Here is a 72,089-nt window from a genome sequence, read left to right on the forward strand (position 1 = left end):
TGTGCGAAACATGCAGTGGAAGTGTGCAACAAAACAAGTATATACCTGAAAAAGTACTATTCATGCATATTGTACAACATGTATCTAGATATTGTGATGGTTGTCAACATCGTTCGTGGGTGCATACCTGTATTGATAAACAGTTTATTTGTGATCAAATGAACATTGAGTTTCCACCAATTGATATCGCAATAGACCTTAAAAAACTTCAATTGGAATTAAAATTATACGCTAAAGACAAACTAGTGCAAGAAGTTCAAAATACATTGTATCGACAATATCCAGAACCACTATCTGGTATGGATGTATGTGGAGTGTAATAAAATGATCCATTTCAATGAATTGTGTTTTTTTTTCATTTCAAGTACAACCCCATGTTCTAACGTGTACTATTGCACCACAATGTTGCCAGAGGTTTTAGTTCTAAACAGTTCCGGTTCTTTACTAATGAGTGCACAAACTTTAAAAAATGTCAAACCAAACTTTGAAACAAAAAATTTCAAACAAAAATCTTTGAAACAAAATTTTGAAACGAAAAACATTCAAACAAAAAAATTTCAAACGAAAGAAATTCAAACAAAATTTTGAAACAAAAAAAAATTTCAAACAAAATTTTGAAACAAAAAATTTCAAACAAAATTTGGAAACGAAAAATTTCAAACAAAAATTTTAAACAAAAATTTGAAACGAAAAAAATTTCAAATAAAAAATTTACAAAAAAATTTTCAAACAAAATTCTGAAACGAAAAATTTCAAAACAAAAATTTCGAACAAAAAATTTTAAACAAAAAAATTTCAAACAAAATTTTGCAACAAAAAATTTCAAACAAAAAAATTTTCAAACAAAAAATTTTGAAACAAATTCCAAACAAAATTCTGAAACAAAAAAATTAAAACAAAAAATTTCAAACTAAAAAAATTTTACGTTTCACGGTTAACCGTCAAACTTTATCCGGTTTTTAACTATTCGATTAACAAATAAACGGTTTTGATCATATTTATCAGTGAGTCCAAAATGTTGAACGAAACCAAGATTTTTAAATGTTAAACAAAACTTAAAAACTGAATGCAGCAAAGATTTGAAAATCAGCAACCAATCAGATTGCACGAAAGATAGTGATCAGCCAATCAGATTGCACGAAAGATAGTGATCAACCAATCAAATTGCATCAACAATAACTTTGCCAGTGTTGTAGCATGTATTCCCTTAAGACTATGAGTCATAAGATTCAATAAGGTTAGCTATGTATCCCTGTACACTACCTCATCAAGGTCAATCACGTGGTACATCGTATTGCTTACGTTTATATTTGGCTGTAATAATCAATACCAATGACGCATTCTCAAATTATCCTACAAAGTTTCAATGTACCAATGTCCTGGACTCCTAATCCCATCATAGGTCAATAACTGATCACGTGATCATAATGATTTACCCAAAGAACAATTACCAATTATTGATATGACAATAAGAAATGTACCCCTCCCAAAATTAAAGATTGGTACACAAATACACCTGTGTCTTATGAAAAAGTAATAAATCCTGTACTTATTCAATAATAAAGCCGGTCAATAACATTTAAATTTTGAATATTTGGCCATAAGAGGAACACCAATGGGTCCTAGAAAACGTTTACCGAATTTTGTTATTTGATAATTCCCAAATTTAAAAGGGAACATAAACATATAAAGGTAATAAACCATATAACGTGCTAAATAGGTGTCAATAACCTCCGAAATTCGATTTTTGGTAGTTCTTTACCCATGAAAGGGAACGATGTGGACCATCCAAATTTATAGTGGTACATATTGAAGTCCTGTACTATGATACCAAATGCTTATATTAAAACAATTTCTAAAACCGAGTGGATGAGCCAAGATACCCCTCCCAAATTTTTCAAAGGGTGCGTCAATGTACCCATGTCTTATGATAGGAAATGAACCCATATACATGACCATATAACCATATAAGGTAATAGAACCCCATCAAAGGGAAGAAATTGGGCCAAAAACCAAACGCATGGTACAACATATTGCTTATGTTTATATTTTAGTAATTTTTACCCATGAAAGGGAACAAGATGGACCACCCAAATTTATCATGATACATGTTGAGGTCATGTACTATGATACCGAATGCTTAAATTGGAAAATTTCCAAAATTTAAGGGGATATGGAATGGACCCCTATACATGATCATATAACCATATAAGGTAATAGGACCTCATCCAAGGGGATAAATTGAGCCAAAACCAAACACGTGGTTGTACTAAAATTTGGCAATTTCGTACCCATCAAAGGAAACGTGGTGAACCACCCAAATTTATAGTAATATATATTAGGGTTCTATACTATAATACCAAACATGTAAAAAGGGGCAATTTCCAAAATTAAAGGGGTGGGCCAAAGTACCCCTCCCGGGTGCACAAATGTACCTATGTCTTATGATAGGGAATAGACCCCTATACATAACCATATAACCATATAAGGTAATAGAACCTCATCCAAGGGGATAACTTAGGTAAAACCAAACACGTGGTACAACGTATTGCTTACGTTTATATTTTGGCAATTTGTACCCCTAAAAGGGAACGAGGTGGACCACCCAAATTTATCATAATACATGTTAGGGTCCAGTACTATAATACCAAATATATAAAATGAGCAATTTCTAAAATTTAAGGGGTGGGCCAAAGTACCCCTCCCGGGGTGCACAAATGTACCTATGTCTTATGATAGGGAATAGACCCCTATACATAACCATATAACCATATAAGGTAATAGAACCTCATCCAAGAGGATAAATTGGGCCAAAAGACCAAACACGTGGTACAACGTATTGCTTACGTTTATATTTTGACAATTTTGTACCCCTAGAAGGAAACGAGGTGGACCATCCAAATTTATCATAATACATGTTAGGATCCGGTACTATAATACCAAATGTTTAAATTGGGCAATTTCCAAAATTTAAGGGGTGGGCCAAAGTACCCCTCCCAAATTTTTAAAGGAGTGCACGAATATACCCATATCTTATGAAAGGTAATAGACCCCTATACATGACCATATAACTATATAGGATAATAACACCTCATCAAAGGGGATAAAATCGACCAAAAACCAAACACGTGGTATAACGTATTGCTTACGTTTATATTTTGGCAATTTTGTACCCCTAGAAGGGAATGAGGTGGACCGCCCAAATTTATCAAGATACATATTAGGGTCCTGTGCTATAATACCCAATGTTTAAATTGGTCAATTTCCAAAATTTAAGGGGTGGGCCAAAGTACCCCTCCCAAATTTTTAAAGGAGTGCACAAATATACCCATATCTTATGAAAGGTAATGGACCCCTATACATGACCATATAACTATATAGGATAATAACACCTCATCAAAGGGGATAAAATCGACCAAAAACCAAACACGTGGTATAACGTATTGCTTACGTTTATATTTTGGCAATTTTGTACCCTAGAAGGGAATGAGGTGGACCGCCCAAATTTATCACGATACATATTAGGGTCCTGTGCTATAATACCCAATGTTTAAATTGGTCAATTTCCAAAATTTAAGGGGTGGGCCAAGGTACCCCTCCCAAATTTTTAAAGGAGTGCACAAATATACCCATATCTTATGAAAGGTAATGGACCCCTGTATACGCCCATATAACTATATAAGGTAATAACACCTCATCCAAGGGGATAAATTAGGTCAAAAAACCCCGAAATTTGAATTTTTGGCAATTTTTTACCCATGAAAGGGAACGACATAGACACCCAATACTGATAGAGGTACGTACTAAGGTCCTAGGCTACCATACCAAATTTTTAGATTTGGCAATTTCCAAAATTTAAGGGGGATGGGGAGGGGGTGGTCCTATGTACCCCTGCCAAAATTTTCAAGGGGTGCATTAATGTACCTATGTCTTATGAAAGGAATGGACCCCTATACATGACCATATAATCATATAAGGTAATAGGACCTCATCCAAGGAGATAAATTAGGTCGAAAACCAAACACGTGGTACAACGTATTGCTTACGTTTATATTTTGGCAATTTTGTACCCCTAAAAGGGAACGAGGTGGACCACCCAAATTTATAGTGATCCATATTAGCGTCCTATACTATAATACCCAATGTTTAAATTGGGCAATTTCCAAAATTGAAGGGGTGGGCCAAGGTACCCCTCCCAAATTTTTCAAGGAGTGCATTAATATACCCATGTCTTATGAAAGGTAATGGACCCCTGTATACGCCCATATAACTATATAGGGTAATAATACCTCATCAAAGGGGATAAATTAGGTCAAAAAACCCCCGAAATTTGAATTTTTGGCAATTTTTTACCCATGAAAGGGAACGACATAGACACCCAATACTGATAGAGGTACATACTATGGTCCTAGGCTACCATACCCAATTTTTAAATTTGGCAATTTCCAAAATTTAAGGGGGGTGGTCCTATGTACCCCTGCCAAAATTTAGGGGGTGGGCCAAGGTACCCCTGCCAAAATTTAGAGGGGGTGGTCCTAGGTACCCCTAGGTCATTGACCCCGGGCCAAGGTCATTGACCTTTGACCTATGACGTCACAAAAATTTTTGCTGACTCGACTAGATATAACGGGACCACTACTACTACTGGTGGGTGCTTCAAACATTAGTGAATGTAAATTAGAGGAATGTAGACTATTTCTACACAGATTTTTCAGTGATGTTACTGCATACAAGAGTTATAGTCGTTTATCCTGCCAATGAGTATTGTGCAATGAAAGTGACAAAATGAAAAAATAATAATAATAATAAATAAGTAAATAAAATCGAAATAGTTACTTAAGATCCAAAGAGGAAATCATACAAGATTTTGCACTAAAATCGATTAGAAAAGTTTAATAGTTCAAGTTTCAAGTGCAAAAATTAATAAATTATTAATATGTATCTAAATGATATGTTGTGAAATCAATAAAAATATAAATTTACATTTCCATCATTATTTACAACTACAAGACTGGATTCTAACTTAACTTGATAATTCGTTTAGTACTCATGCAGCAGAGATTTCGTGATCCTTCTATATATGAACTATAGCTCCATTTATTGTTATACAAATCTCCACACTTATAAAGACGCTTTGATGCTATTAAAAATTCTTTTGATACTTATGATGTAGAATCGTCCCATTGTTTTCGTTTTACCCTTGCTTGCTACTGTTCCCTCTACTTTAGATTATCCATTGTCATGAGCTTTCATATGCTTCTGTAAATACTTCTCTTCAATATAACTCTTACCACATATGTTACATACATAACAACGTCTTTCTGGATGACCATGTGCATGTTGCCGTAATTCAATTTTATTTTTGAATTTCTCTCCGCAATATTTACATGACACAAGGATAGAATTTGTGTCATTTTTTTGATGTGAACTCTTCATATGTCTTAATAAGCCACTTTTAAACGCATACCAGCCTCCACAGAGGCAGCAAAAATGAGAGCCTTCTTTGTGAGACATTACATGTTTCCGTAATTCAGTTTTATTTCCGAATTTCTTTCCGCAATATTTACATGACACAAGAATATGAACCTCTTTCCTATGTCTTAATAAGCCAGTCTCAAACGCAAAGGAACGTCCACACTGAAAACAAAGATAACGACCATTGTGAAAACTTACATCTTCTACTTTAGATGATCCAGTGTCATGAGCCTTCATGTGTTTCTGTAAAGATTTGTTTCCAATATAACACTTACCGCATATATGACATACGTAAGTACGTCTTTCTCCATGAGTATGAAAATGTTGCCGTAATTCAGTTTTATCTTGGAATTTCTCTCCGCAATATTTACATGAAACAAGAACAGAATTAGCATCCTTGTTTGTGTTATGCGACTTCCTTATATGGCTATTTAGGCTAGACTTAAGGAGGTACGAACGTCCACACAGAGAACACACATAGGATTTCCCTCTTATATGAGAAGCAACATGTTCTTGGAAGCATTCCGAATCTGTGAAACTTCTTCCACAGTGTTCACAAATTTCTGCCTCAATTTTTGGTAACGCCTCGCCGGGATGTTTTAGTTTCCAATGGTTCTTTAAACTTTTTTTTTGCATAAATGTTTTCGAGCAAGGCTTACATGTAAATCGTCTCCTCGAGTGTCTGCACACATGTTCCCCATATGCATCACTATCGGTGAAAGTCATGCCACAATAATCACAAACAAACCACGGACTACTCATATGAGTCCCTAAATGTTTATTATATATAATTTCATCCTCGATTTCCTGACCACACTGCTCACATAAATATTTCTTGTGATATTTTTGCATATGTTTATTCAGAGTGTTCGGATCTGAATACATTTTCTCGCAAAAATTGCATCTGAATGGTGTATCGCCAAGATGTCGTTTAATATGATATTGTAGACATGTTTTATCAGCATAATATTTTCCACAATAATCGCATAAAAATCTTCGTTTTGATTCACCTGTCTCTAAAGCCAAATGCCTGACCAATTCATATCTGTTGACAAATGATTTACCGCAATGCGGACACTTGTGTCTTTTAACTCCAAAAACACGTTTTAAGTGAGCCCTAAGATGTGAATACTCGTAATACGTCTTATCGCAATGTGAACATTTTATTTTCTCACCAGTGTGCCTCCGGATGTGAGCCTCTAATACATTTTTAAAGTAGAATTCTTTGTAACAATAATCACACTTAAATATTTGTTCTCTTCTATGAAAAATACTTTCATGCTGTTTTAAAATGTTAGCAGTCTTGAAAACTTTCTTACAAAGATTACACAAAAACTCTGTTTTAGTTTCATTTAGTGATCTAGAAACTATTTCGTTATTCATTTCGCTATTGGAGTACATTTTGCGTCGATTATCACACTTCTGCTCTTCCATACTTCTCATATTCCTTTTAAAACTAAATTCTGTGGTTAGTTTCATCTGATTTAGAAGAGACGAAGACCTGAAAGAAGAGAAAACGTATGTTTTAGAAGCAAGCTTTCTAGGTTTTTTTTTTTTTTTAATTTTTTTTTTATATACATAAATTCTAAAATTTGACATTTTAAGTTGTATTTACAGTCTGTAAATAAAGTTTCACACTGTTGAATTACGTGTTTGATGCAGTATACAAAAAGTAGTATACAAAAAGAATTAAGCAAATAAGCAGTGAGGTAGCTTTTGTTAGAATTTTAAGACTTATTTTCATAAATATATTAATGTTCATACTTTTCGCTTAGGCATAGAGTAATAACAGAGCCTTTGGGGCTCTCTGCCGAATCAAAGCAAATCCTTGTATTTTATTTTTGCCAAGTGTCACTGTGATAATACTATTGTACACGACTGGACCATTTAAAAAGATTGAGTAAGAAAACAGTAGTGATACCTCCCGATCTGTGAAATATTAAATCCAGTAACATCCCTAGACTCCTCTGCAATGGGAATAGCGTGCAATGCATTTTTCTCATCTAAACTAGAATAAAATCTTCCTCCAATAGTACACAAAATATAGTAAATGGAAGGCAAAGATACTCTGTGAAACACCACATGCTTATTTAAAAATATTGAGTCAAAATAAATACGTACACTCATGTCCAAAATTATCGTCTATGTTGTTCTAGGAATATAATTTGATAAAGAATTCGCCCGGTATTTCTTATAATGTTAGTATGTGTACAACAGAGCAGTAAATAAGAACAATAAAACTTTCTTCTCCATTTAGCAACATTTTGTTTTACTCATTCTAATTTTTGTATTTATAATTCTTTTCCGATGAAATTTACCACAAATATGCATTTCCCGATTATACACATAGTATTACTATTAAAAGTACCCTGCAAAATCATTATCAAATTATATTCTTACAAGAAGACAGTTATAGATAAGCGACAATCATTTTGAACATGAGTGTATATCACCGTTCTCTTTCTTAACAAATAACACTGAAGAATTATGAGACTCTCTGCAGGTTCAATCACATCTTGATACAACAGGACATTAATTTGTTCCCTCATTTTTTGTCGTAGAGCCGCTGAAATTGGATACTGGGCTTTATTAAATGGCGTATGCAATTTAGATCTACATGATGTCCATACTTTCCCCAAAGAATTCTCCCGGCGAAGCGAAGACATCTGCGTAACGGAAAGTCAAATCTAAAGATTTTTATTTAATTTCTGCTGTTGCAGTTTTCCTGTATCAATTTTTGATTTGTCAAACAATTTTTGTCCTTTCTGTAAAATTTCCGGACCCAACATTCTCTGATGTAGAATGGTCACCACTCAGCTCCTTTTTAGATATGGCTTTTTCTGCAAAACTTACAACTTCATTTTTGTGTAGTGTGATGTCACACAAACCAGTTAATAACAGAAACGGAAAATTGTTTTTTCGATAAAATTGCTCTTTCCTTAATAGGTTCTAATAAATATTCTTTTCCAGCCTTGAAATTTATTTACTTTGACTTCTACCGAAGACTCTGTTTTAGTGGGAATGGAAACACTTTGTGTTAACATAAATGTGGGACCTAAACATTGCTGTAATAATTTGCGTTTCTAACGAGACTTCGTGATATGTGTTTTCTTTCCTTGTCGGGTTACTAATCTTATGTGGTCTACGAAATCTACGCAAAGTTCAAGTGTAGTATATAAAGAGGTTGTTCAGCCTACGTTTGGCCGATTTCGTTCCTTCCCCCTCCCGGGCAGAATGGACTCACCCGACCTGGCTCGTGGCGTCCTGCAGTGTTGTGCAGTGGCTTCCTGGGAACGTAGTTGTTTTTCCGCGCGGACGAAAGAAATGCACAAAACAGGACCATTGTTGTGAGTGTTGTTAAATTTGTTTTCAAGTGGGTGGGTTTCCGCTCTGTGACCAAAATGCCGCCCAAACTAAGCCGGTTTTGGGAAGGCTATGTTGTAGCTCTTTATAACGCCCACTTGAGTGTTTCTGTCATTAGAAAACAGTGTAAGAAGAATGGTTGCAACATCAGTTCAAGTGGAATAAAAAATGTTATTAAAAAGTACAAGGGCAACGAAGCTCCACCATTTGGATCACCAACGAAGTTGCCTAGGAAGCGGTGCACCAAGGCCACCGCCACCATGCAGAGGAAACTTCACAAAATGGCAATGCAAGAAAATCCGCCAACACAAAGGTGTATGGCTAATCGTCTTGACGTGTCTTTAGGGACTGTGAGCCGGACGTTACACCACCAACTCAAGTTGCAAAATTCATGAAAGCTCGCGGCCATCTTCTCACGGATACCCACCAAAAGGAACGAAAGTATAACGCCCGGAAGCTGTACGAACTGCATCTGGCAAAACAAAGGTGGATGTACGTCGTAACGCTGGATGAAGCATGGATTTACCTTTCCGACTGCGGCAAACCGAGACCCATCATGTACCGAGAGAAAGGCGCCAAGAACTTCAGAAGATGGGTCCGTGTCTGTAAAGAATCCTTCCCAAAAGGGTTCATGGTCGTTACTGGCTACTGTTACCAAGGTAAACTGAAGATTCGTAGGGTGGCGAAGAACTGCAAAATAAATTCGCAGTATTTTTAGGAGCAGATCATGTGGCCGATCTACGAATATAAGATTCCAACAATGTACGGAAATGACGCCAATCTGTGCGCAATCACATGAACAAGGCCTCATTACATACCTCACGATGGTCCCTCGCATTCTACAGGGAAATGGAGGAGGCATGTGGTATACAGGTGATACCTTTCAATGAGGTACGTGTTAAATCTCCAGATGGACAATTGTGGCTTGGATTACTGAAGCGGGCTTTGGGAAAACGGCGTGTGACAACTGTGGAAGGACTTTGGAATGCTGTGCAAAGGAAAGGGAACAAGATTCCCCTCCCAGTTCTTCAGAGAAGCCTATTACAGTGGATATTACGCTGTCGGGCTATTGGTAGGAACCAAGGGAAACACATCGAACACTTACGGACCTGGCGCCATGGATTCTTCAAAATAACCTCTGTAAATATATATATATATATAGTATGGCGCTAAATTTGCTGTACAAAAGCAGATGGTGATTCCTGAGAGTAAACAAACAGGAAAGTTCTAATAAACATAGGGCGAAAACTGCGTCGTTTACGTGTTATAAGCTGCCGAAAGCGTGGGAAAACAAATTTTAGACTTAAATATTTCACTAACTATTGAGCGTAGACGTGATGCGGCATGATATCGTCAAAGGATCCTAACCTGCTCTATCCAAATTTGCTGTTTTCGGATTTGTGCAGTGGCGGCGCAAGGGATTCTCCAAAGGACGTTAGAGATTCCCGGACATTTTATGACGTAAATTGAGTGGACAAGAGCCTGTAAAAGACGTCTCATTGCCTAGAAATAATATTACGTGGCAGATCAGTATACATACACGCAGATTAAAAGATGGCGGATGAGGTAATAATCACTGTGCGTGGTTGCATACCTCCTCAAAAAGTACTAGTGAAAACGTTGTACAAGAATTCACTGGAAACGTCACCTGGCTACAATGTGAAAAATACGTAGCCCCACCTTCAAATTCGGAGCACCACCATTCAGCTTCGGAGCCCAACCATTCAGATATGGAGACATGTAGAGTTATAATTCTTGTTGTGGTAGTACATAGGTATATAAATAAACTATATTTTATTATAGTTTGGTTTGCGAATGCGTATCTTTTTGTAGATAAATTAACAAATAAACGTCAGTTTATCTGAAAAGTCGAAGTTTGCGAATTTTTTTCGAGCACTTCCGGTTCGAATTTTAAAATTCTGTTTTCACAGTTGGTAAGACCTAGTTACCCGCTTTCCGAAAAAAAAAAAAAAAAATGTTTCTCTTCTGAATCTGTCGCAAAAAATTCGATAAATTGTAAAATATTCAAAAAATCGCCAATTTTGGGTACCATTTTCTCGAAAACACTATCTTTTAAAATTCTGAAATTTTGTCAGATGGTTCAGTTTTACATGAATAATAAACACACCAAATACCATTCTCGACCAATGCTTCATGAATTAACTGCAGCCTTTTGAAGTTGGCGAAGTTTCGTTAACTTTGATGTCACAGTTAGCAACACTGGAAACAATAAAAGTGCAATAATTTGATTATGTGTGTAGTTCACATTCATTAAATGAAGAATAAAAGGTTTTCTTGACTGTTTATTTATTATTTTGATCTGCTCTCTGAAATAGTAAAATGAGCCTCTCCCCTCCTCCGTTTTTTTTTTTTTTTTTTTTTTTTTTTTTTTTTTTTTTTTTTAACGGAGGAATCTGAGATGGAAATTACGATTACAAAAAACACAAATTTCAAGTTCACTTACTTAAAATGCTCTTCGGAAACAAAATTTCACTGATTTTTTTTCACGTGGACCAATTATTTGCTTGCTTGGTGTCTTTTTTGCTAATAGCATGTAACCGTGGAGATGCTCCAATAGATGTTGGTGCACTCACGACTCGTCCAGGGGCGGATCTAGGGGGACGATCGCCCCCTTAGAAGAAGAAACTTATTTTATATATAAATAAAACCCATCCCAGAGTTTGGAGCTCTTAAAAGTAACAGTAGCAGTATTACAAGCCCCCCCCCCCCTCCAGGAAGTCAATCCTGGATCCGCCCCCTGCGTAGCACATTGTCGATAGTCACAAAACACTTATTTTCACTTCTCTTATGCTCTTCTGGAAATCTGTACCCCGCTGAAGGTCCATGTGGAAGCATAAATAGCACTGCAAACTTCACTTAATTCATGATTTATTTATAGTATTTCTGCTACGCACCACTGATTATCATACGTATATGTATCTTAAAAAAAAAAAAAAATCCTTTTTGCAGACTTCTTAAATCTACACTTTGAATTGTACAAGCTCGATTTTGGAGGAAGCATGAAGTTAGTTCATGGTGACCCGTTACTGCCATAAAAACTTCGCCATTTTCCGAAAGCCAAAGGTGACTTCGTTGAATACCAGTTACCGGTCGCATACTTTCCAATTGTTGCTTTTTTTTTTTTTCGAAAGTTGTCGAATTCAGTTCCAGGCAACAAAACGAGAGTACTACCCGGAGTTTGTACTTGCACTATACTCACGAATTCTTATGCGGTTTTAATACTATGTATCTCTTTTCGCCTAAGGTTATGGCACATTGCCACATTCTTTACATCCCCCCCTTCCGCAATACCGTCGCAGAGACCCTTGCATGGCCGGTTTCACTGCAAAACCACTGCTTTATCGGACCTATCCGCATCTCGAACATCTGAAAGCGATTTTTAAAGTGGGATGCAGCACCATCAGAAATCACTGACACGGTTTGGGAAATTGTAGACACTTATTTTCACGTATTCGAACCTTTTTCTGTAAAATATATTTTTGCTTTTCTTCGAGTATTTTTAGAATCTTGTCTATGGCTATGAGTACATGAGCCGAAACGTGCGTTTTGTCGTCGCTTATTACAACAAACCTGTCAGTTGTTTCATATTCCGGTGATAACTCTGAATTTCACTTTGCAGAATAATAGTCCAGTTTTCAACGAAGTCCACATGAAGTAAAATAGAATTTGTATCTTGAAATTTTATATGATGCTTTTCGGTAGCAATTAATTCTCTTTGGATTTTCTTGATGTAGTCATGAATTACAATTCTTACAGTTAAACCGGCAATGTACGATACGAAAACAGAAAGTGACACAGTTTTTTTTTTTTTTTTTTTTTAAACGAGATCAGTGTTTTCCCATATGGCATACGTAACACTTTCATTTTCATCAGGATCAGTAATTAAAGACTTCACACTTATTCCTTCCACTCCAGGACATTCACCACATTCTTGAAGAAGACAGCTGTCATTTTCTACGGATCATACTACTAAAGGAAATAGATCACTCATGACAGCTTCAATACAGGCTGCACCTTTGATTTGTTGCAACGCAGTAGCAGCTACCTTAAATTTTTCCACAATATACACACACACACTTCCCTCGCAGACTGCCGACTGACCAACTTTAGTCGAATACTATAAAATTCGGAGTGATCCATTCTTATGCTGGGATTGTTCTGTTTAAAAAGTCAGTGAATTTACTTGGAACGCGTAAGAAACGTTTCAACTTTTTAAACTTTTTTCGATCACTGTGACATCGCACTTAATTGAAACTTTGTTTGGAGCATTACAAATCATCACTGAGGTAATAGTTCAGGGTTTTTATAGATCATCAGAATTTATTGGATGGCCATTTTAAGTAAACTTAAAATTTGTGTGTTTCGTAATCGTAATTTCCACCTCAGATTACTTCGATTTAACAAAACGGAGGAGTAGGGGGAAGGCTCATTTTACTATTTCACAGAGCCTTTTTTATCCAAATAATAAAAAAAACAGTCAAGAAAACCTTATATTCTTCATTTAATGAATGTGAACTACACACATAATCAAATTATTGCACTTTTATTGTTTCCAGTGTTGTAACTGTGACATCAAAGTTAACGAAACTTCGCCAACTTCAAAAGGCTGCAGTTAATTCATGAAGCATTGGTCGAGAATGGTATTTGGTGTGTTTATTATTCATGTAAAACTGAACCATCTGACAAAATTTCAGAATTTTAAAAGATAGTGTTTTCGAGAAAATGGTACCCAAAATTGGCGATTTTTTGAATATTTTACAATTTATCGAATTTTTTGCGACAAAACGGTTGCACTCAGAAGAGAAACATTTTTTTTTTTTTCGGAAAGCGGGTAACTAGGTCTTACCAACTGTGAAAACAGAATTTTAAAATTCGAATCGGAAGTGCTCGAAAAAAATTCGCAAACTTCGACTTTTCAGATAAACTGACGTTCATTTGGTAATTTATACACAAAAAGATACGCATGCGCAAACCAAACTATAATAAAATATATTATAATTACATTGGCGCATGGGGGGGGGGGGGATATTCAAAATTAACAAAAAATTGGCTACTTACCAATCAATCCTCCCTTGAAAAATTTAAAGATTTTGACGTTTCGAAACTCTCAGCTGGTTCCTTCCTCAGTGGCAAGGTAAAAAGGATTAAAACGGAAAGGAGAAAAAAAGGAGTAAAACCAGGAATACATACCACTATATAAAATTAACGTACGAACAAGATCTTAAGATGAACAGAGCAGAGTGAAAAAAGAATGAACTGAATAAAAAAGAACGTGGTGTCTATGTTAGGCCACTATTGCCAGATCCAAAGTATGTATCAAAAATAGGTACCCAAGTTCGATCAATGTTGCCAGTATCAAGGTTGAATGCAGGTTTGTATATATGAATAAAGAACGATTCTTTAATTTCCCGTTGTTTTTTTGATTTTGCTGAACCTATTACCTTAACCTGTTTTATATTATGTGAGTGTTGTTGTAGATGAAGCGCCAAACCCGACATGCCTTTTTCCTGTGACTTTTTTGATTGTCTAACACGTTCCTTCACACGCGTGTTAATATTACGTTTAGTTTGGCCAATGTATGAGGAATCACATTCGCAATGGACGCGGTAAATACCTGCCTTATTTAATGGATCGGCAAAATAGCTTTTAAATCCAGTGAGATGTTTTTGTAAACTTTTGGGGGGAATACTTGAAGCAGATATGTTATGCTTTGCAAGAATTCGTTGAATTTTTGTTGAAAGTTGTGGAAAATAAGGAATTCCAATCCAAGTTTTTGCTTCTTTGGAAGTTACCATTTTGAGGACTTGCAGCGATCTACGTGTTTGATTAAACCATTTTTGTAAAATACACCGTTTATAACCGTTTTCTTGTCCTATTTTATATAAAAACTGTATTCCTTCATTGAGATCTTTTTGACGGCCAGAAATTAATAATGCTCTACGAAAGAAGTTCTTCCAAATATTGGCCTTGTACATTGGCGGATGAGCTGACTATTGATGTATGTAAGTAGTGCCTGCGATGCATACTTTGGATCTGGCAATAGTGGCCTAACATAGACACCACGTTCTTTTTTATTCAGTTCATTCTTTTTTCACTCTGCTCTGTTCATCTTAAGATCTTTTTTGTACGTTACTTTTATATAGTGGTATGTATTCCTGGTTTTACTTCTTATTTATTCTTTCCGTTTTAATCCTTTTTACCTTGCCACTGAGGAAGGAACCAGCTGAGAGTTCCGAAACGTCAAAAATCTTTAAATTTTTCAAGGGAGGATTCATTGGTAAGTAGCCAATTTTTTGTTAATTATAATAAAATATAGTTTATTTATATCCATATGTACGTACTACAACAAGAATTTTAACTCTACCTGTCTCCATAGCCGAATGGTGGGGCTCCGAAGTTGACCATTTTCCATGTCTTCTACAATTCACAAATTGTACTTTCCGTCTTTGATGGCCCATTACTTGGCGGGAAAATATTTTTTCGACAAAACAAAAAAATATGGGTCTCTTAAAAATATGTCTAGTTGCTATAAAAAAAAAAAAAAAAGTTTCTAACAATATCTGAGATGGTGATGGTACATGTTCTGTCTGAATTGAAAAGGAAGGCACCTTAACAGGGTTGGCAAAAACGATAGTTCTAATTTTTAAAAAAAATAATTTTTTTTTTGGTTTAAACCATTTTTTTTGTTTGTTTGTTTGTTTAAATAATTTGCTGTATGTATTTATATCACACATGGACAGAAATAAGTCTGTTTCGCCGTGGTGTTATTATATTGTTATCATAACAATAGTAACAAACTATAAAAAAATCATAAAAGAAACATAAAATCATAGAAGAAACTATGGAAAAAACAAAAGTTACTCTTGTAGTATAAGCTCTTTGAGTAATGAATGGGGAATTTAGGTCTGAATATAATACAAATAATATACGGGAGTGAAATGTGATAACCCACAAATGTGTGTTCATCAAGATTTCACGAACAATTTTCGTTTTTTGGTTTAAACCAGCGAACCCTGCTGTTTAATATATAAATCTTTCTCAGCTCACGCGACAAATAAGATACAGAAGAGTTGACTCTTCACTCTGGAATATGGGGTTGGACTCTCGCTATCTTCAACTTATTTTCCCGATTATATCATCTACAGTTCGAGAAAATCGCATAAAATACACACAGTAATTGAAAGCACTCCTCTCACTGGCAGATAGCACAAATATAGATTTTCTGAAACTTGTGAATGTCTTCAACTGCAAAATATCTCAAACTATACAAATTGCTGCTTTCGGGAAAATGTTTATATAGCTGCACACCATCAATGATGAGAGGGAAAAAAGGCTGTGAGCTTAGCAATCTATCTGCATTTCATCGTTGCGTGTAACCTTGCAGGAGGGAAAGAATCAAAGAAACTTGCCTGTCTAGCTCCAAGACGAACCCTTTAGTTTTGTAAAATACAGGCCAGGATTTCAACAGCTTTTAAAAAGAAGAAAGTTAGTTCTGAGAAAGCGCTTTCTAACATTACTCTAGCAAGATAAAAATGAACATTAACTATTAATAATAACAAGCATACGAACTTCGAATTAAATAAATAAATAGACACAGACAGACAGACAGGATTCTAAGTGTTTGACACAGCCTTAACTCGTAAAGATTACAATGCCCGTGATTAGTCTTACTCTCATAGAGAAGACGCAAGTTTTGAAAACTATAAGGATACGTAAAAGCATCATAAATAAAGCTGAAATCGGTATGCGAGAAAAGAAATATATTGCTGTCTATTTCGTGATTTCTGGAAACATGTTCTGATCGATTTTAAAAAGTGAAGATAAAATTAGGAAAGCAATAGATTCCACGCAAGATGACGTGAATGGCGAAATACTACAACCAGGAAACGGATGCCAGACTTAGTTCTAGATTTTATGCTGTGATATATTGCGGTCCTATAATCAATCCGAACATCTTGGAAACCATTTTGGAAAAGTATCAAGACAAGAAGCAACAAAAAATGAAAGATTTTTTCGAAGATTGTAAATTGTTAGTACCAGGAAGGATTGATTTAAATCACTTGATCTTTTAATAAAAATCGTTGATTTAAATCGAATTCCGAAATAAGTTAATTTAAAGTGAACATAAGTAAAATCCCGTTTCTGTTGTTATTTCGATTATGGAAGTGAATAATCATAATACAATGAGACTCAAATGTACAGTATAGTATGAAAACAAGTGTCATGCAGAGGATGATTAGGGAAAATCCCGTTTTGAACAGGTAACGGAGCAATCCTGCTTTCTTCTTTTCGTATCATTGGGTTTGGGTTTTAAAATCATTAACTATTCCAACGGGGAAATCACCATCGACATTTAAGACGAAAATTCTTTTTTGTGCGTGTCTGTTTGTTTGTTCCTAGATAATAGAGGGTATTTAGAGGGATCCTATCCCCTCTCACTTTTTTTTTTTAATCTTATAACTTTAGGCGTAATTTATGTATTTCATGCCGCAAGCTAGTTCTGAGTTTTTAAAAATAGGTCCCTGCCAAATATCAGTAACTTTTGTGAAAAAAGTGTCATTTTGATAAACGTTGCTGTACTTTTTCCTTAATGCTTAACCTTTCAAATTATATCACCTATTTTTAGGTGATAGGGTAGAATCTTCATTATTCGATTTAAAAAGTACCAATAAGGCTTTATACTTCGTTTTCTTCAAGACTGGAGGCATTTTAGAACACGTTACATATGCTTTCACGCCTTTCTGCGTTGAGGCATAGTCTATGATGACGTCATAAATTTAAAAAGGTATTTTTTTGTTATGCGTATTATTATTATTTTTTGGTGGGTTTCATTTTGCATTCAGAAGACTGAAATTCTGCACACTCGTTCAGTGCCTCTTAATAATTTTCAGATGTTTTTAGATCTCTGCGTGGAAACAGCGGGGTCCAGAAGGGCAAAAATGTTTGAAAAAGAAAAAGACATTTTAAACAAAAAAGTAGCTTTTTTCATGATTTTCCCACCTCAGATGGATACATATGAATTGCACCGTGTGAAAGGGTGTTCTATTCTGAAGAAAATGATGTACGTACTATGCTCCTAGGATAAATAGGGATGTCTCAGGAAACTGTTACCTGAAACCCTGTTTTATACGGGAATCTGGGGTATTTGAGGAATATTATTTTTCGCGGGCTTACCTTTGCACCTGCAAGATTGAAATTTTGCACATTTACTCAGTGCACCCCTCAGTATTTTTCCGATCTCTGCCTTAAAACAAGGGGAGGGGTCCAGAGAGGTAAAAGATTATATATATATATATATAAAAAAAAAAAGATATTTTTAATTCCTTTTTTCGTGATTTACCGCCCCAGATACATGATGGAGACATTTGAAGGGTAACGTTTAAAAATCTGTTTTATTCTGAAGAGAATAATGTACAAATCATGATCCTAGGATAAATAGGGATGTCTGAGGAAATTTTTATATTACATCCGGGTCATCTGGGGCATTGTGGGAATGATCTTAGCTCATTGTTAAATAGTTTCCTCACCCTTACTACTCAAGATAGAAGCTTGAAATTTTGTACACACATTTTAGTAAACCCCTTACTATTTTCCAGTTGATTTTGAGATCTGTGCGTTAACACAGGGGAACCCAGAGGGATCAAAATATTAAAAAAGCCGATTACTCTCAAAATGTCCCGCTTCAGGGACATGATAAGGAAATGTGAATGTTACCGTTTCAAAAGCTGTTATATTCTAAAGAGAGTGATGTATGTACCATGATCCTAGGATTAATAGGGATGATGCTGTAGCTGCTTGACTGAAAGTCTATAATTTACCTTTAAAACGAGCCTAATTTAAAAGGGTTAAGAAACATTGTTTGGGATTGATATAGGTTAACGATTGAGGATAATTCAAAATTTAACCCCAATACTTTCAGTTAAATGACATAATTAGCATTTAATACTAATTCCTAACGCTTTTTCTTCAGTTCGCGACTTGTATTATACGAGGAGAAAGGTTTGATTTAAATCAAAGAAATCAACAAAAATGATTTTTAAAAAAAGTCATGTTTTTTTTCCACCGTAGTTAGTACCAACACACTATTACTTTTCTTTATTGTAAGCTCCAACACAATATTACTTTGCTTTATTAGTTAATAAATTCATGGAAAATTATTTGTGATTATTTTGACATAAGTTTTATAAATTAGGAATTAGTGATTACTCTTTCAAAAGAATAAAGATACAGAAATCAAACAGTATTTCCGTGAATATTAATAGGCAGCAGCGGTGCTATTATATCTCAAGCTGTAATGGTTTTAGTAGTAATACCTATAACTTCATAAAAATTACTTTGTTTATGACTGTCTAATTCGTTCTAATAATAGAATTTGATTAAGATTTTTATTTCCCAGATCTTGTATTTCTTATCATTTTGAATTTCCGAAAGCACTTCGAGTATCTAAATTTGACTTATAACTATCGAATTACATGGTTAAAAATGTTCATAACATTTGCAAATTTGAAAACTAAGTTTGAAGAATGTATTGATTTGGAAACTAACCTTTCTGACTCAACGACTTCATTTGGCGTTTGCTTATGATCTTGTGCGCTGTCTGACTCCTCATTCTCTTCATGTCCTGGTGACACACACACCAAATCACTGTCTGGTTTTATGTCTACATGTTCAATCTCGTTTAACGTTGGCATATGTTCTTGTATGCTATCTATCTCCTCATTCCCGTCACGTCCTAATGACACACATACCAAATCATTCTCTGTTTTTACGTCTACATATTCAACCAGCTCATTTGCTGTTTGCATATGATCTTGTGCGCTGTATGTCTGCTCATTCTCTTCATATCCTAATGATACACGTAACAGATCATTGCTTACTTTCAAGCCTTCAGATTCAGTCACTTCAACCGCATAACATTTTCCAACTTCACCAAATATGCCACCGCTTGAGAGTACTACTTTGTCGTCTGGATATCTACTATTACTCACTTCAAGAGACTTATTAATACAGGGGTCAGATATTTCATTCTTAATGGAAACAACTGCAACATCTTCCACTAAAAATGAAGTTGATATGTAATCAGATGTTGAAGAATCACAATCATCATCATCATCATCAGCATCAGTAAACTTCGTGTCAGTAGATGAATATGTGAGAGTAATAACCTCCAACTCAGAGATACTATCATCAACTTTATCAGAGTTTTCCATTTTCATTTCGGCTTAATTAAGTCATTATACATCCTAAAAATATAAACAAAAAGAACAATTAGAAAACATACAGTAAAAAATCAACACTATATCCGTAAAACTATATACATTACGAAACAATAATTTTGACGGAAATGGAATGAAAAGAAATATATTAGTTTTACGTCCAACGATTATGTCGTCTAGGCTAAAGGAGACGGTGATGATGTGAAATCGTGGAATGAAGAAAGTAAAAGGAAACGGAAAATCCCCAAGGAAACCCATGTACACGGTGTCCGTCCACCACAAAACCCACCTGGATAGAACCAGTCTCCACGCACCAGAGGTGAACGCTCTACCACTGAGCCACCGCGGCCCCCAATAATTTTAACAGATTAAAATTAAAAATTTCATCTATAAAAATATAATTAACTAAATTAATGTCAGCAAAACTAACAGTTAACATTAAAATTAACTTCAAAATTAGTTGTTTAAAATTAAAAATGACAGTATTCACTACTATGCAATGAGAATTCTGTTGAGTTGGTGATAGTGAGTTAAAAATTAATAGACAAAGTTAAGGATATGGAAAGTTACTTCACTATTATGGAAAGTACAAACTGAAATAAAACTGATAGTTCTTGGGTAATTGTGCAAAAAGTATTAAGTCAAAAAATAACTTTCTCAGAAAACTCAATCGTAAGTTTAAGCATATTGATGATTTGTTGAAGTACTTTAAAACACTTAAGTTCATAACTCCGTTATAAGTTTGAAATAGACTTAACCACGTATACACACGTGTAGAAAATTAGTTTCTCTTTCCACTGATACTCAAAACTCAAAAGTAGAATTCTGTGATTTAATACCCTTTGCAGAAGCATCCGAATATTAATAAACAGTAAAAATAAAATATCATAAATATTTATTTTACATTGTTGTTCAGAAAAATAAGGATTAATTTTCTAATCGGTGCGATTTTTTTAAATGACTGATCCATTACAATTAACTCCTGAAAATTTAATTGCTTAAAGTAAAAATTAATATCTGAGAATTTAATTTATTAAATTAAAAATTAACAAAATTAAAAACTGGTTCATTTATTCGTTATTTTTTTTAACGAATTAATTACAAGCCTCACTATAAGAATCACCATCGTAACTGAGGATAAGGTAATGTACATATATCATATCACAGATCTTGAGAAAAGTAAAATATTTAATTACATTTGTTAAAATGCCACATCATCAAAAACTGGCTCCTTTACATGTGTATCCATGATACAATTTTATCAGTCATTTTCAATTTGTTCGCTACTAAAAATTGCGCAAATCACTGACAAAAGTGAAGTATGCTGCATAGAAGCATGTACATATTATTATCTATTTTAAAATAAGTATACAATATTTTTAACTTCACCTTATCTGTGTGTATATTTTTAATGCTTCAATTTTATCCTGATTGATCTTAAATTGTATCCGCAGAACAGAAATTATGCTGTCTATAGCTCGTCCAGAGTTAAGTGTGTAGTGTGGTTGCTTATGGGCTTTTACTTCTGCGTACTTACCCCCTTAAACAGAACAGATTTCACTACTGTAGTTTATCTTAAAGAATGTTAGATATTTACCGACGATACAAAAATAATTTTCGTAACTTCTCTTTTCCTTATAAAGTACTTAATTAGCTTTCAATGGCTAGTTTTTGTTTTTTAAACTCGAAGGGGGAAGACACGATAAGCGTAACGGCTGCTAAAACGTTGCCGGTGCATTTTCACGTGACTAAAACTGTCTGCTCAAAGATACCGTTGCCAACTGACGAGAAATTTCACCGTAGTGTCAACCTACATTCGTGCGATCATTAGTATTGTCACTTCCACTGATTTCAAGTACGAAAAAGGTAGCTTAAAAGGAATAAAAGTACGGCCAGAAAGAACTGAATGAAATCTTTCTGATTTTAAGAAAAAGTAAAATGTTACTTCCATCTCCTTTTTTTTTTTCTTTTTTTTTCTATATCAACCAAAGAAAAATATTTTAATCAAAAAAAAGAAAGAGAGCGGAAATGTTGTTGCAGCTTAACGCGAGATTCGAACAACTTGTGTCCCCACCGGGAATCGAACCCAGGACCCTTTGACTACAAGGTGGCGAGCGTAACCACTCATCCACGGGGCACTCTGAACACAAAGAAAGTAATAATTTCAGGTGATGGTCTGCGGGATGTTTTTTCAAGTACTTCAGTTTTATTAGGTCTATTATTATTATTATTATTTAACCAAGCTACAGCCATAATCCATATCTTTTTAAAACTATTAACTTATTTGTATTAAATATAAACGCTAAGTGTAAAACTTCTTAGGCCAATAAAAGTGTTTCTGACCATGAAGTGTTTCTCGGAACATCTGAGTTCGATTATTAATTATATATAGGCCTATGTATTCCTCGTTGGGAAGGAAATTTCAGTGAGAATTGCTGCAGGACGCATTTCATATTTCTTTTATCTTTCGTACATTGAAATTTCTTTGGGAGTTCATAACTGACTGTGATTTCTGTTGGGTTTCATAATAGCATTCGTTTCAGAAACCACACCAGGAAATAGGAAGACAGTTTGGTGCGGTGGGTGAGGTCAATAGCTTTCCTGCTGTATTGTCTATTGTCGCGCTAGATGACTCATGTCAGATTCTAGACGAAATTCTTCTCTGTTGTGTCTTTGCTATTGTGCAGTGTGTGGCGGAGTGTGGTCCCTGAACATTCAGCATTTTCTTTATTTTGTTCATTTACTTACTGTGCTCTTCTGGGAACAAAATCGCGCCGTCTGTGTGTGCATAGGTGCGTGAGTGTGTGTTAATATAACAAAATGGAAGAAATTACAACTAGCACCTCTTTTAAGCGTAAGAGTGGTCAAGTGTTGAAGAGCAAAGAAAGGGCTATTGTTATGAACGTGTTTAATTATTTAAAGCAGAAAAACCCGGGTAAAAGTATAAGTTGGGTTGGGTTGGGATGATGATGGTGATATGGAGGAACTGATTCTTTGGAGTGCGATTGATTCAATGTGGTAAGTTGTTTATTATTATTTATTAATCGTTGTGATGTGGATTTCTTTTTTTACTACGTGAGTTGGCAACATCAGTCGGCAGTATAATAGAAGCGCGATCTGTTCTGCATTTGTTTTTAATGCTCAACTTGGCATCGCTGTTCCCATAAGACCAACAGTCCACTCTTAAGTCTGGATAAGCTATACAACAAGTTGGTTTTCGTGTCGAAACATGACATTGAAAAGTAATATAACACAAATGAAAAGAACAATACGCTACGGAAGAAGTGACAACAGTGATGACGACTCAAGTAAAATGTAGATATACAAAGAATGTTCTTAAGTGAAATTTAGATACGCATGGTATTTAATTTTCTTGACATATTGAAACTATTTTCGTATTCAGCACGATTACCTATCGTTGAAAACATCAAATCTCCAGCATAATCATTTTCATACTATCGCTGCAGTGAATTGCAGCAAGTTAAACAAAAATATATGCACCAGTTGAAAAATTTGGTAAAATTATCAAGCACTTAGCTTGAAAGAAATGTATTTACATAACTATTTAAAAAAAATACACACCCCTACATGTTTCTACAATGCTCAGGACTAACGTGTTACATTTTAAATGAGTGGCTAAGCAATTAGGTGTTAACGAAGTAAGTTTAAAATCTGACCCTATGAAAACGACTTCAATTAAAAATTTTTACGTATATCATTTTACTGTTATAGCTGAAGGCACTGAGAAAACTTCTACCGAATTAAAACATTTACAGGTGTAGGTCTGTTGTGATATAACAAAGTCGTCCGACTTGAGGATAGGTCAGATAACCAACAGTGAAATTATCAATAACAAATTCACTGCTTGAAAACTGCGAATGTTTAGAGTAAAAGATAATAATAGATTTTTGCATAAACTCTATTAAAATGGCTACGAAATAATCTAGCACATAGAATATATCCAATGCACTACTAATAATAGCCGATAATAATTACCGTAATTTTCAATGCTAACTCCCATCCTTCTCAGTGTCGTTATCTTAAAGCATCTATAAATTTATCGCATAGTATGGCATCCATCGTTGTGGTACAGACCTAAAATCATAAAAAAGTTTCTTCTATTATAAAAATACACAGAAAACTTTTGTGAACAATTGTATAATTTTGTGCTAGTTAGTAGAAAATTTATTTATTTCTGATAGGCATGAATGAATTTTTTGAACATAGTTCGCACTTTGGTAGACCTGAGACCACTATATATATAGGGCTTGAAAAATCTTGCTTGCAAGTGCTCGCCAGCCAAAAAATCTACTAGCCAGACCATTTTGCAGTCACAATGTTTATACAAATAAACAAAAATTACTTTGAGACACAATACACATATCAAAACATTTTTTATTTTATTTATTGGAATGTTTCTTACAAATAATAATAATAATAAAAAGTAACATCATCTATTTATTCTTGAATTCACATTTTCGATTGATCAGACTTTGTTAGCCAAATGTAAAAAAGTACTCGCCACTTGGGAGCAGGCGAGTGGATTTTTCAAGCCTTATATATATATATATATATATATATATATATATATATATATATATATATATATATATATATATATATATATATATGGAGTTTCAAAACAACACCGACAACGTTTGGGATGTGACTATTGATACCAAAATAAGACAAAAAGTATAGACCAATCAGGGTGCACAAATGCTTCCTTTCGGAGTTATAGGCTGCCGAAAACATGAAAAAATGAATAAAGGTCCATCGTTCCTTCCAAAACTATGAGACCTACCATAGTCGGGTCAAGACTTCACTTAGGAACTAGTATGTGCCCTATCCAAATATCGAAGTTTCAGAATCCTAAGGAACTCACATAACAATTTTTATACAGGGAGTTTGGCTACGAGCATACAAGTTGAAGTACTCTCCAACTACCCCTACAAAAATTGTTGCGGACGTACCACAGGATTCTGAAACTTGGATATTTGGATAGGGCACATACTAGTTCCTAAGTGAAGTCTTGACCCGACTAGGGTAGGTCTCATAGTGTTGGAGCTATGAACCTTTAAAGTTCATTTTTTCATGTTTTCGGCAGTCTATAACTCCGAAGGGAAACATCTGTGCACCCAGGTTGTCTATACTTTTTGTCTTAACTCGGTGCCATGAATCCTCCGGCAAGGATCTAGATTACTGGTCCCCCTTCCCTGGATGCGGGTCAGGGATATAGATGATCCAGAAGAGCCGAAAAACTGTATTATTAGATGACCAGAAGAAAATAATACACTTTTTCGGATCTTCCAGGTTACCTATACCACTGACCCGCATCTCACTAACCCCCTACTCCCTCTCCCAACAACAAAACAATTTTCTATAAAAGTATAGCAGGACAAACTTCGACTATTTAAAAAAAAAAAAACTAAAGTATTATTATTTTACAAAAAGTTAAATACTTCTTCAATGCATTGGGGGTGCAAGCCCCCCTAGCCCCCGATAACAATAAACATTTGTACACACGTATGGCGCAAAACTCTCTAACCCAAAAAAACTAACATATTCTTATTTTAAAAACGTAATATATTCTTCAAACGTAAGGGGGCAAGCCTCCCCTAACTTCCACAATAATAAAATATTCATTATAAAAGCAAGCAAAAAAAAAAAAAAAAAAAAAAAAAATTAAAAATCACAAGACAATGACGTATAGAACCAATCAATAACAATATTACGAGCCTTCCTAACACACAATTACCCACACAAAAATTCAAGACATACATAACTCATTCACAAAAGAGTTAGTGCTAATGACATAATGGATTACATCGAAGATCTAACATTTGTGAACTTCGGGAAAAAATTGAAATTCGAAACAGATAGCAAATGCATCGAGGTCTTTCAAAACATAGGATTAATACAGAGTGAAAACTGCGGAAAATTAATGAAATCTGTAAAAGACAAAACTGTAACGCTAGGCTACCGATATAAATGCACCAACCGAACGCATAAACACAATCAAGAAGGGTGCAGAAATTCTATAAACCATACATACACAACCTGGCTATAAAACACGAAACTAAAAAGAGTACAGTTACTCTTTATTTTACTTTGTTTTGTCAAAAAAAAAAAATCCGTTCAATTTGCATGCGAAAATCTACTAATCTCTAAACAGACTGCAGTAGATTATTATAGTTTCTGTCGTGAAATTTGTGAAGTGATATGCTCTCAAACTGAAAATATACAAATTGGCGGGCCAGGTACAACAGTCGAAGTAGACGAGACTTTCCTATCTCGATGAAAATATAACTGAGGACGAAAACTAAAAGGAGAAACCATGACGATCTTCGGCATGTACTGCAGGGAATCAAAAGAAGGACTCTACTTTAAAGTCTCAAACAAATCAAAAAATAATATATGGCCTTATATGCTAAAATACATCAAACCCGGTACAACCATAATATCCGATAGTGCAAAGCAGTACCAAAACTGTGAACAAATGAATTTCAAACAGCAATACACAGTATGCCATAAGAAACATTTCGTAGATCCCCAAAACCCCCCAATACATACAAATACAATAGAATCAAGAAATAGAAGGCGTAAAAAAACATCAAATCTTTACAGAATACCCGCCGAATAAAACAATACATAGCCCTGTATATGTATTTCGATAGATTCATGAAAGGAAAAACAATAGCCCAAAAATTACAGCACTTTTTACGAGATATAATAAAAGTCTACCCGGGTCCTTAAAAAAAACAGGACTTTACAGACTTTACATTCGAGAAATAGATACAGCCAAACACATACCTGGTCCGTCAACCTCAGGAGCCATATTCGAAACACCGGAAGAGGAAGACAATACTGAAGAATGGAACTTCCAATAAAATAAAAAAGGGGGGAAAAAACAAAATACCTTTATACCAAAATCAACGAAAAGGAAACAAAGGATGGGTCATGATAAGGGCCGATTTCTGCCTATCAATGGATTTTTATGAACATTTATACCTGTTATCTACATGATAATCCGCGTCAAAGGTCGTTTAGAGTATGTTGAGATCATTTCCGGTTGCCCCTGTAGAGCGTCCGGAAGTTACCCCTAACTCCAACCTTCGAAAAACCGACTTAGGTGCGTGAGAAACGGATTTTCGTGGAAAGCGCCAACATGATGGCAAAATTCTTAATAATGTTTTGTTCTGCTGATAAAGGCACATAAGATAACCAAATAGCAAGATCACAGGTTGATTTGTTACATCATGAGAGCAATTTGTTTAGGAAAAAGCGTTTTCGGTCAACCTGTATTTCGCTATCAATATTCGTTTTCGCAGTTGTAGTAACAATAGAGCGGACACTCAGAACAACACCAAAAATTGCCAAACTGTAGTCTGATATGTCTACTTGAACATACTAGACTCAGATTGTTCTTGAAGTCCGCTATATATAAAACAAAACGTTGCACTTGAAATCGCATGTATCATATGAATCCACAGTAAACTATCAAAGGAAAATATGTGAAGACTTTTGTGTTAAATATCGTCCTGAAGAATGCTTGATCGTATTCTGCATCGTCAATTCAGTCATCATCCACTTTACCTTGGGCATCTTCAACGTAATGCTCCTAAGATGCTGGGCCATGGAATGCGGTTGGCTCGTGCGTGCGAAACCCTAGATACCACAAGACCGAAGCTACGTTAGCACAGCAGCCTATTACACTGGCACCGGCCTTACACGGGGACTACGATTAAAGAATATCAGGAACATCGTACTTTTTCCAGAGAGTGTGCGTGCGGGAAGCCGTGTGGCGAGACTGGATTTTAACACGACTGACATAATCCTTTTGCTGATTAAGAATTCATGGGCGAATCCAGTGTGCACATGCTCCCTAGTATAGCTTGATGTTTGTTTGAGTTGGAAAACGTTGATGGTTAGTTTACGCAGCATTTCTTCGGGCAATACTGGAAAGTTCGAGAGATCTGCCGCATCCTACACATCCTACAAACTACTACACAGGATACAGCATCCGACCAGCCTGCAACTTTGGCCCAAAAGAAGCCACCAGTCTGTACCGCCTCGCCAAACAAAGATAAACCATCAAGCCAACCCTCAATGTCAATCCATAATCAAGCAGCAGATCCAACCTCAGCACCGATCAGAGACAGACCAGCGGGAGGTATCGGTGAACAATCAACCAAACGACATTTCATAAAAGGCGACTAAGGTTCTAGAGTTTGTTCCAGACGCAACACATAAGTATTTAAAAACCCATAAACGATAACATTTCTCCTGACGAAGAAAACTTCTGCTCACAACAAGTGCATTATCTGCCCAAACTGTTCACAGTTTATTGTAATTCCGCTCAGGCAAAAGCGCAGATATATATGAAGTTTAATGTCATAGTCCCAGACAGCTCTAGGTGATGCGCACATCACTTCGATAACAAGAACTTGAAGCCAGATGTGAACGTGAAATAAGAAAACCAATCTCTTATGGAACCAAAAATGTGTTGTCGAATCCGCCAATTCCAAAATGAAGAGACTAAAGTCCCTGGAACATATTATGCCTAATACCTAGATTCCGATATTGGGGACTATGTGCGAATTGTTTGTGCGTTTTACAATATATTTAGGCCTCCACTGATACTTGACACCTCCCACGACGAGTACATTGCACGAAGGATGCATGCTCTTCTTCACAAAGAAAACGAACTCCAAACAACGCTAACCAAGAAAGGTTGGGATCGCGAGCGGAACAAAATAAAATGGGCTCCGATGGATGCGGTAGGTCTCTTGAACTTTCCTATATTGTCCGAAGAGATGCTGCGTAAATTAACTATCAACGTTTTCCAACTCAAACAAACATCAAGCTATACTAGGGAGCATGTGCACACTGAATTCGCAAATGAATTATTTCTTAATCAGCAAAAGGATTATGTCAGTCGTGTTAAAATCCAGTCTCACCACACAGCTTCCCGCACCTACACTCTCTGGATAAAGTACGATGTTCCTGATATTCTGGAATCGTAGTCCCCGTGTAAGGCCGGTGCCAGTGTAATAGGCTGCTGTGCTCACGTAGATTCGGTCTTGTGGTATCTAGGGTTTCGCACGCACGACCCAACCGCATTCCATGGTCCAGCATCTTAGGAGCATTACGTTGAAAATGCCCAGGGTAAAGTGGATGATGACTGAACTGATGATGCAGAATACGATAAAGCATTCTTCAGGACGATATTTAACACAAAAGTCTTCACATATTTTCCTTTGATAGTTTATTGTTTGCATAATTGATTTTCTTGTGCTTTACTGTGGATTCATATCATACATGCAATTTCAAGTGCAAAATATATATATATATATATATATATATATATATATATATATATATATATATATATATATATATATATATATATATATATAGCGGACTTCAAGAACAATCTGAGTCTACTATGTTCAAGTAGACATATCAGAATACAATTTGGCAATTTTTGTTGTTGTTCTGAGTGTCCGCTCTATTGTTACTACAACTCCGAAAACGAATATTGATAGCGAAATACAGATTGACCGAACACGCTTTTTCCTAAACAAATTACTCTCATGATGTAACAAATCAACCTGTGGTTTTGCTATTTGGTTATTTTATGTGCCTTTATTAGGAGAACAAAACATTATTAAGAATTTTGTCATCATATTGGCGCTTTCCACGGAAATCCGTTTCTCACGCACCTACGTGGGCTTTTGGAAGGTTGGAGTTAGGGTTAACTTCCGGAAGCTCTACAGGGATAACCGGAAATGATCTCAAAATAGTCTAAACGACCTTTGACGCGGAATATCGTGTAGATAACTTTTCATAAAACTCCATTGATAGGCAGAAATCGGCCCTTATCATTACCCATCCTTTATTTTTTCAACATTATGGTTTATATTGATTTATTTCCAATTTCTTCATTTAATTATTTTCGTTATTATGTTAGGAGTGTTAATAGTGTGATTGACTATTGTTGTTCCATAAACAGAAACGGTGGAAGCAGGGTGGATTGATTTAAATCAAGATTTAAATCACTTGATTTTTTAAATAAAAATCGTTGATTTAAATCGAATTCCGAAATAAATTAATATAAAGTGAAAATAAGTAAAATCTAGTTTCTGTTCTGTTATTTCGATTATGGAAGTTAATAATCATAATACAATGAGACTCAAATGTACAGTATAGTATGAAAACAAGTGTCATGCAGAGGATGATTAGGGAAAATCCCGTTTTGAACAGGTAACGGAGTAATCCTGCTTCCTCCTTTTCGTATCATTGGGTTTGAGTTTTAAAATCGCTAACTATTCCAACGGGAAAACCACAATCGACATTTAAGACGAAAATTCTTTTTTGTGCGTGTCTGTTTGTTCCCAGATAGTAGGGCGTATTTAAAGGGGTCCTATCCCCTCTCCATTTTTTTTTTTTTTTTTTTTTTTGCTAATTTTATAACTTTAGGCGAAATTTATGTATTTCATGCCGCAAGCTCGTTCTTAGTTTTTTAAAAATAAGCCCCTGCCAAATATCAGTAACTTTTGTGAAAAAAGTGCCATTTTGATGAACGTTGCTTTACGTTTTCCTTAATGCTTAACCTTTTAAATTATGTCATCTATTTTTAGGTGATAGGGTAGAATCTTCATTATTCGATTAAAAAAGTACCAATAAGGCTTTTTACTTCGTTTTCTTCATGACTGGAGGCATTTTAGAACACGTTACATATGCTTTCACGCTTTTCTGCGTTGAGGTATAGTGTGTGATGACGTCATAAATTTAAAAAGATATTTTTTGTTATGCGATTATTATTATTTTTTGGCGGGTTACATTTTGCACACTCGTTTAGTGCACCCTTTAATAATTTTCAATGTTTTCAGATCTCTGTGTGGAAACAACGGGGTCCAGAGGGGCAAAAATGTTTTAAAAAAGGATATTTTTCACAAAAATAGCTTTTTTCGTGATTTTCCCGCCTCAGATGGAAACATATGAATGGTACCGTTTGAAAGGCTGTTCTATTCTGAAGAAAATTATGTACGTACTATGCTCCTAGGATAAATAGGGATGTCTCAGGAAAGTGCTACCTGAGATCCTGTTTTATACGGGAATTTGGGGTATTTGGGGAATACTATTTTTCGCAGACTTACTCTTGCACCTACAAGATTGAAATTTTGCACATTTACTCAGTGCACCCCCTCAGTATTTTTCAGGTTTGTTTCAGATCTCTGCCTTAAAACAGGGGGAGGGGTCCACAGAGGTAAAAAATTTAAAAAATATATATTTTTAACAGAAAATTCCTTTTTTCGTGATTTACCCGCCCAAATACATGATGGAGACATTTCAAGGGTACGGTTTGAAAATCTGTTTTATTCTGAAGAGAATGATGTACAAATCATGATCCTAGAATAAATAGGGATGTTTGAGGAAATTTTTATATTTATTACATCCGGGTCATTGTGGGAATGTTCTTAGCTCGTTATCAAATAGTTTTCTCACCCTTACTACTCAAGATAGAAGCTTGAAATTTAGTACACCCCTTAGTATTTCCCAGTTGATTTTGAGATCTGTGTGTTAACACTAGAGAATACAGAGGGGATCCAAATTTAAAAAAAAAGTATAAAAAAAAAAGACGACTACTCTCAAAATTTCCCGCTTCAGGGACATGATAGGGAAATGTGAATATTACCGTTTCAAAAGCTATTCTATTCTAAAGAGAGTGATGTATGTACCATGATCCTAGGATAAATAGGGATGATGCTGTAGCTGCTTGACGGAAAGTCTATAATTTACCTTTAAAAATAGCCATAATTTAAAAGGGTTAAGAAACATTGTTTGGGATTGATATAGGTTAACGATTCGGGATAATTCAAAATTCAACCCCAATATTTTCACTTAAATGGCTTAATTAGCATTTAATACTAATTCCTAATGCTTTTTCTTCAGTTCGCGACTTGTATTATACGAGTTTTTTTCCACCCTGGGTAAAAGAACAACAACATGAAGTTCTGACTTGTCAAAACGATTAATATAATTCATAATAAATAGTGTTCACAGCAACTAAAGAAACATCATCATCGCAAGCATAAGGAAGAAGGAGCATGTATCGGGTAAGCGAATACTTCTATTTATGAAAAAGAAAGGGGGACCCGTAATCTAGAACCTTCCCATCACTTCCCAAACGTTGTCGGCGTTGTTATGAAACACCATGCATATACAGTCACTGACGCGCCTGCTCTAATTCGGTTAGATAGTATTTGTGTGTTCTATTGACACCTAGCATGGGTTACTTTGTAATTCTTGCACTGTAGGTTCTATAACATACGTATTTGCACACAAATTATGAAAGAGTTGTGATTTTTTAACAATTACTTTCGCTGCTCCGTCCCCTGAATTTTATCTATGCTAAGAGGGGTATTGTCATGTCCGCGTAAATCCTTTGGAGGAAAATAAGAAGGAAATCAATCAACGAGTTATAATTTTCCACCAATTATTTCGAGTAGTGTGCCAAAACTTGACACACACGAAAAAGCACTAACCAGCGTACAAAACACTAACCAATTTGTGCTAGCCACTAAAAGCAAGATTGTTACCTAACAGTCAAGACAAGAGCGCAACAGGGGGCCCAAGTTAGCAGGGAGTAAGTGCGTCAAAGATGGAAGGTATACGCACAGACGGATGTTGGAAACCTTCATACCGTATAAAAAGCGCACTTCTATAGCTTAGAGCACTTGTCAAGGATTAGTAACTATATACTTATAACATTAAATACACATTCTGCAGATACGGGTACTTGTAATTTTACACTTATAAACATAAAATACTGGTTTCCTACATTGTACAGGAATGCTACGACAGTGGTTTGGAGTAGACTTTTGAGTTCAGCGCCCCTTTCTGCAGCGAAGACATATGGGACGTGGACCTACAGTAACACATGCGATCCAAACTACATTGACACACTCCGCGAAAAGCCTGGGTATCCCACGCCAAATGTGCGTACGCTAACCGTTCAGCTACAAAGGACCTCACTATGTCAGTGCTAATTATAACTTAGACAGTCCTTTTTCATATGCACTTACTCACTTCAAAAGTAAAATTACCATACCATTTTTATGACGATATGTAGTAAACCGAATAAGTTTAAAAAAAATAAAAATAAAAAAAGCTATTGTAATAAAAGTTGCCAACATTACGTCCCAGTCAACTACATCACTAAGTAGTGTACACAATTATCACTTCATTTCATTACATTAATAAACTATACAAAGTGGCAACGGTCTTGTAAATCCTATTACATTACTTTCCATAATACATATAATGTAAAGTTTTGTTGGGTGCAGATTTACTGTACGGGTCCATACATAAATTCACTACCTATATATATTTAGTAAATCAATCCTCTGTATCTTAAACAATCGTGTTTGGGACGTGGACTTCCATTCCGCTCTACAGATTCGCTTTAGGAGAGCTTCAGTATACGTACACGATATGAAGTATTGTGCAAAATATACTAACTTTAACTAGGTGGCCACTAAAAAGCACAAATGCTATTTAACCGAATCAGGGCAGGACCCAGCAGGAAGCCCTACCAATAGCGACGCTGTATCCGTAGGCAGAAAGCGCGTCAGCGAAGGTGGAAATACCCAAACGCAGACAGTGTAAAAGTGCAAATATTCTACATAGTATTAAAACCCCTACCTTACTTTTGGAGCACAGTATGTATTTGTACATTACCAATGACTTTATAGGAAATAACCTGATATTTTTTCAACTCTGCCATATTTGTGTTCAAAAATAAAAAATATGTGTACCCGTAAAGTAAATCTGAGCCGTTTGGGGTAGGTTTTAGTTTCTTCCCCAATCTTGCACAGCCCAGTGTCACCTACACCACAAAGTACACCTTAGCGAGCGAAGGGAATTACAAGCCCCACTGAGCTTGTTGGTTTCTACCTTTATCACAATTTAGACAAACAAAGGGAACTTAGTTCTGGAGCCATGAAACCAGTTGAAAGAGATTGTAAACGAGATCCCACCGTTTCTTATAAGCTTAATGAAAAAAAAAAAAATATATATATATATATATATATTACCGTGCAAATTTACTTTTGGCGCTCCACTTGAAATAATTGTTGAAAAATATAATTCTTTCACTAATTTCCTTCTTATTGTCTCCTAAAAGATTTGCGGTGGGCGACACGATAATATCTCGCTTAGTGTAGATAAAATTCAAAGAGGCCACCAAAACTATTTCTTGAGAAATACGATTATTGTACGATTTACGTATAAATACGGCTTGCGAACATATGACATAAAATTTAGTACAAAAAAGCACGAACCAACCTGTTGTGGGTAGCCACTAAAAAGCACAAATACCATCTAACGAAGTTAGCGCACGGCAAAGCTGGTGAGTCGCGCGCTAGCGCGTGGGTGCGTCTGGAGGAAGCAGGCGTCTCTGCGATGATGGGTATGCGAATAAACGAGCGGAATGAAAACAAGTGGGTTTGGGTAATGATACGAGTTTCAACAGCACTTGTCACAGTTTCATACTAAGGGTTAACTCCCGCAGACGGCGGCCCCGAATTGCATAACTTACGGAGAAATGATACACTACTCAACCACTGCCACAAAAATGACATTTGTGCCGTATCGCCGGACCACTTAATATTAGGCATTCATTATTACTTTAATACGGATCCATAGTATAAGTATTAATAGTAGTAGGAACGGGTTAGAAGCCCGGCAGGGTTTGGTTGAGTTCTGTTCTCGACATGAAACGGGCAAATTAAAGACTTGACCATTTTTTTCTGTACATTTTACAATTTCTGGATCCCTATAGTAAAACAAGTGTACCACTCAGCTAAACAGTCCATCCGCCTCCACATACAGTGCCGCTAACATCAAAAACAATCAACAAATACAACCACTTTCTTAACTTTTACTATTCCCCTTACCTCTCTTGTACTCATTCTTTCTCACAAACTTAAATACTCTTCAATTGACCCGGTAAATTTCCTAAACTTGGTCCGTTTATGTAACGTAAAAATTCTTCTAAAATACCATGCACACAACTGACGTACTTGCATTTTTTTCATCCTACTTTTCCTAACAATACCATAATTGCATATTTAAAAAAAAAAAAGGAGTATGTTTAGTACAAGGGGTCCAAAAGCACGTAAAAACACAAAATTTACAGGAGAAATGAACGATGCAAGTGCTTAGACGTAACAAAACGTAACCAAATCTAACGTAAACTAACATAAACTAACCTAAGCTAACCTGAACTAACCTAAACTTACCTAATATTATAAAAATAAGAGAAATTCTATCATTTTTTGGAAAATTATGCGGGACCGCTACACTAATTTAACATGAACTAACCTAACCTAACCTAAACTAAACTAAACTGAACTAACCTTACCTAACCTAAACTAAACTAACCTAAGCTAGCCTAAACTAACATAACCTACCATAAACTAACCGAATGTGAACAGAAATTACCAAATTGTAACAGTTTTTAGATAAAAGAGCTGGACCCCTTCTGCTAAACATAGGCCAAAAATATACGTTTTCAACATAGTTTTTGAGCATTATACAGCACAGATAAACATACCCTACTGGGTTATACAGTACCACGCTCAACTACAGTACAAACAAAAACCTCCAAAACCAGTAACGGTTATTTAAATATGTGCCTCGGACACATATGTTTTTAAACTACAATTGTAAAATTGTTTTATGTACATCATACAAGAAGTTTTAAAATTAAAATTAAATTGTCCACGCATTAGTGCACTTGATGAATTGATATGAATGGGATTGAACAAAAGCAATACTTTAAAATAAATGGACAACGTAAATAGAGAAGTAAAAAAATTAACCTACTCCGCATGTCCTGACACCATCAAGCCTTCCTCCTTTATGATTTTTGTGCCCCTTCCACTTCTACTTCTGTGGGAGAAGGAAACACTCCCCCTCGACTGTTCCCGCGATAACGCCTTTAACATGGGGAGAATTAAGAAAGGTATTGTATTGAATTTATTTCTTTTGTATGAACTTACAAGTATGAGGAATTTCCTCAAGTAAGTGTAACATGCGTCATATGTACAAAAAATTTACATGATTAAAATAAAGTAATATTACCTTGCCGTGATATTTACGTACTCCTCAATCGTATAACAGGAAGTTTCTAATAGAAATGATTTTAACTTTTATCTAAAGCTTTTCATATTTTCTTCATACTTTATATCAATAGGCAACATGTTGTACAGCTTAACATCACCATAACTTACAATTTTTGATACATTTGTGAGCTTGATTACACAAATGAAAATCATTCTTATTTCGCGTATTATGATTATGTACATCCTTATTTGTTACGAATGCCGATGAGTGTTCTTTCAAACACAAAAAGAAACGATATAAATATAAAATATCCAGTGGAAGTATATTGACCTCCTTAAACAAATGTCTACAAAAAAAATTCGGCTTATTATCACAAAGTATTCTTATGGCTTTCTTCTGAATTTTCAAAACAATAAATCTCTGACTTGAATTTCCCCAGAACATAATACCATGTTCCAAGATAGAGTTAAAACACGAATGGTACAAGAGTTTAGCTAATTTTAAATTTACCTTCATTCTACTAATCCTTGGTGTATAACATATTTTATTTAATATATTAATAACTGACTCTATAAGAAATTCCCATGTCAGGTTATGATCTATAGTATGACATAAAAATGAACAGTGTTCTATAGTTAATTATGTTTTGGTTCAGATATAGGTTAGGGTATATTGGTTTACTACACTTGTTATGAAAATTTATAGCAATGGATTTTTCAACATTAACAAACAGATTATTATTCTTCACCCAAAGAGATACTTCATTTAGTGTTTGCCTAGCATTCTGTTCCAATAATTTTTCATTTTTTCCACTCACTAGTAGAGTGGTATCATCTGCGAAAAGGGTAACATCTGCCGAGGATATGGTTTTTCAAAATCATTAATATATAAAAGAAAGAGCAATGACCCTAGAATACATCCTCGTGGAATTCCGTGTTTTATATATAATTCATCTGATAAATAGCTTTCTGCAATGTTGTTATTCTTATGCGTTATTTCTACGACTTACCTACGATTTTGTAAGTATGAATCAAACCAATCCCTTGCTTTACCAATTATTCCACAGTTCTCCAGTTTGTTCAAAAGTAAACTGTATTGCACTGTATCGAAAGCTATAGACAAATCAAGAAAAACTCCTATACAGTTTTTTTCCTTATGTACAATATTTCTTACTTTCCCAATGAAATTAAATATTGCCGTGTTTGCAGATCGACCTTTAAGGAAGCCATGTTGTTTTGTTGAGATAACATTTTCTTTCAATAAAAAATTAATTACCTTGTTATACATAATTTTTTCCAAAACTTTTCCAACGACAGGTAGGAGAGATATTGGTCTGTAGTTATTTGTTTGTTTCTCCTTTTTTAAACAAGGGCATAACTTTCGTAATTTTTAACTTTTTTGGATACTCGCCATTTGTAAGTGATATATTTGCTAAATGACAAAGTGGCTTTCTCACCTGATTGAAACATCTTTTCAATAAATTATCTAAGATTTCATCAATTCCAGCTGTATTTTTGTTTTTGAGAGATTTTATTATTATTTTGCTATTTCATCTTCTGACACTGGCTGTAGAAAGATTGTTTTTTCACATTTATTTGAACTTTGCTTAAAATTATTTACAGTAACTACTTTGTAGCTATTCTGTTTACATTTATTTACTTTATCACCATCCATAATTTTGGCGAGAACTTTTATTAAAAAATTATTAAATATTTGTGCTTTTTCCCTTGAGTTTGTTACACTGTTCCCTTCATATATTATTGTATCTACATATCTACACTGGCCATAGAGTCTAAAGTTTGTTTATGAATAGTAATATAAAACGAAGAAGGCACGTGCATGTAAGTGCAATAAACGATTCGAGAAAAATATATAATGTGAAAGTAATGTGAAGTCTCTGAAAATATATTAAGAATGTCATGTATGTATGTAAAAACTAAATGAGAATGCTTAGTCACAAGTAGCGATCTGTGCTAAAAATCGATTAGCCATAGGAGCATAAAGAGAACGCATCGTTGCTCCCTATAGTCCAGGAAATCTAGAGCAATTTTACCCTCAACCTGGGCAAAATTGCAACCTTTAGTTTTACACCTGTATTTTGTTTAGGTACCTCACCTGATGAAAATATCCAAAATTCGACAAAATCGGACCACGGGAACACCCCCAAAAACGGTTTCAAAATGGCCGACCTTGTTTTTTTTTTAAAAAATCGTAGACCTTTACGTTGGCGGCTCTAGTAGCCCTCTTAATTGACACAGAGACATGAATGATACCTCGTTGGAACGCTCATAGACCACAAATTCCAACGAAGTGACTTTTGTACTCATCATGCCCAACCCGTAGAAGAAAAAGAAGAAGAAAGTTGATTTTTGTTTTTTAATTTATATTTCTTGGACCCTGGCAACACTGTACGTCCTCATACGCCGGCAGAAAAATTCCCACGCGTAGACCAGACATCGGTAACAATAATATAAAAAAATGAAGGACGTAGGTTCAACAGTAAGGGAGATAAAAATTCGAAACCGCGGACAAAGAAGGGTCACTGTGTATATTTTTTTACTGTGGTCTAACTTCTGTTCCTTAGATCTAGCATCCTCCCTAATTGTCACAGAGACATGAAGCATACCGCGTTGGAAAGCTTATGAAACCCCCTTGCCAGTGACGTATCGTTTGTGCTCCCTGTGCCCAACCTGTAGAAAAAGAAGAAGAAGAAACCTTGAAAACATTGGGAAAATCTACACTTTTACCTTTCTTGGGCTCTGACAACCCTGATAATCGTTGCGTATAGGTGACACAAACGATACGTCGTTGGAAATGGGGTTCCATAAGCTTTTCTACATATCATAGTCTTGCATGAACCTAGGCACTGTAGAGCCATGGCTGATTCCCTTACACGTTTGTGTATCATCTGCAGAAGCCTAGATCCTGACGATAACCTCATCACACTTCAAGAAAAGGGAGCTGAAGGTGTGAACAATGCCAGTAAGGCTCGCGGTAGTAACATTCTCGCCGCTACAAGTATGGTGGTTCATGTCTCTTGTCGCAAACGTTACATTGATAAAAAAGATATTGCGATTGCCCTAAAGAGAAAAACGTCATTGCCGATGCAAAAACGAGTTACTCGCTCGTCGGACGAGTCTTTCAACAGCAACAGTGACTGCCTGTTTTGCGGAACGCCTGTCTTATTTGATGACCGTCACGTGTTGAAATCAGAAAATGTGCGAGTGAAAACACAAGCATTGCCACACAACATTTTAAAGTGTTGCAATGAACGAAACGATACCGGGTCATAAACTGTCCGAGGTCGAATTGAGTACTTCTCATCTGATCTTCATGCTGGAGATTGTGTCTATCACAGATCATATAGTATCAACTTTCGAACAGGTAAATCAATTCCTCAACAATACTGCACCGACAGTCAGCCAGCATCAAAAATATTCCGGGCTGGCCGACCTACAAATGATGAGAGAATCCGAGCATTTCAGCGCATTTGTAGTTATTTGGAAGAGCACGATGATGAGAAACTAACTGTGGGAGAACTTGTTACAGAAATGGGCACATTTCTTGTAGGGACTGATCACATTGCATATCACAGACGACACATGAAGCGTCAACTAATGGAGTAATTCGGTGAAAAAAAAAATAATTTCTATTGACAGTGGAAAAAACGACTTTATTACACTTAGAGAAACTGCCAATCACATTTTACGGGCATATCGTGATTTACCACGAGAGTATGATGAAGAAAAGGAAAAAATAGAATAATAGAAACCGTAGCTCGACTGATCAAAAGCGACATAAAATCCAAACTACATATCGTTCACCCAGCGACTTGAGCATTCAGGAATTTCTTCAGTACATTCCACCTAGCCTTAAACTATTCTATGCCATACTTTTTGCCGGAAAGGGCAATGAAACCAAAATAACATCGATTGGCCAGTGTTTGATGCAAGCAGCCAGACCAAGAGATATGTTAGCTCCTCTGCAGTTAGGTGTTGCTGTGCAGCTGCACCACCACTATCGATCGAAACACCTGATTGACAGGCTGCATCCCCTGGGATTTTGCTCTTCATATGCGGAAGTGCAGCGGTTTGAACGCTGTGCTGCAAGTACATTTGGTAATCGTGTGGTCGAAATGCCAGCAGACCAGACTCTCCTCTTTGCAGCGGATAATGTAGACCATAATCTCCAAACGCTGAGTGGTTTAGGCACATTCCATGGTATAGAAATGTTGGCGGCCATTACTCCATCCACTACTACCAGCCTAACCATTCTTCGGAAGCCCGTCTCTGATGCTGATGTGAAGTCCCTTGCCAGTGTTCCCATTCATGCATACACTGAAGCCAGGGCTATTCTTGAAAAGGTCAACTGTGAACTGGTAACAGCACCATCACCGAACGAAATCTCCCTGGATATTTTGTGGAAACTTTCCGGACACTTTCCGTCATGCACACCAAACTGGTCAGGAATGATGCAGGCCATTCACGCAGATCCATTTCTTCATCATCCAGGGAAATCCACTGTTCTCTGCTTACCGATTATTGACCTCCATCCATCTGATATGCCATGCATCTATTCCACTTTAGTGTACCTGAATAATCTTGCGAGAAAATATGAAGTCACACCAATCATCACCTCAGACCAACCACTGTTTAGGAAAGCTTCACGTATCCTGCATGACAGAGCACATAACACCAGTATTAAGGACACGGTTGTCCTGTTGGGCTTATTTCATACTCTCATGAACCTTCTAGGAGCAATTGGTTCCCTGATAGATGGTTCAGGCTTACGTGAAATCTTGCATGAGGTTTTATGGAGAAAATTTGGTTGTACATATGTTAAGTGGCAAGTCCGTAGCAAGAGCCTTCCGTGCGCACATGATGGTTGACCTCGCATTAAGTGCATTGCTTGTGGAGAATGTTTTTCTGGAGACCGATAACGGAACACACAGAACTATCAACGATGCTTACTCTCTCTATCAGAGTCTGATGTCGGGTGAGATTACTGTAACTGGAGCTAGTTCTTCACATCTTCTTCAAGAAGCCCGAGAAAAAATAGAAGCACGAAAGTCAGAACTTATTAACACATCAAAAAAAAGTCAGTTGTTTCTTGCATACCAGCGCATGTTGACTACAGCAAGGAAACTTGTGGCAGCAGACCTAATAGGAAGCTGGGAGGATCACCTTGATGCTATAGCAGACTGTATTCCCATTTTCGCTGCAGCAGGACACTTCAATAATTTGAAGTCGACTTGCTTGTACCTGCAAACAATGTTAACGCTGCCATCGGTTAATCCAACGTTCACGAAAGCTTTCAAAATGGGTTCGGAGTTATTAGAAGAAGCAACCGTTATTGGGCTGGGTTGTCCTCTGATCTAGTCAGAGAGCAGGTTCTGATGAGATCGCTAAAATCCACTGGAGGTCTATCTAACCCATGGGAGTGGAATGTCGGAGATGCAACGATCTTTGTGGGTGCTCTCAATGCCAGCATGCTCCGAGTACAATCTGGCGATGCAAACTCTTACTCACACAGCATATGTCACTAGCGAACAACATAAAGGAGCCGAAACGTCAAGATGGCACGTGATATCAGTGACACACGACGCATGCTTGCACGACTGCAGCCCATTTTATCATTTGACGGAGACAAATCGTTGAGAAACATTGCCACTGGCGTCACACCGGATTCCTCGGTCAACGTTCATAATTTATTTTCAGTTGGGGCAGACCATGCGAAGAAACAATCTGGTAAAGACCTGTTCACTGTGAAGGGGAAACGTGCAGATAAAGTCAAAACTCTAGCATGCGCGAGTAGTGTTAAAATCAGCAGCGATATCTCCGTCGATTCGAATCTTTTGTTTCAAAGACTGTTAGTTGTCGCTAATGCAGGCAGCACATCTTTAGAGGAGACCTTAGCACATGAATTATGTGCCTACCCACCGGCTTTATTTGAGTCACCCAGCATGATGCGTAAGGCAGACAAAGCCCCACTGGCCTATGCGATACGAGAGTTCAGCAAGCAGCAGAGCGCACAGTTTGAGTGAACGGAGCCAGACAATATTCTGTATGTCTTAGACGGAGGATCTCTGTTACATAGACTACCATGGTGTAAAGGCAGTTCGTACGACAATATCGCTGCATCATTTGCTGAGTATACGGTTCGTAAATATGGCACATCAACCATCGTGTTTGATGGGTATGGAATTTGCTCACCATTGTTCATTGCAACTGTAATTCCGGGTGTGCAAGAACGTATTATACTTGCAGAAAGCATGCCCTTCCATGTACTATTGCTAGTGGTGTGTGCAAAGAAACTGAATGTTCTAACTATTTAAATGAATATGGTGAGGACAGTGTCAGCGTAGGCGATGACGATGTAGATGTGTAATTTGCCTCCCAAAGTATTTCGTCTTCCCATTCTTTTGCCTTAGAATATTTTTGCCTTATATATAGGTGTTATGTTTCTATAAAACGAATTGTCTTGTACACTGTATTATGGTATGACCTTCTATTTGCTATTGCTTGTGGCGTATGCCAAGAAACTGAATGTCTTAACTGTTTAAATGAAAATGGTGAGGACAGTTAGCGTAGGCAATGACGATGTCGATGTGTAATTTGCCTCCTAAAGTCTTTCGTTATTCCCATTCTTTTGCTTAAGAATATTTTTGTTTAATGTATAGTACGTATATTAAAGCGACCTTTGATTTAAAGAAAGAAACAAGATTTTTTCATGCGTAGAACGATTATCAGGGTTGCCAGAGCCCAAGAAAGGTAAAAGTCTAGATTTTCCCAATTTTTAAAGATTTCTTCTTCTTCTTTTTCTACAGGTTGGGCACAGGGAGCACAAACGATACGTCACTGGCAAGGGGGTTCCATAAGCTTTCCAACGCGGTATGCTTCATGTCTCTGTGACAATTAGGGAGGATGCTAGATCTAAGGAACAGACGTTAGACACAGTAAAAAAATATACACAGTGACTCTTCTTTGTCCGCGGTTCCGAATTTTTATCTCCCTTACTGTTGAACCTACGTCCTTCATTTTTTATATTATTGTTACCGATGTCTGGTCTACGCGTGGGAATTTTTCTGCCGGCGTATGAGGACGTACAGTGTTGCCAGGGTCCAAGAAATATCAATTAAAAAACAAAAATCAACTTTCTTCTTCTTTTTCTTCTACGGGTTGGGCATGATGAGTACAAAAGTCACTTCGTTGGAATTTGTGGTCTATGAGCGTTCCAACGAGGTATCATTTATGTCTCTGTGTCAATTAAGAGGGCTACTAGAGCCGCCAACGTAAAGGTCTACGACTTTTTCAAAAAAACAAGGTCGGACATTTTGAAACCGTTTTTGGGGGTGTTCCCGTGGTCCGATTTTGTCGGATTTTGGATATTTTCATCAGGTGAGGTACCTAAACAAAATACAGGTGTAAAACTAAAGGTTGCAATTTTGCCCAGGTCAAACCGCATTTTGACTCGACTACTATCGAATGTAGTGATTTTGTAAGAATATCATACAGCTTTCTAGAAACAAGTAAAGATTTAGATAGTATATTCGTACCTGTTTTATTTCGTACTTGAGAAAATGTACAGTAGAATATAAAAGATTTTATTTGGTTTGGGTATAGTACAGCTTGATCAATTAGAGCCTAATAGTTCGTCTTCCTATCCGTCGTCCTAATAAATCAGAAGGGAAATGACGTAAAGCAAATTTTACGGGGAACGCATCGTTGGATGTCACGAATCCTGATTTTTTAAATTTCAAAATTTTCGAGTTTCTTTATTTTTTCTTTCCGTTGCGCAAAACTTTATTTCGATAGTACAGTTGTAGGGCAGGTCTTCTGAGTTCCGATTCTTTCTCCCATGACTATGGAGCGAGTGAGTGTATCCCTGGTTGCGAGCTATTCTTCTGTGATGGCCACATAGACTTGTAGCTGGTCAAATTGGTGATATACTCAAACGCATCTTGGTCCCGAGAAAGCGAACATCTGAGAACAACAGTAGACACAATCACATACAGTACAAAATATAAAAGTTAAAGGTTACAACGTGATATTAGTTTAAATGCACATTATACTATAGTATTTAAAAATCCTAGTAATAAGTTACAAATACAATATTTAGTTACGCAAATTGTGCCTCGGTATGGTAAACAAATCGCGAATGTGTTCGACGAAGTAACACGTGAGCCTCTCACTTATTTATTATTTGACTTGACACAGAAAACAAACGATGCATTGCGAATAGGACAAATATTTTTCCCAACGATATCATGTATGTGTACGCTAACGTAAAAGGCATGCATACAGAAAGTTTTGTTTAGTTTGCATGAAGATGTTGAAGGAGAAACAACACTACAACACGCACCATGCTTTGTGCAAATGCAAGAGTAGAAACAAAAACAAATTTTACAAAATGCTTAAGGGGATTTAATAACAATTTCTCAAGTAACTGAAAACACAATAAAAGGAAACATGCCTTTAAATTCTCGTCAGAAGCATCGCTTACGTAGACATAAAAAGATCTTGCGTGCTCTATCTCAACAGCGTACGGCATTGAAGAAAAAGAAGAAGTTGTTACTACAAAAAGGTGGTGCGGTTCTACCATTAATCTTTGGACCACTTCTTGCAGCAATAGGAAGTAGTATTTTTGGTCGTTAAGTATGTCAGAATTACGTAACATAATCTTAGTTCCTGAAAATGTTCTACATGAAACTAAGTTCAATCTTAAATCCATAGATTCACATCAATCACGTTTTGATGAAGAAATGAATAACATTTTAAACCGTCGGGATCTTAGTGTACAACACAGTAGTATGGGCCCCACTCTACCGCACTCTCGATTAATCAATTTGGGGCCATTATGGACCATAGTGAATGAATCAGGGATGCTTTCGCCCGGGATTGCGTCATCTATTGAAATTTTGCTTATGCTTATTCAGGGGCCATGCACGATGGTAAGAATGAGTCGGAGGTACCTTGGCCCTGCTATGACGTCATTGAATTGGGAGTTTTGGATCAGAGGTCATGATGATTCTTTAAAATTACTAAAAATATGGTCTTCATGATTCATTACATTATGAAATAGTACAGGTTTACGAATGCTTTCGTTCCCTTTTATGGCATAAAATTTGGAGATTGTTATATCTTTGATGAGATGGACTAACACGGGTGCAAAGGAAATCTTTAGTTTTACGCCCCACAATTAGGTTAAAGGAGACGGTGACGATGAGAAAGGAATGAAAGTGTGGGAGGAAACTGGAGCATAATGTTACCCACCACAAAACTACTTTTGCGGTGTTTGAACCATGGACCCCACACAGCAGAGGTGAACGCTCTACCATTGAGCCACAACCTCCCTTACTGGTGCGAATGAAGTAGAGGTATTTGGTTTGAGGTAATGTGATTCTTTGACGTCGGGGTGACCCTATTTCACTTTTGGGACCCCCCACATGGACCATAGCGAATGAGTTAGACATGTTTTGGCCCGGGATTGCATTACCTATTGAAATTTTTGCTTATGTTTACTCAGAGGCAGGGATCACTCACGACACATAAGATCACATTGATTTACATCAGGAGTTTGGGGGGGGGGGAGTATCGCATCTCGTACTCTTTGATGAGTATAAAAATATTAAAATTTGTACATTTTTTTAACTTATCCTATTATCTTTTACGAGACATTTTCGTTGTATAATAGAGTACAATGATTTACTTTTGGGGAGTTATCGTTCCCTTTGGAGCCTTATTACGTTATATGGAGGCATATTTAAAATTATTCCCTTAAACTTGATAAGTACTATGTGTTCCATTTTGTTCCGCTTCAGGGGTGAACATGGATACCTTGCAATCGTCACGAGTTCAATTCTTGGTGCTAGTTTCAGGAAATGTTGAATTTAACGTCCCCACGAAAACGATGGTGATGAGAAATGGTTGAAAACATGAACTTCCTTGACTGAGGATTGAAGCAGGGACCTCACACATTAGAGACAAGCTCTAAACGACTGTGCAGGTGTGTTGATTACTATGCAATGGTCCCGAGTATGATTCTTGGTGCTAGTTTCAGGAAATGTTAACGTCCCCCTTGAAACGATGATGAGAAATGATGAAATGAGAAAACATCATAAACTTACTTGCTTGCGGATTGAAGCAGAGACCTCACACATCAGAAATAAGCGCCGAGCCACCATGCCACCTTCGGTGCAAGCAATTTCAAGTATGAAAAGAACATGGACAGGTTATGTTACATTACATAATTCGGTGTGAGCAGTTTTCACACTAGGTTTATGTTTCATATAGAAAGATAGAAGGTCTTGTTGTCATCTTTTTTACTTCGTGTACGACTTTGAACTTGAAGGAAGACCTTGCTGACTCAGTGCTAAGCATTGGCATTAAAACGTATAAACATAATCTAATTGTTAGTTCGATGTATTTAGAGATGAATCAGACGTTTAGGGTTGTTGGTTCGAATCTAGTTGTGTTCTCTGTAACTCAGTGCCTGAGCGATACTTGGCGAGATTTTCCAGTGTTGCCAACACTATCAGAATGAATCGATTCATTTAGTCGGAGCAGTTTCGTGACGGAAACTGATTTTTGTTTTGTACACAATTTTTTTTCTGAAACAGAATTTTGTTTGTACATAAAATTTTTTTCTGAAACAGTTTTTGTTTTGTACACAAAAAAAATTTCTGAAACAGAATTTTGTTTTCGTACACAAAAATTTTTCTGAAAACATTTTTTTCGTACACAAAAATTTTCTGAATCAGTTTTGTTTCGTACCCAAAAAATTTTCAGAAACAGAATTTTATTTTGTACACAAAATTTTTTATTTCGTACACGAAAAAAGTTCTGAAACAAAAATTTAGTTAGATTTTTTTCATAAAACATTTTTTTAGAAATTTTATTTTATCGGTAAACTGATTCAGAAAAAAGAAATTGAAATCGCAGTACATGAAAAGAATTTGATTTTAGGATGTGAAATAAAACACAGAATCATGTTTCTGTACATTTATTTTTAGCATGTGAAATATAATACAGAATTTATTTTTCTTCAAAGGAAGACGTGTCCGTGACGGGTACAAATTCTGTAAAGAGAAAATAAAACATATGAATATGCATGGTAATATTTATTTTGTTTCCTGTGAAGGAAGAAAAACAGATTATTAACATCGAACTAACTGATCAAGAGAGAGTGAGGAGAGAAAAAGAAAAGCAAATGTGACATACCTGAATTCCTTTTTTTCTCCACTGGTTTCTGCAAGGTGATGTCATCTGAGTTTGTCTCCGCTGTGGCATCAAAAGGAACTTGTGCATCGTTGAAGCATGTCCCGTGTTGATTCTTTGCTCCGTCTTTGGGAAGTGATGTTGGTGGGATTAGGGAAAAATATGACTGTTATTCTGTTCTGGCTTTTTTATGCCCATAGGGCAATGTCTCGTATGTGTCTGGTAGTAATCGTCGTTTTTTATAGTTGAAACTGTACTTCTTTTCTTCAGGTTTTCTGACAAGATGATGATCGTGGGTTCTGTAAATTTTGTGCGGCGTGCTAATGGAGATATTTTCACTCGATTGATTTACGATCATTTGCTCCAGACTATTGAAATTTAACTTTTGACTTGCAGTATAATTGAGTGTAAACCCACGAATTTTGCATACATAACTGGTTGATTTCGTATCGGGGTCGTATATTTCCAAGGCGTACTGTTTTGGGCCACCAGACACGAATTTTTTAATGTATACTTTTGGTCCAATTGATTCCAGTTCATTTGACATTGAACCAAGAAATACTTCTGGTTCTATTGTGGGCTGTGATGGTCGCTACGTGAATATTTCGGAATCTGTATCGAAATATAGTACTCTTTCTTGCAGCAATTCTAAATATTTGTAGAGTTCCAGACGAGCTTGACACGTTGTAAATGCTCCAAGGACAACATTAGCATTGTGATTTTGTACTGGAACATCATCTTCATACTGCCAATAAAGGTATAACAACGAATCACTAACAGTTAAAATTTGGTTGACTTTTATGTCTGGAGCAGTTAATTTCTGATACAGTTCTTTGGGGTCGTTAATGATGGTCGTTTGGCTGAAATTCTCTCTTATAGCGAGTCGTCCCCAGAAGGCATTCAAACAGAGTTTTGCAAGACTACGACGTGCTGAATTTGAAATTATATTTGCTACATCCAAAGTTATGCCTTCCCGTTGTTGTACCATTTGAATATACTGCTGCTTTTCTTCTTCGGTGACGCAATTGGCAGGCCATCCAGAAGCTTCCAGCTTCGATTTCAAAAATGTGTTAATGTATTCGCTGAATAATCCGCCAGTCTTGGTTTCTGGATCATATACGGTGATGTCGTAATCCCAAATTTCGTAAATTTCAATGACTTGATACCCAAGTTCAATGGCTTTTTGAATTTCATAAGACACCCACGTTCCTGTTAGACTTCGTTCAGTGTCGGTATGTGTACATTCAGAATCTTGATTTAATGCTGTGGCACAGGCAGCACAAAGTGGAAACAACAACTTCTTATTTGAGCGAAATGGAAGTACTGGATGAAACACATTTCTGCTAGGCAAAATCTTCAACTTGACTAATCCGTTGACATCTTGAATGGCGGGCATTTCTGGATCTCCCTGTAGATATATTCGTGGATGCCCTATTGGATACCGTCCACATTTATTCACATAGGGATACAGGGAAACGATATCCAAGAATTTTATTTCTTCGCATTCATTTTCATTTGCGACGTGATACAATTTAATGGCATTAACACGGCCACCATAGAAACTGTCTCTTGGATTTAATGGTGTCTTATTAGTATAAGGATGTGTGCTTAAAGAAGAGGCCAATGCTGGATTGGATTTTAACACTTGACGAAATTCACATTCCCACATTTCATGTACTTTATATCCCATGGATCGTAATAATTTCATTTTACGCTGTGTTCTCTCGTAGCGATAGTTCATTGTTTATTCGGAGTTCTCATAAATGGGCTGATCACGGCCTGTAAGGACACATAGAGTACAAGCATGAATTCTACAGCTTTCAAATTCATATACGTGTTCCTCTTTAGTGTCAGGGTCTTTGTAGTAACCGTCCAGATGAAAACCAGCAACATAAACTTCTTTTCCTCTCGCAGCAGGCAGAATTGCATAACCCTCTTTTTCCTCCATGTAGGCAAGCCACTGCAAAGCAATCCGCGACTGATTGTTTCTGTGAAGATATCCTCGTGCAGGAAGAATGCTAATAGTATTGGGTTTAAAGAAATTTCGTCGAAATACTAAATTGCAAGCACTCGCCAAAGTGATAGCCTCCAGGAAAGGATTGACGTGAGTTTCTTGTTCAAAAGTGGTCATGAAAGATATACAAGCCATTCGAAGTACGTTGACGTCCTGGACACAATAGTTCACCAATTCTTCTTGGAAAATAAACGTATCGTTCTGGTGTTCGTTGTAAGATGCCATGAATTTTTCTCGTTCATCGACTTTCATTTCATCTGCACCATAATAATGGATATCCGGTAATTTTCCCACATGCGTTTGATTTGCAGCAGTATTAAAAAAGTGTGGAAAATATCCTTTGGTCGCTGGCAAATGAAATACCTTGGATAATTTACTTAAAGCCATTGGCATGAAATTTAAGGAGTCAATAAACGATAAGTAATTCACTTTCATGCTTAAAATTTTTGCTCCGTTCAAGATCAAAGTAGGTTTCAATTCATGTTCTTCCACTAAGAATTTAAGAATAAAATGACCATTATATCCCTTAGAGTTATGTGCCAAAAATACAATAAGTTTGATGTTGGGTCGTGGTTGACGTAAATACGCAAGAAAGGCATTGATCGGATCATCTTGAAAAATATGTTCCCGCTGTCCACAAACTTCACACGGATGATGTATATCTTCATCTTGAACACAGTTGTAACATACTTGTTGGTCCACCAGTAAATTGGGCTTATGAATGAACGTGTCTTCATCGAAGAAAGTATCCTGTGTGACTTCGATATCATAGAAGACAATCATAGCCTTCTTGGCATGTAACACTGATGGAACTCCAGGTTTTAATTGAGTCGTATCAGGCTTCATGTAGCATTGGTGGGTAGACGTAACGTGTTTACGACACACATTACAAAAATAATCAGTACAATGATGTTCTCTTTCTCCTGTACGGACAAACGAATAAATGCGTAGACATTTGGAACATTGTTTTACCATCTTGCATATTGGCTGGCCTTTATGATATGGTACAGTCAGATGATTTGTATAGCATATTTCACCATAAAATTCACGATTGCATTCTGGGCACTGCTTCTCTGTATTGGTCTTACTGCATGGTGGTTTCTGCAAACATTTCTCACACATGGCCGAACAGTTCTTAACGTGTCTATTAAGATGATTATATTTTTTGTGGCATGCAACACAATAGTACTTAGTAGAAAAAACCGACGTTAATGACGTGATGATGTCATAATGAGAATTGATGCACATTAAATTGATTGGAATCTTGTCTTCGCCACCAGGATCTTCATACAGAATATCTTCTCCGGAAAAGCTAGTGTATACGGTAAGTTTATAATCGGTCAAGTAGCGTTGCAATTGTCGCAAATCTTCCACATATCCCCCATGCTCTAAATTCACTGAGGATCGAGACAAAAGTTCATGTACGTCAGGGAGAACAACACACTTTCTTTGGTCGTGATATTGTCTGTACAGTTTCTTGTTCGTATCCTTATATTTCTTTAGGCCAATAGCAATCACAATCGCATAAGCCAAACATTTCATGCCGGTGTTTTTTACACGTAAAATGCTAGTCTTGCGTTTTAATAACTCGTCGTTTGATAAAAGACCTCGACGCATTCTTCCAAATAAACGGGGCACATCCACATGATGAAAATGTACAATGAACGGTTCGTTCATGAGAAAACTATCGTTACTTTGAAGGATGCGATCAAAGGAAGCCCATAAAGTCTCCAGTGTCAAATTACTTGCACGCCGAGAAGATAAATAAAACGGTTTGTTCTTCTCATCATGAGATAAAATCGATAATCCAATCATCGATAATTCGTCAACATTTTCCAATAAGTAATCCATTATCTGTTGAAAGGAGGTCTAAACCAACTCAACAATATCGGTGTCACTGGTCGGAGCATTGATTTGAATTTCCAGCATTCGTCCTTCAAGATTAAAACGACGATAATGTCGGTTGATTTCTCGCAAGACAGTAAAGCCAGAAGTAGCCATATTCAAATAGGAAAAAGGTAAGGTAAGCAAAAAGGAATAGGCAAAGAAAACAAATATCTAAAACGAGAGAGAAAAAAAGCACGAATTAAAATTGAATTCAGAAATCGCTAACATGTTTAACGGTATCAAAATGACTACACGATCAATACTAAAAGAATTATCATATCTCAAATAGTTCTACTACTGAAACGTTTTATTGTCGTCATACTGGAAATCAAACCCGGGACCACATCAACATTTAATGACCTAAGTTTCTGTAGTGATAAAAAGAATGAATGAAATTGTTTTCCAACTCAGCTGAGAAAATCATTCTAGTAAGCATTTTTCCCCTTACACTGAACTTTAAACGTATGACGAACATGAAACGAAAACAAAATCTCATGCGCTTGCTTTTCTCGAGCTAAGGCAGGGAAGACTCGAATTCGATTCTCGGCGGGAAATAAACTGAAGGTCCACGTCTCACGCTGTAGGGGAACAAAATCGTGCGTAGTTTTTTTGAAAAACTAAAATTTTGTTTACGTTAATGGTAACTTTCAGAAAACTGAACTAAGTGGTTAGCATATGCGGTTCAATACCCAGTATGCGCTCAAATTCATCATTAAGCTGTATTCCTAGCCCCACTACTGAAGGGACGCTAAATCAAAATCAACAAATTTCTCGTGCTTACTTCTAATGTGTGAGATTCCTGATTCGATCCCCGGTCAAGTAAGTGAGGGTTATTCTTCCATTTGCTAAATAATTCATGCTAAAATAAAACAGTGATAACAATGTTATCTTCATACGTAATACATTTCAAAAGCACTCCATTGATATTAAGAAACGCAGTTAATAAAACTCTTAATAAACTTACTTCAAATTCAAGGAACGGAGTAAAGTCACGCTGTCACTAGAGGTATACCTTCGTTCATTCACGATCTTCGTGGAAGTAGGACTTGAAAAATGAAAATGGATTTTTATTTAGGCCAGAAACGTGCTCAACTATAAAGTGACATCACTATCAGCCAATCAAAAACCAGGAAACTAATAAATGACATCACGAAGAACAAATGAAAACACAGAATTCATCATGTATCATGAGCCGAAACGTGATGTAACAATCGATCGTAACGTCTTTTCTCCTCACTCATCAGTCGTTACGACATCTAGTATCGCGATTCTGATCATGACATCATACCGTTGACTCGTTAGTTTATTACGACATTCAAATTACCACATCTAAAATGTGATTCAGTTTTCTTAAACTTGATTCAAAAATGTAACACTCATCGATATGTTACGAAACTGTCTTTGACATAAATGTAAAGTTGAGCTTTAAAAGTCCGTCAGCTGAGAAAAAATGATGATGTAGTACTCTTCGTAAAAGCACATGCTGCAATTTCACAATAACAAACTTCTATGCGTAACAACGAGCAAAAATGTGTAGTAATGTAACATAAGCTGTTCATGTTCTTTTCATACGTGAAATTGCTCGCACCGAAGAGGCATGGTGACTCAGCACTTATTTCTGAGGTCTCTGCTTCAATCCGCAAGCAAGTTCATGTTTTCTCATTTCATCATTTCTCATCATCATCGTTTCGAAGGGGCGTTAAAATGTCCTAACTAGCACCAAGAATCAAACTCGGGACCATTACATACTAATCAACACACGTGTACGGTGGCTTAGCGCTTGTCTCTAATGTATGAGGTTTCTGCTTCAATCCACAACGAAGTAAGTTCATGTTTTCCTCCATTTCTCATTACCATCGTTTTCGTGGGGACGTTAAATTTAACATTTCCTAAACTAACACCAAGAATCGAACTCGGGACGAATGTAAGGTATCCATGTTCACCTCTGAAGCGGATCAAAATGGATCACAAAGTACTTATCAAATTTAAGGGAATAATTTTAAATATGCCTCTATATAACGTAATAAGGCTCCAAAGGGAACGATAACTCCCAAATTTAAAAAGTAAACCATTGTACTCTATTATACAACGAAAATGTCTCGTGAAAGATAATAGGATAAGCTAAAAAAAACTTCCGAAATTGATATTTTTATACTCATCAAAGGGAACGAGGTCCCACTCGTCACGTGGATCAAGGTGATCTTATGTGTCCTGAGTGATCCCTGCCTCTGAGTAAACATAAGCAAAATTACAATAGGTAATGCAATCCCGAACCAAACCATCTCTAACTCATTCACTATGGTCCATGTGGGGTTCCAAAAGTGAAATAGGGTCAGCCCGACGTCAAACAAACACATTAGCTCAAACCCAATACCTCTACTTCATTCGCACCAATAAGGGACGTGGTGGCTCAGTGGTAGAGCGTTCACCTCTGCTGTATGGGGTCCCTGGTTCAAAGTAGTTTTGTGGTGGGCATCATTATGCTCCAATTTTCTCCCATACTTTCATTCATTTTTCATCGTCACCGTCTCCTTTAGCCTAATCGTGGAACGTAAAACTAAAGATTTCATTTGCACCAGTGTTAGTCCATCTCATCAAAGGGATAACAACCAAAAATCAAGTATTCCTCTCAAAGTTCAGCAGCGAAAATAGAACCTACTAATTAACGTGAAATCCGAACCGCAAGAGCTTCTTCCGGGAATCGAACTCTGGTCTACCACGTTAAAGACGCATACGCTAACCGGTTAGAAACGGAGGAACTCCAAAGTTTTCGAGTTTTATATTAATACTAATACTAATTTATACTATTACTGGGGTCTACTAATTCATAATGTAATAGGTCATCAAGAAAGAGATCAAACCTTGTTTTGGTAATTTTATACCCATAAAAAGGAACGAAACAAGCCATCATAAGCTCCAAGCTAAAAATCCCAGTTCAGTGACGTCAAACAAACATATTAGCTCGAACCAACTACCTCTATTTCATTCATACCAGTAGAGGTGTGGTGGCTCAGTGGTAGAGCGTTCACCTCTGATGTATGTGGTCCATGATTTAAACACCTCGAAAATAGTTTTGTGGTGGACATTATGCTCCAATTTTCTCCCACACTTTCATTCATTTCTTATCGTCACCGTCTCCTTTACCGTAAACTGCATAATCGTGGGACGTAAAACTAAAGATTTCATTTGCACCCGTGTTAGTCCATCTCATCAAAGATATAACAATCTCCAAATTTTATGCCATAAAAGGGAACGAAAGCATTCGTAAACTTGTACTATTTCATAACGTAATGAATCATCAAGACCATATTTTTAGTAATTTTAAAGAATCATCATGACCTCTGATCCAAAACTCCCAATTCAATGACGTCATAGCAGGGCCAAGATACCTCTGATTCATTTACACCAACGTGCATGGCCCCTGAATAAGCATAAGCAAAATTTCAATAGGTGACGCAATGCCGGGCCAAAGCATCCCTGATTCATTCACTATGGTCCATGGGGACCCCGATTTGGATAATCGAGAGTGCGGTAGAGTGGGGCCCATACTACTAACACAAGCTGAAATTATATCTAGAAGCTTTGCATCGTTATTTACAGTATACTTCATCTTCACATAAACCTATTACTTTATCAGTCAATGAAGAAGAAAAATCTTCATTATCAATTTTCAAACATTATAATACTTTTATTTTACCATTTGTATCAGACATTTTACAATCAGTACCGAAAACATTTCGTAGAAAAACAGATCTATTATTAAAATAGTTGACAAGTTCTGATAAAATTCAATGTGATAAGTCTGGTATAGTACTATCCACGGAAAAACAATACCAGGTTCAAAGATTATAGATTCAGTTAATGATGTTCCTATAAGAAAATATTCAAGAAATCCTATAGATGTTTATGAATTTAAAAATTTATTAGATCTTAATGTTAATAAAGAATTTATTGGTACACGTATTAGCACACCAGCATCAAAAGTGAATAGTAGTAATAGTAGTAGAAAACGTACTCGTAAAGTAGAAAAAATCACATAGTCTTGGAGTAGTAGGTAATTTATTTAAATATTCGAAAGAATATAGTATGTAAAAACGACAAAATTATGAAAAATATATTATGATTATTCAAATCCTGATTCTTTATCAAGTATACAAACATTACAACGTAAAACAAAGTTATCTAAAAAGGAAATTAAGAAATGGTTAACTTCTCATGATGATTATGCATTACATGCACCAGCTCATAAAGTTTTTGAACGTAAAAGGTATTTTAATAATACACCAAATGAAACATTACCAACGGATTTAGCAGATATGCAGAATATTGCCAAGTATAATAATAATTATAAATATATAATATGTTGTATTGACCAAAAAATGGAAAAATGAAACGAAATCTTTGAGTTTTACGTCCCACGGTTATGTCGGTTAGGCTAAAGGAGACGGTGATGATGACTGATGAATGAAATGGTGCAATAAAGAAACGGGAGAACCCCGAGAAAACCCACGTACACGGTGTTTGTCCACCACAAAGTTCACGTGGCGGGGGCTGGGATTGAACCCGGGACCCCAAGCACCAGAGGTGAACGCTCTACCACTGAGCCACCGCGGCCCCGTTGTATTGACATTTTTCGCGTTATGTATATTCTGTTCTAAAAAAGAATGTTCCTGAAATGGTAAAAGCAATAACATTTTTTTTAAATTTCAAGTTACCCGTGTTTAACGTACAAACAGATTTAGGCGATGAATTTTATAATCGTCATGTAAAACAATTGTTTAAAGAATATGAAATTAATCATTAGTGTTCATTCCGAAATTAAATGTGCCTTAGCAGAACGGTTTATACGTACATTAAAGGAAACATTGTTTTTTTATCTTACTGCAAAGAATACTTAGCGTTATAGTAAATAATTATAATCATTCATATCATTCAAGTATTAAAATGGCACCTCCGCAAGTAAATGATTCCAATGGTAATCAAGTGTGGTCAACATACGAAAATAGAATGAATAAAAAGAACATAAGTTTTCAATTTAGTCTGGGTGATTATGTCCGTGTTTGTAAGTATAAACATATATTAGAAAAAGGATATTTACCTAAATGGTCACAAGAAATATTTATTGTTTAGAAATATATTAAATCAGATCCTGTCACTCATTAATTAAAAGATTGGAATGGTGAAGAAATTAAAGGAATATTTTATGCACAAGAATTACAAAAAGTAATTAAAAATTCAAAAAAAAAGTATGTAATTGAAAAAGTATTGAAACGTAAAAATGGGTAGATGTATGTAAAATGGCTGGGATATCCACTCAGTATGGATTCCTAAATTGGATCAAATTTTGTTCAGTCTGCAAAATGAATTCGCACTTTACACACGACTATTACGTTACTCTTCCTTCAAATGCAAGTAACAAACTTTTTGATAACAATACTACAGCATCCTTTGGAGTTTAATTAGCAACCTATTGATTCAAGTAATGAGAATAGTGTGTTGCATTAACACAAATTAATATTCCGTGGATTTTTAATAAGGTTGGTGAAAATTAAGAAATTATAATTACTACTGTTATCGATGAGAAAGTTGAATGTCATCATGTTCAAGTAACACCATTGAATCAATTCTACGGTTAATTCCTACAGTCAACATATACTGAGTTGATTCGTCAATGAGCTTCCATAATATTGAACTAAAGAATATGCTTTAGGACCTGAATAATTAAATAAGTTAATCGCGTTTTGGATAAGTCCTCTTTGTTGATTAGTTTATAACATTAAAATGGAATTAATTGTTAAATGAATATCAGAATGAGTTAAAATGAAATTATTATATATGTATTGTAAAATATATGAGGGCTATTCGGAAAGTAATGTAACCATATATGTAAAATAGGTAACGGTCTAGGATTCTTAAATTGTAACCAATTCAAGAAGTCATGCTCCGTATATACAACGATATTGTATATCTATTTTGTAAATTTTTATTTTTATATCTTGGTTTTGGGCAACGGTGTTTAAAAGTACACAATCTGTTGTGCAAAAGAAGAAAAAGAAAATAATTTAGATATTGTTGATTCTAAATATAAAAAAATAAGATTTAAATTTTAGTAGCTGAAAATATATGTTGATTTTATATGTATAATTTTTACTCAGTTACCAAAACAGCAAATAGTTGTTTGTGTAAAACGTTGCTATGACAACCGAAAAGTAAAGTATAATTAATGGAGTTTTGAGAATAAAAGGTAAGAGTGATTCTATGTGGTGTGTCTGATTTTATATCATTCAATCGTGTTGACAAAATTTAAAAATTTACACGAACTGTGGGCTGGAATGTAGCGTGTAAAATAAGAATAATAATAAGCTATAATCGTTACATTTTAGATAGTGGTTTCTATACGTTCCACGTTAAGGTACACTTTATGTCCATGATGGACCATCTATGGACATTTACTGTACCAGACTCGCGAGGTGACATTTGGACGTAGTAAGTCAGTCCATCTCGTGTCGAGAGGACCTGAATCGGCTCATTTTCTGGACGTCCTTTGTCAATTTTTGGACCATATATGGACGTACTATATATGCCTGTGCTGTGTGGGCCCGGTCGTCCCGTCCACACGACGGCTCTGACACAAATATGTCCTTAGCTCATCTACTTCATATTTTAAGAACGTTTGGTAAAACGCTGGAGCTCGTTGGGTATGGTGCGGAACAAGGCTCTGGAAGAGAAGGGAGAAAGCCTGGAAGAATGTCTTTGTCACTGGCGCAAATCCCGAGGGGATGAAGAGGACATGTCCCTTGCAATCTTGGAACTGGGGGGACTGTCCACCCCCAATAATCCGATTTGAAATGTATCTTTGGGGAGAAGTATGATGATTTGTGCCTGATTGCCACAAAGAAAAGTGAGAGGAAATTGATGTATCCCCAGAATAAGCTTCAAATCTGCCTGCCTCCCAATGTTCAAGACAACTCTGGTCCACTTATCCTCCACAGCATTCTTTTTCAACTTCATAAGTATTTTGAACATCGCTTAAAAAAGTCTTACCCGTCCCCCGCAATGTTGAAGACAAATTCGCGCCTCTGATCTTTGTAAAATGATTTTTTACCAAAATGAATAATGTTTATGGTTAGAGAAGAGAAAATGCACTAAACTACATATTTTAATGTAGAAGATTTGATTCTACATTATATTCATTATTTAATATCTGTCAAGTATGCCATACAGACACCAAAAAATTGGCTCCTTATAGGGTCAGGTTGTGGGTCTGCCCGTGATATGAAAACAGTTTCGTACTTCTCATGGCAAGAGTTTTCATACGAAATATTGGTTTTATCCAGGTACTTTGTCCCGGTATGAAATCATCCCTAATAAGAAAAAGTTAAACCAAATAAATCAATTGATCAAAATGGCATTCTTCAAATTGCCAATTAGGTATATTATTTTGCCAACTTGTAAAGAAATTGGTAACTTTGGGGGACTCCCATTTAACACCCTGAAAGATGTCCCTGGTCTTTTGAATACGCTGCTTATAAGCGATCTCTGCTTAGTTACCAGCTACCCCACAAGAAGAAGATAATACTAATAACCAACCTCATCCTTCCCGCCATTGGTAGAGCAATTTTGTGATAATATATTTCTGACGAGAAGGAACACAAAGATTCACGAGTTTGAATTGGTGACGTTCGGTACGAGCTCTCCTATCGTCTTCGATTTATCCTATCATACCGACTTTCCGTCTCTTACTTGTGTTGTGTTTTGGTGTTTGTGATTTTCTCTGTGTGTAGTGTTTAGTGCTAATATATTAGCCTCCTTGGGAGCACTCATTCAATATGGTCGCCCAATCGGGAGGAACACCTTCGACTTCATCATCCGGCTCTCAGCCTGAAACCTTGATACGGGATCTACCTATGTCAGAATTTTATCAGCCTCGAAGTCCGGCTATGGTAGTCACCATTACCACTGATCAATCTTCTTCTTCTGTGGTTGCTCCGCCTTCCGTTACATACAAATCCCATCAATTGGTTCCTTATGTGTTGCATATCACTGCCAAAGATCATTCCAAGCGTGTGGCGAAAACTCACACCATGGCTCTTAGGCGTGCTCTCTTTAAATCCAAAGTGATGGGATTCGCCTGTTTTGATATCATAGGACGGAATTTAATCAAGGCAACCTATGACAGTCTACACACGGTAATGCCTTGCTTAACAATGATATTCTCAAACAAGGTTGGACGGCGTACATACCTAACTATGCTGTTACTACCATGGGAGTCATTAAAGAAGTGCCTGTCGACGTCTCGATGGAAGATCTACTCGCTGATATACAGTGTGCTGGAACTCCTTTTGTGCATACACGGAGGCTAGAATATTTGGTCCGCAACCCGCCAACTGAAGCTTACAAGGGTTAGATACTCCTAACATATCTACTGCTTCGCCGGTACAGCCAGCTCGTCTTTCCACTACTACAGTCGTCCTTGCTTTTGACAGCCAATTACTTCCTATTGAGTATAAGTTATATTAGTGCCGTTTCAAAGTAGCACCTTATGTATCGTTAGCGAACATATGGTGGATTCGTTACCGATAGGGAAACATCGCCAAAACTTGCAAATCCGCCGCTTCATATCGTCAGTGTGTAGGGGACAGTAGAATAAGACGTGACAGTCGTCCACAATAGGACCTTCCAAATTTGATTGTCTTGTTATAGTTAGGTGGTTGAATAGGTGATGCACCGTTAATTGACATATCCTCAGATGGTTGGATTGGTTCTTGGAATATTGACCTTTAGGAGTTTTCTGTACGAATGAGAAGGTGTAAAACAGGTTCTGTACGATAAGACATTTACACACCAAGCTTCGCAAAATATCACACGATACTTTAGCACAAAGACGTTGAGTGTGACCATCTCCCAACCATTCTAGGTTGTCAGTGTTGCCAACCAAGTGTAAACATCATAATGTTGCAAATGGCGTGCGTGCCATGGAACAAATATAAAACAAATGTGACAGAAGCAGCATTGGATAATGGAAAACAACATAGTGTGAGTGTCCCCGTCTCTCAAGCACCCCAGTTTAGCAGGTTGCCAACTAATGCGAACATTGAAAATTATTGCAAGAAGTCTACAGCATTGGTAAACAATTAGACTGTGACCCATGCTAGGTTTTCCATTGTCCAATGTTGCTTATGTCAAATTTGTTATATATAGGTTCAATTGCAAGCACGCCACTTGCAACATCGTGATGTTAACATTTGGTTGGCAACACCGAAAACTTAGAACGATTGGGAAATGGTCACACTCAACTTCTTCTTGCTATATGATGTGATGTTTCGTGTGATCGTGTAATGATTCTACCAAGGTTGGTGTATAAATTTCTCATCATACGAACCTGTTTTACACCTTCTCATTTTTACAACTGATTGGCAACACTGAAAACTGAGATCCTTGAGAAAGAAATTCATCCACAATATATTTTCTCTAGTGACGAATGATGTTTATTCCACGTTACATTGATATACGTCCAGTGGTAGAGGAACCATTTGCCACATTATATTTACAATTCGTTGTCAACACTGACCAAATGGGTGCAAAGTGATATTACCAAATTTTGGATGGGTGCAAATTCTAGCAACGAGCCAAAAAGGAACATAATGGGCTTACATGCTTACTTGTTATGGGTCGTAACATTCATTTTTACTTATATCAAATATGTCATACATAGGGTCACAAACACCAACAAACTGGCCCCTTGTAGGATGAAGTTGTGGGTTTGCCCGTGATTTGAAAACGGTTTCGTATTTCTCATGGCAAGAGCTTTCAGACGATATATAGGTTTTACCAAGGTACTTGGTCCCGATATGGAATCATCCCTAGTTAGGTACCTAGTTGCTGTAAATTATTAACAGTTCTTTAATAGACTTGGTATAAATTTTGTGTAGTTTCTTATCTTAAAATAAATTGTTATATTCATTTAAAGCTTCTTTACTTGTTGCAAGTGATCACATTTCATTTTTTTCATTTGATATTCCTACATATTTTGAAGAATCTTTAATGAAAAATCGAGAAATTGTACCACTGATAAAAAAAAAACAGTGCAGAGCTAGCGTGCAAAATTAAAACGACAGACAGAAGAGTTGTTTCGGTGCCAAGTAGAGCACTAGACGCAAAAGCATTTGAAACAAGAGCGCACACAAGACAACGAGAATATTGTGGGTATTAATAAGAATTGATATTAATAAAACAAGAACAAGGCAGTGACTGGTTAGTATAAACTTTTTACTATGTATAATATGCAAATTTGACTAATTTAAGAGTATTTTCTAATAGTAAAATGTCAGAGAAATAGATTTTGATACCAGAGTTAATTGTGTAACCGTGTCTGCTTTCTGTATTAATAGACTTTTTGCTTTGAAACAAAAGGTGATCATTTTAATACAGAGGATAACAATTGCTTATTTCGGTTCTGTTTTGCAGTAAGACTTTTTATTTACAGGGTTTTTCGAGTAGGGAGAACTGAACAAAGATGTTTTGGAAATGGTACCACAAGAGGTTTCTGGGGTGTTGTTCGCTGGGGTGAAAGCTGCAATGGATTAACCATTTCGTTGCTTCCGCTGTGAACCTAAGTGGAAGATTCCAAAAGTCACATTTTTGAGTTCCAAACAATACGTCTTCTGGGTGAAAGCATAGACCGGTCTGTGTTTCACTCATTTTCATACAAATGTGTTGCCTTTCCCACATAACGTATTTTTAATCATGTAGTTGCTTATTTCGGTAAGTTAAACAAATATTGCAATTCTTCCTTTCTTTATAGCATTTGTAAGTCAAAGCATTAGTAACTTCGTATGTTACTTATGTAGCTCATAGGACCCCTACTATGGGGGATCAAGCGTGATTCAAGGGGCGCCTGAAAGAATGATTATATATTTGCAGTTTTCCTGCCGGTATATAATACTTTTCATCAAAGTGCGAAATCATGAAATCGAAGTGGGATTAGACTAAAGGACTGAAGAGTAAAGTGCTGCACCTTTACACTTCGAAGTTTTGATATAGAAAGTTCACGTATTTGGGCATCCATAAGTAGTAAACTATACAAACTTAGATATTAGGAGTACACCACTGACCATTAATTCATCTAATAATTAAATATGAAATACATCTTGATTACATATGAATTACTGTAATTATTTTGCAAATTTCTTACATTATTACACTGTATTATCCCCCAGCAAGGTTTTAGTGCGGGGAATTTTCCAAGATCCCCAAGGATTTCGCATTCTGCTTAACATCATAAATTCCACTATTTCAGTTCGATATTAAATAATCAATTTAATGTAGAATCAAATATCATACATTAAAATATGTATTTTAGTGCATTTTTCTCTTCTCTAACAATAAACATTTATTCATTTTGGTAAAAAATCATTTTACAAAGATCAGAGGCGCAAATTTGTCTTCAACATTGCGCGGGACGGGTAAGACTTTTTTAAGCGATGTTCAAAATACTTATGAAGTTGAAAAGGAATGCTGTGGAGGATAAGTGAACCAGAGTTGTCTTGAACATTGGGAGGCAGGCAGATTTGAAGCTTATTCTGGGGATACATCAATTTCCTCTCACTTTTCTTTGTGGCAATCAGGCACAAATCATCATACTTCTCCCCAAAGATACATTTCAAATCGGATTATTGGGGGTGGACAGTCCCCCCAGTTCCAAGATTGCAAGGGACATGTCCTCTTCATCCCCTCGGGATTTGCGCCAGTGACAAAGACATTCTTCCAGGCTTTCTCCCTTCTCTTCCAGAGCCTTGTTCCGCACCATACCCAACGAGCTCCAGCGTTTTACCAAACGTTCTTAAAATATGAAGTAGATGAGCTAAGGACATATTTGTGTCAGAGCCGTCGTGTGGGCGGGGCGACCGGGCCCACACAATACAGGCATGTCCGTAGTACGTCCATATATGGTCCAAAAATTGACAAAGGACGTCCAGAAAATGAGCCGATTCAGGTCCTCTCGACACGAGATGGACTGACTTACTACGTAAAAATGTCACCTCGCGAGTCTGGTACAGTAAATGTCCATAGATGGTCCATCATGGACATAAAGTGTACATTAACGTGGAACGTATAGAAACCACTATCTAAAATGTAACGATTATAGCTTATTATTATTCTTATTTTACACGCTACATTCCAGCCCACAGTTCGTGTAAATTTTTAAAATTTGTCAACACGATTGAATGATATAAAATCAGACACACCACATATAATCACTATTACCTTTTATTTCTCAAAACTCCATTAATTATACCTTACTTTTCGGTTGTCATAGCAACGTTTTACACAAACAACTATTTGCTGTTTTGGTAACTGAGTAAAAATTATACATATAAAATCAACATATATTTTCAGCTACTAAAATTTACATCTTATGTTTTTATGTTTAGAATCAACAATATCTAATTTTTTTCTTCTTATTCTTTTGCACAACAGATTGTGTACTTTTAAACACCGTTGCCCAAAACCAAGATATAAAAATAAAAATTTACAAAATAGATATACAATATCGTTGTATATACGGAGGATGACTTCTTGAATTGGTTACAATTTAAGAAAGAATCCTAGACCGTTACCTATTTTACATATATGGTTACATTACTTTCCAAATAGCCCTCATATATTTTATAATACATATATAATAATTTCATTTTAACTCATTCTGATATTCATTTAACAATTAATTCCATTTTAATGTTATAAACTTATCAACAAAGAGGACTTATCCAAAACGCGATTAACTTATTTAATTATTCAGGTCCTAAGGCATATTCTTTAGTTCAATACTATGGGAGCTCATTGACGAATCAACTCAGGATATGTTGACATACTATATATCTTATTTCTTCCATTTGGTCAAAAGTACGATACTGATAAACAACATTTGTATCAATGCATAGATGTAAATTGCATAGAATTCAGAAGAAATACGAATTACAAAGAAATTATAACAATATTCAAAATGAAACAAAACAAGACTTGATTAACATAACAGAATAATACAAATAAAGAAATTATTTATTGAGAACTAGCAAAGTTTATGTGGGTTAGAATACAATATAACATGTTTTATTTATTAAGGTATATTAGCATAACTTTGATAGGCAATATTCGTATTCATACTACAACGATTTTTTCATACATTAAGATTCTTGTTGATATGGATTAGTTATTTTCTGTGTAGAATTCAAATAAAGTAACCTACGAATGGTAAATGAAATCATTAAGACATTTAAAGTGAAATAAAACCAAAATCAATTGAATATATTTTCTAGGACGCCACAACATTACCTTAAGTTACCAAAGAATTCGGTTAAGATGCATTGCACACTACAATCTTGTGTACAGTCCTGCCTATTATGTACTTCAACGGTACCTTGGTTTCTATTTTGAGAATAGGGGCCGCGGTAGCTCAGTGGTAGAGCGTTCACCTCTGGTGCTTGGGGTCCCGGGTTCGATCCCAGCCCCCGCCAAGTGAACTTTGTGGTGGACAAACACCGTGTGCGTGGGTTTTCTCGGGGTTCTCCCGTGTCCTCCCACTTTCTTTATTCCACCATTTCATTCATCAGTCATCATCACCGTCTCCTTTAGCCTAACCGGCATAACCGTGGGACGTAAAACAAAGATTTTTCTATTTTGAGAATTTCTGCCACCTATGAATCTATTATGAAATCCATTTCGTGAAAATTTTAATTTATTGTTCGCTTGATTCCTAAATGTATTACGATTATTGTTGCTGTTTCTTCTAAAATTAGATTCAGTTCTATTACCGGTAAAATTAGGTTCAGTTCTATTCTAGTTACAATGGAAGCTATTATTATTTCTAGTATTAAGATCACCTTCCTCCCTGACGCTAATGTTGCGAACAGGTACATAACTAACTTGATTATGATTTGTATTGGCTTGATTACGATTATTATTAGACTATAACATAGGTTGACTTTCAAAATTTTTCACTATCATAATAAAGTGATTGAAATTAACGCATTGTGCACAAATCATCATTTGTTGCAACTTAAAAGGTAACAAGATTCGGATTGATGCTATTACTCTTGATTCCTGTTGGTATGGATTAATTAATTTCAATTCACTATGTACGGATATTACAAAATCAGAGAATCTCTTATCAAATTTGGGTTATAATGTCTATTTTGAACTAAGGCGTCTCTATTGGCCAACATGAAAACGTTTTCCAAATTAGAAAGTAAGGCATTTTTAAAATGTAGATAATTACGTAAATTACTTCGGATTACTTTGAATCATACGGAAGATGGTGGTAATAAAATATGAGGTAGAATTTTCAAAAATTTAGTTTTGTCTACTGCAATAAAGTCACATTCTTCTTCGAACTTTTCTAGGAAAGTGTTGGCCGGGATGTCATCTGATCTTCCACTAAATTCTGTTAACTAACTAACTAACTCTATGGCCTATGGAACCCGCAGGTTCAGTGCCGCGTTCACAAAAGCTCTCCACTGACTTCTATCCTTAGCTAATTGCATCCAGTTTCTACTTTGTATTCCTATCTCTGCGAGATCCATCTTAATATTATCCTCCCATCTGCGCCTAGGTCTTCCTAATGGTCGTTTTCCTATGGGTCTTCCAGTCAAGACTTTGAAAGCGTTTCTACTTTCTTCCATTCTAGCTACATGACCTGCCCACCTAAGCCTCCTAGACTTGACGACCCTAACAATGTTGGGTAACCCGTATAAACTATGTAGTTCCTCGTTATGAAGTTTCCGCCATTCCCCATTCTCGTTCCTCTTGGGTCCGAATATTCTTCTCAGGATCCTGTTCTCAAATACTTTCAGTTTATGTTCTTCCCTCAGAGTAAGTGACCATGTTTCGCAACCATACAGAACAACAGGCACTAAATTTTGTTAGGGATCTAATTTCATTAAACCGAAATGATTACCTTTGCTAGTATGCTTACGTTGTTTGGAATTTACGTAGATGTTTTCTCTGGCGGTGAGATTATTGATTCCCATTCTCTCCCATTTCTCTCTATGCTACCTTCACTATTGTCATTATCGGAATATCCTTCAGATGAATTACTATCAGTGGCGCCTCGTGAGGTGGATGTTAGGGCGTTGGCAAGAAAGAAATATATATTAATCCTCACAACCATAGGCGAAACTAGAGAGGGACCCCCTCTCCCCAGGAGCAAAGTTGGGCCGACCCACTTTTTTTTTTATACTGATCGAAACTAATGTGATAAGTTATCCTCAATTTACGCATAACTATTTTATTAGCGTTTGCATTCGACATACGGTGACTATACTTTGCCCACCCATCGATTTCTTGAATAGAGTCTGTACCTGTAAGTTCTCGCAATTTTCGAAAGTAAGGGAAAATGGCTATCCCCAGCAAAATGTTCTAGTTACACCAATGCCTACAACCTATAAATAACAATTTTCTTCTAACAATTTAGTCTGGAAATTATAAAGATGAATCAAGGAGGATGTTATTACGTAAGTACTACATTTAATGAGAATAATTACATAAGGAAAATATACCTTCAAAATATGAAGCTGAAGATCAAAAAGAAGCAAAATATGAAACTGAAAATCAAAATCAAAATCAATTTACTTACAATTACTTGAGTTCCAGCTCGAGTCGTCTTTCTTTACGTAGAAACCTCTGGATCACTGCATCATAGAATTTGGATTTATCTCTCTCGTAACTTGGATAACAGTTCTCTTTCAATGGAAATGAGGCTTAAATTCGTCATTCGGTGCTCGGTCTGAGTAGCGCGGCAGAACGTGTGGATCCTTTTCAGTGACGAAAACGATCTCTCGACAGATGATGTTGTGGAAGGTATTGTTGCAATCAGCATAGCTAACTTATAAATCTCCGTGAATCCACTCACCAGATTCATATCCATCAAATATTGAATGATTTCAATGGGGGTTTTATTTGATTCCTCATTGGAAGCGTACCACATATGTAGTTCATTTTGTAGTTTGGACAAATTAAAAGCATCACCATAAACTACCTGCAGCTTTGTTAACAAATCGTGAGGAAAGTTTTCTCGTTTGTTGAAGAACTTCAGTTTAGATGGGTTTAGGAGATCAAAATACTGCAATTTTTCGAAAGACGCAAATCTAATTGTAATCTAATTACTGATGTTGTCAATGATTTCAAAGTACAGTCTCCGGCAATGATCCTTCTGTGATTCATCATTTAATCTCCTTCTTTTTGTCTGAATTACTTCTTCGTTCCCTACATCTCTATCAACAGAAGACCAGACTATTTAAAAATTCTCTCTTTCCTTTTGCAGTTGGTTTTGAAATTCAGTATTTTTATTACTGCAGTATAAAATATCAACATCCCTAGACTGGAGTATATTGAACAATATATCTGAGAAAGCAAGTAAATTGGACAAAACCTTTATTAAAAATATATTTTCAAAATTCCTTAGGAAGCTAGTAAATCCTCTGCATGTCATTGCAGTTAAATTGTCGAAGTCTCCACTTTCACTAACATGATCAAAAAACATAATCAATGATTCTCTGTTTTCACTGACCGTATGAATAAGTCTAGAGGTAAAATTCCATCGAGTACAAGATAATTGATGGTAGCTTTTTTCACATGAAAGCAGGAAGTTCGTGCAACCTCTTTGGGGAATGAGGAAAAAAGGCAGGCAGTGATTTAAGACCGCAGAAAAATGTTTTAAGCTCTTTGTTGCATTCCAATGACTGTTGCAAAACTAAATTCATTACATGAGCATAGCAATGCGTAAAGAGACCTTTAGGATACTTTGCCAACACTTTGCTTTGAAGGCCATTGAGATGGCCGCTCATCACCGAAGACCCATCGTATGTCTGGGCAATTAATTTGTCCGCGCATTTATAGGTATTCATTATTTCATTAACATGATTGAAAAGCGCCGCTGCAGTTTTATCAGCACTCGTTATGAAATCCAAGAAATCGTTCTACGATTTTTTTCTCCGTCGCCGAAAAATATCGTAAAAAAGTTGACAATTGCGATTTATTGCTTACATCTGAAGTTTCGTCAAGCATAATAGGTACGAACTCTGTGTTCTGAATTTCGCGGTAAATTTTGTTTCTCAGTACATCGGCAACAGAATTTATCAAATCATTCTGAATGCTTGCTGAAGTTCCACGGAAAACTGAAGAAGTCTGTAAGTGTTCTTTTAATGTGGAATCAAACTCTGCACTTGCAATAAGAAATTCCACATAATTTCCCTTGTTTAGAGATGCTGCTTGCTCATTATGAGATCTGAATGGTAGCTCCTGCTTTGCTAAATAGCAGACGGCATTAATCAACCTCTTTAATATTTCCTTATTTTTCTTTACTTTTTGTTGTGCAAGTCAATGTCAGCCCTTCGTTGGGAATCCAAAAGAACGTCTATTCTTGTTGGAGTTGCAATGAAGGTATTAAATTTAAAAAAAAAAAAAAAAAAAAAAAACTAGAAAGATGCATTTCAGGTTCACCATGCTTCTTCACTGCAGTATTAACATGGTTCAAATCCTCGTATCCTTGATGATTCCACACATTTTTCTTAGTTGAAAATAGCAAACATGTCCAACAGTAAAATCTATTCACTACACTACACCCACAAAGCCAGTCTGACATGTACAACTCCATTCGAAAATGTCTCTCAAAACCAGCACCACTTTTGCCCTTCACAAGAGTTGACATTGTGAGATTAGGACACGGTCGACCACGGTCAATTATTTGTTTTTTCTCATTATAAGAAACTAATGAAAAAGGACTTTTAAATAGTTTTTGAATTACACTTTCACTAGTCATCTTAAAAAGCTGAAACCACTACACTCGTAAATGCGAAAGACAAAGGGACACCCAGCATTGCCAAATCAGAAAGCCAAAATATCTACAATCTACCCTACAATATATGTATAGCTTTGTAGTAAAAAAAAAAAAAGTAATGATTCTCCTGAATTGAACTTTTTTCGGCTACCTACCAATTTGAATATAATAGGCCTATTTAATAAATAATCTCAAAATGTAGCAAGTGAAACAAATTCTTTTTGCGGCATTCAGAGACAACAGAAAAAACTGTTTTAAAGAAAGGAAAAAAAACTTTTACCAAGCACTCGAAGACAGTAATAGGGGGCCCGAAACCGTAAGCCTTGCGGATGAGTCACTAACCTAAGTGAATGAAAATTAGGGAAAGGAAAAGGCAGAATGGAAAACCGTTCTGTATGTAGCTCAGCGTCTTTTTTTTTTTTTTCATCAATTGACCCTTCGAACACAATTTTATTGGATCGAGAAAATAATGATATTTCTTTTCACCGTGTTCCTTACACATGAATTGAACGATGTTTAACAATAAAAAAAAATAGTCCGTAGATCACACACACACAAAATTGCATTCTGCATTGTTACAAAAAAAAATCTGTACATCCACCGATAAATCTACAGATTTGGCAACGCTTTGAGAGAAGCAGAAAACTCAAGGCGTTGAGTTCTTTTCCAACGCCTTGGATCATAGAAGCATGAGGTGGGAAACACGAAGCGCATGCGCAGTATGAGTCTTCTAAAGCGGCGAGAATATAGCCAAAGTGTGGCCAACGACTTACTTGCAGAGGTGCCTCCTCAAAACATAACGGAGATCGTGTAGCTTTTCTCGGTTCTTTCGCACTTCAACAGTTGATTTTGTCCCGTTGACAAGTGAAAAAAGTCCCTATTTCTCACGATCGTTTAATTAAATTAAAATACTCTTTTCTTAATTTTTCGTTGGGCGTTAACACACGACTTGCACACCCAGAGAATACGCTACTGATTACTATCTTCCACTACTAATCTGGATTCACATGGTATAGGTTCAACGTTGACATCCGGAACTCGATCACCATTTGCAGTACTAAATTTCTCTTTGATTGCATTCACTTCTTCCTGCAATTCCCGGATCTGACTAGTATATTCATTAACTAAAGTTTCTACCACTTCTACCGAATTTTGTACGTGATTTCATCGATGTAAAATCTGTTCCATCTTATAATCGGTTTGTTCTAATTTTGAATGTATTTGTTGGTTTATTTGCGCAAATTTATCATCCATCTGTTGTGCTAGTTGTTGTGACATTTGCTCCAACTTGGTATCCATTTTTTGTTGTTGCTGCGTTATTTGCTGACCAAGCTGTCTTATAAGATCAGCCACGTTAGTTGATGAGTTCATACGTGGTAGCTCTATATCGCCACCTTCCTCATTTATATTTTCATTACCAGAAACAATCATTTTAATGTTTCTATAAATTCTTTTCTTACTTCTGAGCAGTGGCGTATTTAGGGGGGCTTCCGGGCTTAAGCCCCCCCCGAAATCTTACTAAAGTATATCTTCCAGAATTTTCACATTTTCAGGCAAAGCCCCCTCCCGGAAGTTAGCAAAGCCCTCCCCGAAAAAAAATCGTAAATACGCCACTGCTTCTGGGTAAAGTATACTCCGTGTTGAACGCTATGACGAGACTGTTTTACTTAACTTTAAACTAATCTAAAGATAATCCTGGGCGGAACCACCATCTAAAATATAACGTATAGAAACCACTATCTAAAATGTAACGATTATAGCTAATAATTATTCTTATTTTACACGTTACATTCCAGCCCACAGTTCGTGTACATTTTTAAATTTTGTCAACACGATTGAATGATATAAAATCAGACACACCACATAGAATCACTATTACCTTTTATTCTGAAAACTCCATTAATTATACTTTACTCTTTCGGTTGTCATAGCAACGTTTTACACAAACAACTATCTGCTGTTTTGGTAAGAGTACCAATTATACATATAAAATCAACTTATATTTTCAACTACTTGCTTTTTTTATATTTAAAATCAACAACATCTAAATTCTTTTCTTCTTCTTCTTCTTCTTCTTCATCTGCACAACAGATTGTGTACTTTTAAGCACCGTTGCCCAAAGCCAAGATATAAAAACAGAAGAAATTTACAAAATAGATATACAATATCGTTGTAAACGGGACATTAAGCGTATGTCCAGTACACGTTCGCATATATCTTAATAGTTGTCCATGAAACGTCCATTACATGTCCATTTCTTGGAGAGCCAATGGGTCAATGAGGGACATTGCGGACATCCACAAGACGTTTATGGACGTAAGGAGACGTTCAGTGTATGTCATGTGGACATCGATGTGTACGTTTATGGAGGTTCACTGGTCGTCGATGTGACCCTCTATAGACTTAAATCTTTTGTCCAGAAAACTTCCATTAGACCGTATGGAAGTGTAGTGTACCTCCAATGGACATCCGATATGGAACTGTATAGAAGTACAATGTATGTCGAGTGGATGGCAGATACGGAGTTGTATGAATGTCCACCGACGTCCAGTATTCGTCCGTAGGGGCAAAACGGACGTACAACGAATGTTCAATGTACATCCACTGGACGTTCATATGTAGAGGGACGTCCACTGGACGTTTCACAAGTATGTCGAGCAACGTCCACTGGAAGTTTCATAAATATGTAGAGAGACGTCCACTGGACGTTAGTCAGACGATCTGTGTGTTTACCATTATGGACGTCGAATGTAGTCCAAATTAGAGGCGTCTCGTAAGGGAAATCACATCGATAAAAGCTAGTTTTCTCGCCTCGAACTAAGGGGAGAATGCTAACTCATCCACTAAATGATATATATTGTTGAAGTATAACAATGTACATTTATTTAGTCGACGGGGTAGCTTTTCTCCCTGTGACTTCCCTTAAG

General features: G+C 36.2%; 1 protein-coding gene across 4 annotated transcripts; it reads right to left on the bottom strand.

The window, feature by feature from the left end:
* Window positions 1-4,877: 4,877 nt before the first annotated feature.
* Window positions 4,878-36,069, bottom strand: LOC145690647 (uncharacterized). 4 transcript variants are annotated; one of them, XM_081765746.1, is made up of 5 exons: window positions 35,586-35,704; window positions 35,039-35,189; window positions 24,072-24,170; window positions 19,405-20,102; window positions 4,878-6,976 (listed from the first exon to the last, which is right to left on the bottom strand). In XM_081765746.1, the coding sequence occupies exons 4-5, from the start codon at window positions 20,073-20,075 to the stop codon at window positions 5,230-5,232; spliced, it is 2,418 nt and encodes an 805-aa protein (XP_081621872.1). In that variant the 5' UTR covers window positions 20,076-20,102; window positions 24,072-24,170; window positions 35,039-35,189; window positions 35,586-35,704; the 3' UTR covers window positions 4,878-5,229. The 4 variants fall into 4 exon arrangements, with proteins under 4 accessions (XP_081621872.1, XP_081621873.1, XP_081621871.1 ...); XM_081765747.1 differs by lacking the exons at window positions 35,039-35,189; window positions 35,586-35,704 and adding an exon at window positions 35,970-36,069; XM_081765745.1 differs by lacking the exon at window positions 35,039-35,189 and having other exon boundaries at window positions 35,698-35,835.
* Between the last annotated feature and the right edge of the window lie 36,020 nt (window positions 36,070-72,089).

This window comes from Thermobia domestica, chromosome 7 (assembly GCF_964235325.1).
Source record: "Thermobia domestica chromosome 7, izTheDome1.hap1.1, whole genome shotgun sequence".
Taxonomy (NCBI): Eukaryota; Metazoa; Arthropoda; class Insecta; order Zygentoma; family Lepismatidae; genus Thermobia; species Thermobia domestica.

Excerpts from the sequence above, each read along its gene's own strand:
- LOC145690647 (XM_081765747.1), bottom strand. The coding sequence starts at position 20,075 with ATGAAAATGGAAAACTCTGATAAAGTTGATGATAGTATCTCTGAGTTG. Across the intron at positions 6,977-19,404 it reads GAAGTCGTTGAGTCAGAAAG|GTCTTCGTCTCTTCTAAATC; the intron begins GTTAGTTTCCAA and ends CTCTTCTTTCAG.